Source organism: Podarcis liolepis (genome assembly GCF_965112155.1).
Source record: "Podarcis liolepis genome assembly, chromosome: 1".
Classification (NCBI taxonomy): domain Eukaryota; kingdom Metazoa; phylum Chordata; class Lepidosauria; order Squamata; family Lacertidae; genus Podarcis; species Podarcis liolepis.
Genome location: NC_139554.1, coordinates 74,922,190 through 74,983,137, shown reverse-complemented (window position 1 = coordinate 74,983,137; position 60,948 = coordinate 74,922,190). Strand labels below are relative to the sequence as shown.

General features: G+C 43.8%; 2 protein-coding genes across 7 annotated transcripts; both read right to left on the bottom strand.

Moving 5' to 3' along the window:
- Positions 1 to 1,613: 1,613 nt before the first annotated feature.
- IFITM10 (interferon induced transmembrane protein 10) lies at positions 1,614 to 28,304 on the bottom strand. Of its 6 annotated transcripts, none has more exons than XM_083495532.1 (3): positions 27,840 to 28,304; positions 25,685 to 26,117; positions 1,614 to 2,699 (listed from the first exon to the last, which is right to left on the bottom strand). In XM_083495532.1, the coding sequence occupies exons 2-3, from the start codon at positions 25,895 to 25,897 to the stop codon at positions 2,550 to 2,552; spliced, it is 363 nt and encodes a 120-aa protein (XP_083351658.1). In that variant the 5' UTR covers positions 25,898 to 26,117; positions 27,840 to 28,304; the 3' UTR covers positions 1,614 to 2,549. The 6 variants fall into 6 exon arrangements, with proteins under 6 accessions (XP_083351658.1, XP_083351657.1, XP_083351659.1 ...); XM_083495531.1 differs by lacking the exon at positions 27,840 to 28,304 and adding an exon at positions 27,440 to 27,676; XM_083495533.1 differs by lacking the exon at positions 27,840 to 28,304 and adding an exon at positions 27,153 to 27,397.
- Positions 28,305 to 32,742: 4,438 nt separating this feature from the next.
- On the bottom strand, positions 32,743 to 60,295 carry CTSD (cathepsin D). Its single transcript, XM_083490092.1, has 9 exons — positions 59,945 to 60,295; positions 56,174 to 56,330; positions 43,287 to 43,410; positions 41,141 to 41,259; positions 39,185 to 39,384; positions 38,115 to 38,237; positions 37,645 to 37,789; positions 36,335 to 36,433; positions 32,743 to 35,724 (listed from the first exon to the last, which is right to left on the bottom strand). Exons 1-9 carry the CDS (start codon positions 60,004 to 60,006, stop codon positions 35,554 to 35,556), a joined length of 1,200 nt encoding a protein of 399 aa, XP_083346218.1. The 5' UTR covers positions 60,007 to 60,295; the 3' UTR covers positions 32,743 to 35,553.
- Between the last annotated feature and the right edge of the window lie 653 nt (positions 60,296 to 60,948).

The following is a 60,948-nucleotide window of genomic DNA, read 5'->3' as shown; positions in this document are numbered from 1 at the left end:
GGGAGGGCGCCACTACCGAGAAGGCCCTCTGCCTGCTTCCCTGTAACCTCACTTCTCACAGGGAGGGAATCACCAGAGGGTCCTCAGAGCTGGACCTGTGTGTTCATTATTTAAGCCCCATACTTGTCAATGGCTATGTTCTGACCTATAGCCAGCTGTTGCCTAGGCTTGAATTATACATTGCACATACATTGGGAAGGGGATGGAGCTCACTGGTAGTTTCCATGCAAATTATCCTAAGTCCTCATGGGAAAGTTCTCTCGGAGAGCACAAGTCAGTGTGCAGACAACACTAAGGCAGATAGATCAATGCTCAGATCAATGGTAAGGCAGATGGCTATGTTCTTTCTCCAAGGCTGCCTGCCATGCTGCTCCATGAAATGGTGAAAACAAACAGAAGGGGAAGGAGCCAACAATTGGCTATGTATATGTCCGCAGAGCATGACCCTGACTAATTCCAGACCCTTGGAAAAGAGAGAGTAGCAGCTGGTGGTATAGGGGGGTCTGTGTTGCCAAGCTGGCTTTCTGACATCAGGCATTGCTTCTGGTTATTGGAATAGGAAGGGGGCAAGGCAGCAGGGAGCTCAGCATGGTGTGGGGGCACAGCAGCAGCCTGCATCATGCTGAGCTCCTAAACCGTGCCCCCTTGCCAGACCACAGCTGGAATAGACCATTTTCTGGCAGTTGCTAAGTACCTGTGAAAGCTTCCATGGAAGAAGAAGGAGAAGGAGAAGGAGGAGGAGGAGGAGGAGGAGGAGGAGGAGGAGGAGGAGGAGAAGAAGAAGAAGAAAAAGAAGAAGAAGAGGAGGAGAGTTTGGATTTGATATCCCGCTTTATCATTAGCCCAAGGAGTCTCAAAGCGGCTAACATTCTCCTTTCCCTTCCTCCCCCACAACAAACTCTCTGTGAGGTGAGTGGGGCTGAGAGACTTCAAAGAAGTGTGACTGGCCCAAGGTCACCCAGCAGCTGCATGTGGAGGAGCGGAGACGCGAACCAGGTTCCCCAGATTACAAATCTACCGCTCTTAACCACTACACCACACTGGCTCATGGAGGCAAACAAACGAACTACCCATGAATCAAAGGTACTTTTAAGCAAAAGGACCTTAGGAAAGCCATAGAGGGCGAGGCTTGGCTCAGGATGCGGAACTGCTGACTTCTCCAAAGTACATCCAAATAGTTTGGGCTATACTAACAATAGTGAAACAGCTGCAATCTTTGTATTTCTCTTTTAAGTGCTCTACTGAAGCTAGTTTGGTGGAAGGACACAATTCCACTATGAGGAAAGAGGCAAATTCTGTTGTCCATTAGAGTACTCCAGCCCCTGGCCCCTGTGGAATGAAAGTATTTATCAAGTGCACAATACAAATTGTCTGTAGGCTTACTAAATTGCTGAATGGCAATGCTATCTTGGGGCAGTTGGGGAAAAAATATTTACTTTTGCACTGTGACACTGACCTAGATATTGTAATATTTAAAAAGAATGGTTCGGCTTGTTTCAAAAGCGATATTAAATGAAATCCTACCATCTTTAAATTGGTCAACAAAGCCCAGCTTTCTCCTGCTGTGGATGGCATTATGAGGCAGAAACATGCAACCTGTAGTATACAGTGTCTGATGGTTAGAGGTATTTTTATTGAAAGTTGACAGAGATACAGGATCTATGCAAATTTTCCATAAGTTGTCTACATTCTCAGTGTTTCCATGAGGTTCCAAAGAGGACCATTACTTTTTCCCTCCCCTCTGGGATTTACCCTGGAAGGCTCCAGGATTCGTCAGGAGAGGCTAGTGTAACCTGTCTAGAACCCAAATTTCCTGATTTATAAACATTTTTGCAAGCTATTATGGGCTTCAATCAAATAAATATGAAAACAGGTAAAAATGTAGACGGCAAAGGTGTGTGTGTGTGTTGGGGGACACAGAGTGGGGAGCGGAGAGGGAAAGAACTTGGAAGCAGTCTGAGTGCAACTGATATGTTCTGCAAAGGCCATGCCTAACTCTTAGCAGCAAGCTTTTTTTTTTTTTTAATTATTCCATTCCCTCTCTTGAGCTTCTGAAACTGTGTACAGACTTAGGGGTATATCCCGAAAGAGGTCTGCCTTTCACCATGCCCAACAGGGCAATCTGCCCCATCCTCTCAGTTCAGCACTCTCAGGTCGGTTATGTTGCCTTCATCTTGGGATCACTGGTGTACTCCTTCCGTTTCCCCTCCACCGTAGTCCGCCGTCCCCTCCGATTAAGCCGCGTCGTTTCCATCTCACCATCAAATCCTATTTCTTTATCATGAAAATAAATACTTTGTGTACAAAATGTAAAAGTAAAACTCTCTGCTACGTAAGTTCACATACCAGTCAGGCTATTTGGGGGACGGGGTGGGGGGGAGAGAGGAGTGTAAAGGGGAGTCCTGATTGTTTCTTCGATCTGTTTGGGGTGGCGATTGCCATTCGGAGGGAGTTGCATGGGTGTCGTCTTATTTGTTTGCGTCCCTTCTGTTAGAAACTCAATGGCGGCTTCTGGCACGGGAATTTGGGCAGCAACTACTGGCCACGGTCTAGTAGTTGGTGAGTGGGTATCGCAGAAAGATGAAGACAAGGATGATGCAGAAAGTGGCCAGTGCCGAGCTGGTAATGTTAAAAAGACGGGCAGTCTTGGCGTCTTCGACAGCACCATTCAGGTCATTGAGGAGTTTTTTATCCCGAACCTGGAAAAAAGAAGAAGAAGAACCATTGGGTGACATGTCAAAATGGAAGCCAAGTAATCGGGCTACAGCAAGAGCCACAGCCTGCCCAGTGATTTCTGGTGCTTCAAAGGATGTGAGTGGAAACATCTAGTATTTGTTCCTACTGCATCATATGCATTTATTTCCTCTGCCTGGGACTCCCAACTATCTCCTTTACCTTTAAAGGATCAGGACGGTACTACCGATATATTTCTTCCAGTAGGGTGCACAATAGCACTGCAAATGTGATGACGGAGCAGGTGAGTCAGCAGGGGGGGGGGGAGATGACAGGTAGGTGCTAATTGGCTTTTCCTTGCGAGCACAAAGCAGTATAGCATTATGTGTAGAGCTGCTTCCTCTAGGAAACTATGTCTTTGCTCTATCCATTGGTCGCAAAATTTGAGATGCAAATAATAGGGAGGGGAAGATGGAGTGGAGATGACTGGGGCATTAACCGTTGACATGGGCTGTGTGTCATGCACTGGAGGAAACAATCTGTACATAGTTAAGACATTTCATTTCTTTAACAGCTAATGGCAAAAATCCATGGTCTTCTAAGTTGACACTTCACCAGGTTCGGCCCTGTTACGTGCTTCCTTTGTGACTGCAGCCAAGTTAATTTCCAATGCTCCTTCTGAGCAAAGCACATTATGGCAGGGCAATACACAGTTCAGAGTAGGGGTGGTAACCCTGTCATGCACTCCTATTTCAACTGGATCATGGGTATTTATGGGAGTTGTCAGTAGTCAATTGTATACGTGTGTGTGCGTCCCATCCCTCCTAGTGAAATCTGGCACAGGATTCCACTGCAGCAAGAAGCTGTAAGTATATTAATATTAATAGGGTTAGGCTAATGGAGGTCTTATGCAGATCCCATGCAGTTTAACCTGTAGCCACTGCAGCTAGACTTCAGGTTTCATTACTACAGACCAGATCCTGCACATCATTAGTACCAGTAACATTGCAAAAATAAAGCAGCATGCTCTGGAGCAGCCCTGCTGGTGCCTCTGTATTCTGGAATAGGTGACTGAGAGAAGGAGGCCTCTACAGAGAGAATCCAAAAGCAGTGTCACTAAGCAATTCTTTCAGGTGTGCAGAAGCTGTAGACATATGGCTCAAGCTTGATGTGACTATAGTTACATTCTATATGCTAAAGTTATTCTGCTATAGTACTTTCATGGGTTATTAGAGTACCCTTCATCAGGTGCATTGCCTTGATTTGTCAGTGGGTCTATATACACATGGTTGCAGAGGAGTCTCTCAAACTTTTTTCTCTGGGCCACACTTACAGAATAAAAAATTGCTTGTGCTACACTGATTTTTCTTTTTTTTACTGATAAGAAATAGATTGGAAAACACAACTAGGATTGTCCTCAGTATCACTTGATGCTCCTTCTCTCATTTTGAAAAGATACCTATCCATTTCCTGCAAATATTTTAAAAAATGTTTTGACACTATACTACCCTGAAATATTGAAATGGTTCTTTGTCCTTGAATCTTCCCACCACACTTGCCCCCCTCTCCTGCCACACCTTTGAGAACCACTGGTGTAAAGGATGGGGGGGGGCAATGGAGTCCCATGACCATGAAATGCCAAACGTACAGCTTGTGACAGTACAATTAAAGTTTAAATGTATGCACAAAAAACAATGGAATCAGTTACAACAGCAGTAATTTGTGATAACTTAATCATCCTTCCTTTGTTGGAGAATAGCAATGTTCAAGTCAGTATTAGGAGAGAGTCCTGGGAGACTGAAATGATCTCTCACGAGTTTCTGAACATTGCCATTCCTGATGTCAGATATGTGATCATCATCATCATCATTGCATAGAGACTGACCTGAAACTCAATTACCCAGCAAGTATGAAACTACTGAATTAGAACTGAATAAGAAGTTTGATTATATCAGTTCTGAGCATAAGTAGAGACTATGGGTTCTTGTCCCACTACAGACATTAATAAATTTAACAATGATTAGGGTATCACTAATTACTGCTGTTGTGAATAGTCTTTTGCATACAATTTTATTTTGCATACAATTTTAAGCTTCAGTTGAATTTTCACAGAGTGTACTACTGGCACTTCATTGCCATTAGATCTCATTATTTACAAGTGTATATAGTGAAGTGGACTCTGGTCCACGAAAGCTTATGCCATAGTAACTGTGTTAGTCATTCAGGGGCCACAAGACTATTGCTTTTGCTGCAACACATGAACATGGCTAATTCATACTGCAGGGAGTTACTGCTTTAGTGCACAGGGAAGGCCATGTGATGCCCTTCAGATGTTGTGGTCTACAACTCCCATCAACCTGGACTGTTGATGGTCAGAGCCTTCAACATATAGAAGACACTACATTAGCTACCTCTGCCTTACTGACTCGCATCAGGTCATAAGATTGCAGTAAGAAACGGAAGCCCACTTGCAATGAACCAAGCTAAACACCAGGTGTCAGTGGTGAACTATGTATAGCAAACCTATCAAGCTGTAGTGCAGCAGAGCTGCCTAGAAAGAGCTAAACGTTTTAATTGACCAAGTGTCTCCAGAAATCTTCCATGAATTCATGCAAGTCATTTTTAAAAGTGATTTCCTTTATAACTCCCCGAGTGTTTACTGCCTTGTGAACTTGACATTGCTCAATGAAGTGATGGCAATAACAAAAGCCACAAGTTCAAATATTCGGTCTGTGATTCCAGCTTGCCAATTTCCAAAGCCTGCAGCTTATTTCAGGCCACGCAGCAACATCCCATGCATTCTAAATACATGAGATCTTCCATTTTGCTCCCCTTGCAAGGCCGTTCTTTTACAAATACACTCCTTCCTTATCACAGACTCTGCCTGCTGCCTGCTTGCTGGCACAGTTGCTATTGAAGGAAATTGCTAATGTTGACTGAACTGTAAAAGGCGTAGGGAGAAACTGCCTGTTATGCAAATGCATATATTAACTCCCTAAATCAACTTCTTTCAAGAAAAAAAGCAGCTCCAGAAAGGATTAGCTTTCAGCAGAGAAATAGATGGATGTTTAACCCTTTCCCCACCCAGTGCTCTTTCTCAGTATCTCCTCGTTGGGGATCCAGATGTGTGTTTGCTGCACACATTCCTGGGATTCTTTTGAAAAATCATATGCTTTAAATATATGGTGTGGATGGTGGTATCACTGCAGGTGGGGGAGTATACTTCCGTTTCTGCATTAAATTTTGAAAATTGACAATCAGAAAATGAATAATATGCATTCTGAATATATTAAGAATAATAGCATATCATTTGTTTTCATTATTTAGTTTATTCCACTTGCAGTGTCTCATTTTCTTGCAAAATGTATTTACAGTGACCAAGACTGCAGAAGTGAAGGGATTTTGTTTCTTTGCAGATAAACTTCAACAGAGTCACAGAGATTTTACAAATGCAAGCCCTTCTATCCCGAACTGTCATCATACTGTATTCTTTTATTGAAGAGGCTACATGAATTTGGTTCTAATCACCAAGACATCAATGATTATTTATTATTTACCCGGCCCTTCCTCTGAACAGCTTGCAGCAGCCTACATACCTCCTACTTTTTACATTCATAACAACCCTGTGAGGTAGGTTAGACTGAGCCACAACGACTGATTCAAGGCCACCTAATAAACTCTGTGGGTGGGTCTCCCCAGTGTAAAGCAAACACTACTACAACTCACTGGAAACAACTTCAAAGATGGTCCCACTACATTGGGTCTGGATTTATTTAACGAAATTGTATTGTGGAAACCCAGCCATTTCATCTGCCTCTAGCTTTGGCCCATAGTCTTCCTTAGATTCACCACCTTTCAAGAGTCTCAAAGCAATCTTTGAGGTCAAGTTTTCTTGCCATGGAGATAGCAATAATGGGGAAAGAGCCACTTGTTGACTAGTACTTGTTGCACAAATACAAACAGCACATAACTTTTACTTATCCCTAAATCAGAAGTGGGGAACCTGTGGCCTTCAGGATGGTGTCAGACCACCACTGCTTTCATCCCTGAGTGGCTGAGGCTGGTAGGAGGCAGAGCCCCAATTTTTTTTTGGAGGGCAGCAAATCCTTCCCCCCCCCCTTTCCAATGTAGCATCATGTCTGGGGGGGGAGCTCCATGGGGGGGGGGCATCATATGACTTCACACAAAGAGCTCTGGGAATTATAATTGTGGTGAGAATTCTGCTGGAGAACCATAGCAGCGTAATGCATGGCATCGTATCCTACATTTGGTGAGTTATAAATCAATTCATTGGGGGGCAATTCCTAAGAGTTTAAATCCTTTTAAGTTTGCGGTGAAGACAGATCTCTTGTGCGTCGCTCACAGCCGCTGCACAGTAGCGGCAGCCATCTCTGCAAAAACGTTTTTAAAACACCCTAAATAATGTATTAGCTAGCATTAGTGTCAATTATTATTAGTTACATTTGTATCCTGCCCCTTTCCCCAAGGAGATCCAAACAACATCTGTTCCTCCTCAAAAACTGAGATAGGTGAGATTGTGAGGCAAAGGTAGGCACTTGGCCAAGGCTACCAAAAAGAGCTTCATAAGTGAGTGCTGGTTTGGACCTGGGCTTCCCACATCCACACCCAATCCTATAATCATGACTACACCATCACTGAGGGCTCCTCCAGGTGTCCTTTTCATTGCACATCCATCATGATTTGTGTTCAGGTTGGCATTGGGACAGTTATCTGTGATCTTGCTTTCAGTACCGTCAAAGTTTTGAGTCAAACGTGCGCCATTGCTTCCAACGGGTGCATGTCCCACAGTTTTCTGCTTAAACCCCCAAACTTTTCATACTACAAAGTCCCAAGGATTTTTGGTCCCACTTTTGTGCCCCCTCCAGATGACAATGAGGTGGTAACACTGGGGATGCATCACACAACAACTAATAAAATGGAACAATGTGTGAGTGATCCAGTATAAATCCACCACTAATAGACTGCTATTGCATCACTGATAGGTTGCAGAATACACCCACAAACACACCCACACACATACACACTAGTCTGGAGGGGACCTGCATGATTTCCAGGTGAACATGCTAATTTCCTTCCATTGAAAAGTGTAATGATTCAGGTAAAATAAAAACTCTGTCTGTGGTGTTCCGTTTGTGATGGCTATTCCACCTATTCAAGCCATCATTTGAGTAATGGATTTGCAAGTGTAGTGCAATTAATCTGTCTGATTAATACATTCTAGCACTATATGCTTCTTTGCAATTTATTTATTCTTTTAGATCTAACAAAAACCCTTTAAAAATGTGCATCTAAAAATGTATGTGTGTGTTTGGAAACATATGTGTCATAGAGATTCACTTATCTGAAATATAGAACTGGTTGCAGCTTACCATCCAGTTTATACTTTGTGGCAAACCTAGGATTGCTGCCACACATTGTGTGAAAAGGTCCTTTGTCTCATTCTCTGTCTGAATCTTCTACACCTCTTCTTCCTATTGCTGTTCTTCTTTCTCCCACATTCTCTATCTATACCTTTCCTTTAACACCTGCTTCTCTGTTGTCAGACTGCTATGTCAAGGCAGTGGGTGGGGGCCAGCCCTGAAGCTATTCCAAAACTGTAGCCAGCTTGATTTTTGCAGTGAAATGCAGACAAAATCTCATCACAAGTCTCTAGGAGCTGCAGGGATACAACACTTTTGATGAAATAACTGAAAAGAACAAATGAAAAGAGCAGATCATTTAGGACTTGCAGATGCTCATGATAATTAGGAGCATTTAAATGAAAGTATTCTAGGAATGTACATCTCCCAGGAGCACCAGAATGAACTTTCTCCCTCCTTTTGATCTGTATCTTTGTCATTCCCTCCTGTCCTCCTTTCCCCCACTTTTCTCACATTGCTCCCTTTCCCCACTTCCTATTGTTTTGAAGATTAATATGGATTATCTACCACACTGAATGCTTTTAGGTGAAATAGTGCAGGGTATCAGCAGGGATTATAACAGAGAAAGCAGGCACTCTTTAATCAAGCTGACAATACCTTGCGTACTTTTACATGCCCTTCTGGCAACCCATGTTAAAGAACTATATGCTGCCTCCTGTCACAGCAAAGCTGTTCACACCGGTCTCTCTCATCCTCTTTTCTTCCCCAACCCCCAAGCATATTAGGAGTACAATTCTGGCACCAGCATCTGCTGCTAAGTTTTGTCTGACAGGGAACCAGAGCACTGCACTATTGCTATTACACTGCTACCTCTTGTGATTCCTATTTAACTAGCCATGGCCTCATGCATGCTAATCTATGCTTCCTTCCAGGCACCAGACAGGTGTTGCGAATGACAGCCTCAGGGGACCAGATTCAAAGGAGAAAGAGGCTCCTGTGAGTTTAATAGCTGCTTGGATAGAAAAGGGAATTCCTGGAAGTGCAGGTGGTCCTGCAGGGATGAGAAAAGCTGCCCTTGTAGAATTTCCTCTTTGAAGCTTCTTTAACCTTTGGCCACTCCAGGATGTCCTATTGTTATGATCATTTTGTGGTGGTTGTTTTTTTCGGGGGGGGGGGTAAATATATATTGAGAGAATGCATTTTTAATCATGCACATCTTGCTATTAAGTGGCATTCTGGGCATTTAGGAGAATGGCCCCCTGCTTTCCATGTGGTTCTGGTGGTGTGCCAGTTTGTGATTATGTGGGGGTTAATAGATTCACAGCTGTGCCTTTCATTATGCAGAACTCCTGGTCAGCAGCATTTCTCAAGGTGCAACTATCTTTTTTTCCTGTTCTCATTTAGCCTTGTGTTGCTGTTCTTTCCCTCTCTGTTAGCTGCTGTTGCATAAGGATCGATAAAGGAGATCTTGGCATTGTGCTCTCACCAGGAAGATTCATGGTTTTCCTGGCACAGTGTAGACATCCTGTCCCGAGAGTTATGCACACATAATGTTTCTGCAGCATTTACTAGTAGAATAGCTGCCACAACTGGGCACAGGGCAGGCTGCTGACAGATTCTCAATTATCTCTAGTGAACTACTTCTGTCCACTGACTCTGTCTACCTGATATAACCCTATCCACCCAGACATGAATGCAGTACAAACCAAGGGTTTGTTCCACGCAAACGAAATTATACACCCCCCACCCACCCAATCTCCATCCTTATCTCACCACATTCATGTTATCAAACAATATAAATAACCATAAGATCACACCATGAAAATAATTAAAGCAACAGTCATAGCCAATCGATACGTCAACGCACACACACAATATTAGCCAATGCAACACAAGTAAAAATCCTATTTGGGAAAGTCTGCCTAAACAAAAAAACACTCTCATGCAACACCCTAGCAGGGATGCACAGTGGCAGAGCTCATCATGATCCAGAATTAAGGGGCCACTACCAAGAAGGTAGGACCATTTACTGCTCTCATAAAGAGGAACCTAGATGATCTTAAAAGGTAAAGAGATTCCTAAGGGCAGAGATGATCTGAGATATACCAAGTCCAGGTCATGAAGGACTTTGTAAATTGAAACCAGCATCTCTAATTCAAGGTAATAGGTAGTCAGTACCTCTGCTGCACAATTACCGTATTGGCCTGAATATAAGTCTCACCTTTTTTTTTCCAAATTCCGACCATGAAAAGTTAAAGTGCAGCTTAAACTGGGTTTTATAATATTGCTGCTGAAACAGGCATACAGTAAAATGGGGCGGGTGTGAGTGCCTGCGGAATTTTAAGGGAGTGGCTTATATTTGGGTATTGTATTTTTTTCTTTTTTGCCCTTGAATTTTAAAGGTGCGGCTTATATCGGGTGCAGCTCATATTCGGGCCAATATGGTAGTTGAAAATTAGACTCCCACCTCCCTAACCCAGCAAGAAAGTGGACTGTGGCAATACATGTAAACTAAAGCCTCTGAGATATCATTGACTGTCCAACCTAGAACCATTAGATGGCAACCAACATTTGCACAAGATTCCAGGCTTCCATCCTGACTTGATCATGATAGTGCAATCCTGCATGGGTCTATTCAGAGTTAAGTACCATTGCTTTCAATGGGGCTTACTCCCAGGTAAGTTTGTGTATATAGGATTGCAGCCTGAAATATCTTGAAATACTGAATTCACGATGAAGTTGCTGTTTGGAGACAAGCATTCCTATGATCCCTGATCTCTCTCTCTCATATTATTTGCAGGTGCTGCACAGATTAGCGCAGATACATGTTTTCTTTTAATCACCCCTTTTCCCAAAATGACTTCAAATAATGTTATGCTACTAAGGGTGAACTCTTATCAAACCTCAAAAAAAAAAAAAAAAAAAAAAAACAATATATTTGTCCTTGTAATAAGGCAATGAAAATGGAATGGAGAGCTGAGACACAGATTCCTAAAGCCAAATGTTTCCCAGAGCTTGTAACGAGATTGTGGTAAGTGCACAGAATTCAAAACTAGACCCAGACTTTCTGAAAAGGTGCCATTTATTAAATAAATTAAAGTAAAACCTCTGGGGATCCAGTTTCCATTATGCAGCCTTTGGTGTGAGGTTTTCAAGAGATCAGCAGACAGAATAAAACTATCAAATCTCATTTGATGAATCTACATCCTACTTAAAATGCAAAGGCACATCTGTATGAGAGCCTCACTCACTTCCAGTTCAATGCTTTAGTGCCAAAAAGGAAGTTTAAAACTAGTCTGCTGAAAAAGAAGAGACAAATGTTATAGAAGCCAAGCCAAGCCCCTCCCCATATCTCCCTGTTTCCATGACTTGTACAAACAATGTGTTAGAACTCCAATCTGCATATACATGCAGGTAGGGAAAGGATAGAAAACACATAAGAATGACCTTGCTGGATCAGGACAAGCCTATTTTCCGGCATTTTGTCTTCAAGGGTGATTGCTCAAGATAGCTATGAAAAGCTCACAAGCAGGACATGATAAAGATAGTCATCTCCTTTTATCTCTCATATGTTGATCAGAGGTGAACTACCTCTAAATGTGGAGCTTCTGCTTTTAGTGTTAGCTTAGAAACTACTGATAGGGCTTATACTCCACAAATTCACCCAATGCACTTTTAACGTTATCTGCAGTTGTCCTTATTGCTACATACTGTGCAAATGAATGCCACAGGCTACTTCTGTGTTACACAGAGTACTAGTCTGAAATGGTAGGAATACACCATTGCTTCTGTTTATTACAGGCATGGCAATAACCACGTATGTATTTACTGAAATTCACCAACATAAGAAACACCAGGTGAAAATAGCTTCCCCACTGTACACAGAATAGATCTTAGAGCTCTGTTGCAATTAGTGTTCTAAATGCTAGCTTGCTGTGCAAATAACCAAACTTCCCTCTTTTCTGAAATATACCCAGAAATTATGTGTTAAAACTAATTTGTCTCTCCTGCTCTTCAAGATGCATCCACGTAGACCGCTTACTCGTTCACTCTTTCAAAATCCTCTCTTGGCTTGCTCTCATAATTCATTACCTTCCAACTACCAGTCTCTGATTTCAAGGCCCGTTGTGACTTATATCTCTGCCCATCGGCCGATGATAGACTCCTCAGCCCTTTCTCCTAATTTTCTTCCAGTTTGGGACACGTGGGGTTTTCGTAGGCATGAAGGGGGCTTATATTTCACAAAGTTCTGTGCATTTTCCTGCTACACGGTACCCACACTGACTCCTTGATTTTTGTGATTGTCCCTGAAGAGTGTTGGCGGATCAGTGCTGATCAGAGTCAAAAGATTTGCAGCCACTACCATGGACAGCGGCACTAGAGGTCAAAAGGATAGGGTGATTGCAGGACTGACAGATCAAGGAGTTTGTGATTTGCCTGGTCAATGCCTCTGGTCCTTGCATTAGATCACTTAAGGGTTCTTCTGAGATCCCAATGGCATAAGGCATAGCACTCAGACCCCAGTCCCTGCTGGGGGCAGAGACATGGGGGCTGTTTTAAATTGCTCTCCAAGCTGCCAATTTATGTGGCAAGTTGTGTGTGCTGCAAATTACCATGTGGATCATTACCAGGTGGTGGAGAGAGGAATTTGTCCACATCATTGTGGAGCTGCTGCACTCAAAAAGCTTGACGCATGGCAAGAACTGCCTCATGGAATGATTGAGAATGGCATTCACAGCACTATTGTTCCATGTTCACTAGACCTCAGTGACTTTGAGAATGGGATGTTATGAGTTGAGAAACAATTGGAAGCACGTGAGTGTGGCCGCCAAACCTCATGTTAATTGTGTTTCTGCATTTAACATGCAGGGTTGTTGTTTTTAAGCATCAGTGGTGTGTGTGATGATAATGATGATGATGATGATGATGATTTATTTATTATTATTATTATTATTATTATTATTATTATTAATACCCCGCCCATCTGGCTGGGCTTCCCCAGCCACTCTGGGCGGCTTCCAACAAAATACAGTGGTACCTCAGGTTACATACGCTTCAGGTTACAGACTCCGCTAACCCAGAAATAGTATCTCGGGTTAAGAACTTTGCTTCAGGATGAGAACAGAAATCGTGCTCCGGCGGCACAGCAGTAGCAGGAGGCCCCATTAGCTAAAGTGGTCTTCAGGTTAAGAACAGTTTCAGGTTAAGAACGGACCTCCGGAATGAATTAAGTACTTAACCTGAAGTACCACTGTATTAAAATACTGAAATACATCAAACATTAAAAGCTCCCCTAAACCTTATTATCAAGATTGTAGCAGGCAGTGAGGAGGAACTGAACCATCTCATTCTTTCTTGCAGTCGTAAAGAAAATCTCTCTGCTCTGAAGCTATTATTTGCACTTGAAATATAATGAGTTTAATGCCAAGTTTACTTTGGCCCTGAATGGACCTATAATAGTGGAAGCAACCAAAAAACCCATAGGAGAACCCAACTGTCCCACATATATCAAACTATGTAACCCATGAAATTATCTATCATCATGCAGTCAGAACCAGATGCATGAAGAAAGGTGCATGTTTAAGCAAGCAGCTTCATATGGCTTGCACAGGCAAGGCAAAAAAATACTGCAGGGAAAAGCACTACTCCATGCTCCACCAATACCCTCCCATAGAGCTGCAACTCAAGCAGACCTGGGGGGGGGGACTACTTTCTGGTCTTCAAGAGGCAGATCCCGACCATCAGCAAAACACTTTCACTGAAAGCTGAAATACATGACCATCAGCATCATGTTACATGGAATTATATCACCTTGGGAGAAAGCTAGGTAAGAACCTTCTTCCTAAAAAAGCCAGGATTGGGGCTTTAAAAATATATCTAACCTCTTAGTGTTGAGGTCCGACAAACAACAGGGGACCTCTGTGCTTTTGTACCACATACCACCACAACCACCCCGTCCAAAAATCTTATAAAACTGCAGGTTTAGGACAAAAATCCAGCCTGGAGCTGCTCAGGATATGAAGGTAAAGGCTGCCATCATACAACATTTCTCTGGCCCCGGCACTCTTAAACCTCATCCCATATGTTGCTGCTGTGCTGATGCAAAGGCCGCTCACAGCACTAGGGTTTTAGGAACCTGTTGAACTTAATGTCCTATACTTTAGGGCCTATTTAAGGCAATATTTTAGCTATTCAACATCATTTCATTTATAAAAAATTTATTTTAAGTTCTTAAATTATTTAAAGTTCCAAGAGCAAACTCTGGGGATCTTATAGCCTTCGGCATGTTGGCTACCTCTCAGCTACAATACTCTGAACTTATGTTACCACAAAACAGGTTTTTTCTTCTTCAAGAGACAGCCTCTAGTTGTATTCGCAACTGAGGCCCCAATTAACTTTGCTTGAGCAAACATGTAGCCCCAGTGATGTTAGTAAGCCAAAGTTCTTCACAGAAATTGCTGTTGTGGTCTGAGTACTGCCTGGAGTAAACTACTTCTCAATTAATATACATTGCCCAAGCTTACACAGCACCAGGGGCTGTGTCAAGTAAATAGCCATGCACAGCACTTGATCTCCACTTATGCAGTTTCTTATCACTTTATTCCACTTTAATCAACTTTTGATTAATCTCAGCTGAACTGTGGTCATTGAAACATATTGTGTTTGAGATGACATCACACGAAATGAAAAGCTGTTATCTGTAGTGATCAATCTGTGATTCCCACACACAAGCTGTCACTTGAAGTTCAGTTAAATCAGTCTTAGGATGGTCTATAGTAAATTGGGACAGTGCTTCCGCTTTTCAATAGCATTGTCAGGTTTCCCAAAAGATAAAAAATAAGATGTAGTCGTAGCTGTTGTTTTTGATTTAGATAACCTTCTACTGGTCTAGAAGTATGCAAGCTCCCCCCCCCCCCGCCGCCATGGAGGGGAAAAAGAGACAGTAGTGAAGATTTCATATTGTCATTCAAGGCTGTAGCGCTGGGGTGCTCCTAGGCCTGTTGCTCAGTCTGGAGGGTTAACCTATAGCAGTGGTCAGACATGCTTTTCACCAGGTCCATCTGGTCAGAAAGCTGGATATAGATCTGGTGACATGGTTCATACCTTCTCTTTGTCACCGTACAATGTAATACACAGCACACGGCTGCCCTTGATAATTGTCAGAGAGTGCTAACTGCTGCAGAGCGAAGCCATCCCTTGATGAAACTAGGCAGCAGGAGCATATTACACCAGTGAGAACTTGCACTGTTTCTCTATGGGATCCCAGACACAATTCAGGCGGCTGGCTTTGATTTATGAAATGCTTAACAGCTAGGGGGCAATTTAGCTATGTATCCATTCTGCACTTCTCATCCTGTCTTATCATTAGGATGCCTAAGGGCATTTCAATGCAAACAGTGCACACCTCAGTCACCATTTAACTTACTATCTATTGCAACTTATTCTGCAAGCAAGTCCAGCGAGTATTATGCACAGTCAGGATCCATATTTAGGCATTCGTTGAACTCTGCTTTCTCTGTCCCCGTCCCCATTATCCTCTATGAGTTAGAAGGAGACTGTCAGGGTTTAACATTGTGTGTGGCACTTACATGAGCACACCAGGCTCCCTGTTGCAGACAATCACCTTCCAGCTTCTGGAGGGTGACCAGGGCAGCAGTGGCAGTCATCAGGGCAAGGGAGAGATGCTTGCCTGACCCCTGATCACTGCTGTCACTGCGGCATTTCAGGAAGGGAAGGAGTAAGGTGGCTTTGAGATGGGCATTATGCGTATGCACTTACGGAATCTATCTGGTGCTGCTGTTGGTGTGCTTGCACCATGCTGACCTCATCACTACCTTGCCCCTCACCCTTCCTGGTACATCACAGTGATGACAGTGATAGGGGGTCAGGTAAGCAGCACAGTGCTGCCAATAACCACCGCAGGACAGAGTTGGTGCGCTTTATCCCCATTCTCTCCCATCACATGTTGATTTAATATAGGAAGCAAGTGCCTGAATAGGATTAGGACAGTGGGAGGATTGCAAGACTTTGAAAAACTGTACTGTACTCTAGCACAGTAGAAAAGAAGGGAGTGGATACATTCCAACAAATATATAAATAGACACTTACTTTAGTTTTTCAGGCTGCCCTCCATGAGAGAAAAGGATGGAGCAGAAATCTGAAACACGTTCATCACTCACCAAAGTGCTCATTTTGCTATACACTCTGCCTCTATCTATTCCACAGACCCCTGTGCATAAGCCACAAATGCAATGGGCACTGCCTCCTTTGTCACTCTCTTTCTGTGCCTTTGAAAAATGTTGTGCTTGCATTTTTTCCATTTCTCTCCATCTCTTCCCTGCTATAAAATCAGAGCTGCAAGAGAGAGAAGAGCCCTATGGGCTTGCTGCAGGAATTACTGACAGAAAATCTTCTGACCTGTGCCATGCAGAAGGTCAAAATAATTGACCATAATAGTCCCTTCTGGCAGTGAGAGCTATGAAGATACAGAAACTGTCTAGCCCACCACATGCTCCTGCTGACATTCCTTATATTGCTCTTATCAGTGCACAAGGCAGGTTATTTCATTTATTTCTCTAACAAACACCAGCGGTTCCATGGACTGACAGACATCAACACTACCTTAATGATCAGCTTGTTTCTCTTGCCTTAATTTTAGCCATTTTCTTGGATCTTTAGAATTGCTCTGTTCTGAAAGAGTCAATGGGAGCTATAGATTCTGAGTGCTTTTGGTAAACAGACTTCTATCTATATCCCTCTGGAGGATTCCAAACATTTATTTTACCACTAAGGTTTACATCCAAATGACATTTACATGCAGTAAGCATGGCTCTGATCCTGCATCGTATGGAGTACCTCCTTCAACCTTCCATCTTTACTGAAGCCTGCACTAAGCACTTCTGCATCTTCTGCATGAAATTTTTATGGAGCTTTTGACTGGCTAGCTATTCTTCAAAGCCTAGATTATAAACCTGAGGAAATGAGAGGTTATAAGGACTGTAAGAATTGGAAAACTACACATCATCCAAGACACCTGTTAAGGATTTTCTCTCTCTCCTAAATGAACAAGTCTAGCTCATGCTGACATTTGTAGTTATTGGGCTGTAGATTTCAGAATATCTGGCTTAACTCTTTGCCCATAGATGAAAGCATTCTTCAAACTACTGTTATGGTGCACAAGAGTCCATTTTATTAAAACAATAAATAAATTGGGGTGAAGGATGAAAACAAGCTATTCCAAGACCTATGCTACAAGAATCTTCTAAAGAAAACTTTCCTTTCTAACCCAACGTCAACCCTTTGCTGCCTGTTTCAATGTACAGACTTATTCCTTTAATTAACCAGGCATTTAAATCATGGGTTAAGATGAACAAATTGCCAATACATTATTTTCACTGTGTATTCAGCATGCAACTTTTTCATTGACTTCAGATTAAATTGCTGCACTTGCCCAAATGTCCCAGTTCTCTGAGCGATGTGAAATTTCAGGTGCAAGCAGTTACCCATTTTTGTGTTTCTTTGGCATGAAGTCACTGGGGCTTAAGACATTTTGTAATGTTTGTATTCATTTTCAGCTATACATGGTGAGCATAGATGGAAGAGTTCTGCTTAACAACTCCAACAGACACTCAACATTCATCTGTCTCCACATCAGCTTCAGTGGAGCAGGCTGCATCCTGAGATGTTCCAGATCTCCAGTTCAATTTTCTGTCTTCTGATCTGCCTGGCTCAAAACTTTAAGTCTCATAATTTTATTTTATTTTTATCAGACACTAGTTTACTCACTTTTCTTCCTGCCATAGTCAGAGGAAGAAGACTAAGTACTGGTAATTTCTGCCCGTCGCCTATGCCTTTCTTGGTCATCTTAGCTCCCACTGAGACACACCAGTTGACAATGGAGTGCACTTCCAGGGGTGAAATCAAACCAGTGGAGAATCACAATGCCTGCTGTAGCTGCAGAGACTGGTAAATGCTGCCTCCTGCATTGTTTTTGCTGTGTTAGAAGAACTGGTGTCCTTCCTGGGGCAAAAGCCTGAGCAGTGTATATGGAGGTCCTGGGCTGTCCAGGCCTTGCTGATGTGGTCCAAAGGAAAGCAGAGCAATACATTTGGCACCAGCTTGGCTGCAGGAGTTGCCGGAAGGAGTCGTACAAGGCACCATCCAACTGTCCTAGGGACTCCACTCCAGATTTGTGTAGGGTTTACTCCTTAGCCTTTTCCTCTCTCCAAGATGTCCCAGAGCCAATTGGGGAGTGGGGTCAAGGGCAGGAAAGCCCCATTGCCATAGCAGAAGTTCCTGCACAGGTTTCCACTTGTAAGTTGGATCCAGCCTATTGAATTTGGTGATATTATTAGAAGATTCCCAACTTCTGTCAAAGGTCTTTTAAATCTTGTATGCAATTATCCTTAAAAGGATACATCAGCAAAACAAAATAATTGTTTCTAAAGCACCTTGCCATAACACAAAGCAGAAAACTTTGTGAAATATAAGAGGCTCCAGAGATGATTGAATTGGACTCAAGGCTCATTTAATGCTTGTCTACACAGAGTAATAAGTTACCCTTCACTATTTTTACTACCACCTCTTAGGACTTCTAATTGACATGTCTGCTTTAAAGGAACACTATTGTTTATCCAAATCTATGTTTTGCTAGGTCTGAAACCAAAATGGTATCTCCAATTTCGCAGCTCATGAACTGCAAAAAGGAGCAGTAATTCTTGGGGGCAGGGGCGCTGCAGATACGCTTAAAGTATCTACTATCATCCCATCTGCAGTCCTGATAACAACTGTAGTTTCTAATTCTGACTTGCAGATTAACCACAGTCAGCCCAGTTGGATCCAGGGGTGGGGGAAATTGGTACAGATGAGAGAAGCATGGGTGGGGGGGGGGAGAATCAGAGGGCGTGTGCAACCTGAAGGTAGCCAGACCATGATTTGGCATCAAATGCAAACCAACCCAATGACTACCAACTCAATTTAAGATGTATTATACCATTCTGAAAATAACAGAAATGAAAAGTACTTTTACATTTCCCTAATCAAATGCTTCGAGAATAGTGACATTTTTAAAGATCATCAAATCATCATAGAATTGCAGAGTTGGAAGGGACCGTGAGGGCCATCTAAGTCCAAACCCCTGAAACACAGGAATCTTTTGCCCAATGTGGGGCTTGAACCCACGACCCTGTGATTAAGAGTCTCATGCTCTACCAGCTGAGCTATCTCTCAAGGGACATAGATGTATACAGATTTATAATAAAAGGCCATATGTAATAATTGCTGGGGTACATGGAGATTAGCAGCTGCTCTATGTTGGGGTTGGGTCAGAGGCACCTCAATGGGTGGATTCCCTTAACGTGACTTAATGTGTGAGGGAGGCTTTATTCTGAAGCGAAAGTACATGTTTACTGGCCAGTATGAGGGACAGTCCATCTCAGCACCCTCTGCACAGAGATGCACTGTACTATCTGCAGGGAGGCTGGGCAACAGTTCTATTAGGTTCCCCCGTTACCTTCACTCTCTGCTTTCAAGAGTGGATTCTATGTCACCTGACCCCAGTTTTACTGACCAGAATTTGTTTCTTTTCTTCCATGTAAAAGTCAATAGCTGCCACTGACTTCTGTGGGAGAAAGTATGCAAACACGGAGCCCCCTACCTCGCCTTACCTCAAAAACTGCTCATCCCAGTGCATGGTGCAGGCTTTGCAACCTCTCAAGTGTACATCAGACTCAAGTCCCACCTTTTTAATTAGTTACAATAGTTTATCATTAATGCTGTTGCCACTGTCGTCATCATCTATCTACCTTGTTTTTTCCTGTTAATTAGGCAATAATAAAAACATACAAAATACAACATAAAATTAGCAATAAACCACAAGCAGAAGAACTGCAAAAAGAAGCTAGCAGCAAAATAACTTAAAACAATGAGTACCAGCAGATTAACTACAAAAGCAGCAGTGTCAAACAACAGGCAGCTAAAATACTCTATTCCCAAAATGCTTAGGGGGGTTATAATAAAGAAAAGGCCTTTACATTCCTCTAGAAAAACTGGCAAAGAAAAAAAGATAGAAAGACCTATTTGGGGAGAGAATCACCATGCCTGTGGAGCAACTGCTGAAAAGACACACTTTTGTGTAGAGAACTTGTGTGGAGAATTTGAGCTAGGGATGTATCATTCAATTTAATAAGCCTATTTTCTTCTTGATAGCTATGTTAACACTTCAAATAACTTCTAAGTTGTTCTAATTTTATTTCTAATTCTTCTTCATTCTTTATTATTATTTATTGTCATTAATAATGACAAATCTTAATAAATAATGGTATGATTCACCACCAAAGTTTCATTCCGTACCTAAAATTCTGCATCTCCACCTCAGGTTCCTTGCCACTTCTTGGGTTTCGTGGCTCACAGTCTCCAAATTCCTCTTGCTGCCTCGCCCGTTCTGTTGGTGCCAAGACTATTGTGACATTAAGGCAGGGTGTGTGCGAGAGGGGTTTTTTTAACCCCCAAATCCCATGGGCCGTCTTAACTTTGCCTATGTGTGTTCTCTTCCCTTCAAGCTACGTGCTCTCCCGAGGCCTCTTCTTCCCACGAGGTGAGGGAACTGCACACAGACATTTCTCTTGGGCACAGAAAAGCCATCCCAATAAAACCTAAAATGTGTTTGGGCTGTCCCAGAATTTGCAAAGAAAACTGCCTCTAACCATGAGCACAATGCATTTCCTTTGCCAGTGAACAGCTGTAACATATCGGCAGCCCCCTGCCTCACAAAATACTTAGAACGAAGGCTTATAGATCATATGCCTGGCATTACATTCACACAGATGAGTTCCAGAACTAGTCTTTTTCGGAAATGTCCACACTTGTTTTCCCAGCAAAACACATAATGAGAGAATAAGAAACTCATCTCCACAATAACCCATTTCTGGGTTTCTCCCTTAGAAACCTTTTTCAACATTTCTGTCAAAACCCAAACCCTAACCCTTTACCCTCCACAGGCAAGTTCTCTGTTCTTTGTCTCCAACCCATTGCATAAACACAAGATGTCATCTAGGGCACAGTGAGCTCTAGGTTTAAGGTGGTCAAGCTGCAAAGTGCCCTCTGCTGAACCTCTCCCTGTGCTGATAGTCATGCACAGCATTGTATTATTCCATTGTATTATTGTTATTAATGCCACCCAACAACACACATCTCAGGTGTCAAAGGCCAAGGCAAGAGATGCATCTTCAGCATCCTACAAGAGCTGTCTACTGAATGCCGGCAGCACCTCTGATTCCTCTCCCCTTAATCAATCTAATATCAGGATTTTCCTCATTTTTCTTGTCCTTTGGGGCAAGGGTGTGAAGATTTGTCAAATTTCAGCTCTTTAATATCACAGTGACAAGTGAAGGTCAGGTTTCCTAGCAATGGTGCCATATAAAAAATAGGCAACAGGTGCTTCAGAAGCTGCCGCATGCTGCCATCTCACTACTATCCATGCTCCAAGGTGGACCAACAAGGGCACATAAAAAGGCATTCTCAGTGGCTTCCCCCTTTCCCTTGAATGCTGTTGTACAATAATTTTGTTTGGGCTGGCACTCAGAAATGGGGGGAAAGGGAAGGAAACATAGACAACCAGGGTAGCTCACACTCTTCTGCAACCTCTTCAGAAGCACCCCATGGATTCTGATCCTTAAAAAAAAAAAGGCAGCATGTATTGCTAATGCAGCTACATGGTAGACTGCCAGCAATAAGAATTTGCTGCAAAGATTGTCACTGAGGAACTTCACACATAACTAATGCCCAGCATACTTTATACCACTCTCCCTCTCATTCATATTGCTTGTTCTTATTTAGTGTTGTAATTTCCCTGTTCTTGCTCACTTGGAAATTTGCTTAAAAGCAGAAGTGTTCACATAACTTTTACCAAAAGCCATAGGAGGACCATTTACCAGTGCTGTGTCAGGGACCCCAGGGCCTGATTCCCCACCTTATCACCTGGCCTGGTCTCTACCTGCATCCTGGCTTGGTCAGGTGGCTGCAACTGTGTGCGCTCAGACCTCAGATCAAGAAAGAGAGTGGTGATCTGCAACATCCAACCCTGGAAGTAGTGGGCAGTATGACACATCTGGGAATGCCCAGGTCTGGCATAAACAATGGGAGCTTGGACTTAGTTGACTCTTGCCTGGTTAGCAAAGTATCCTCTGTATGCTGCACTTCAGGCTTCAGCTTCCAACCTCAGCAACTGACATTGGGCACCTTGGAGCAGAGAACATTCCTTTTGCTCCAGGTCTGGTCAGCTGGCCCTCTGACGGCCCTGGCATGTTAGTCCTGTTTGCAGGCAGATTACTCCTGAAGCACTGAACCAAAGACATGCTGGATGGGCAGAAAACCAATGAGGACTAAATAAGGTACAATGAGAAATGAGAAGGTCAAATACACAAGAGCTAGAAAGTGAAAAACCAAGATGCCACCTGTGGAGATATGCCCTATTGTTTGAAAATTAGTAAGATATATGCAATTTGGGTTTCAACAGAACATGGGATACTTTGATAAGAGCCATGGCAGGACAGGACAAGGAAGAAACTAAGGCTTGAGCCATGGTGATTGAAGGAAGGATAGAGAATAAGAGCCTAGCAGCTTTGAAGGAAGTCTGAGTATGGCCCAGAAGCTTGGCACACAAAACTGAGGTCAAATTCAATCTTCACCTTTCTACTCCCATTGCTACAAAAATTTTAGTGCATTTTGATCTGCACATTTTTCAAACTTTTCTCTTTTACAATGAGAGCTTGAAATGTGATTCCCCCCCCCCCCAATGCTACACTGAGATACACAGAAGGCCGGCCTGTTGTGCTACATTGTCTTGCCTTTGCCCAAAGTTAACACAGAACAGCCACAACCTGTTTGCTCTGACATTCTTTCCCATCTTGCAAGACGCTTGTGAGGAAGGCAGATAACGGTACCAAAAAAAACCCCAACAACCCACCCTACAGCTTGAGGATTAAACTTGCAACAAGGGGGACTTTGTGAACAGAATGACCTTCTTCCCATTTCTAAAGGAGACTCTGCTCTCAAAGTTTTGAAGCCATGTTTTGAAGGGGGTGGGGTGAACCATATAACTTTTGAGCCGCCTGCCAAAAAATTGCTAAGCCCTTGTAGAGCTGTTGGCACACAACAGCCCATTAACTGCATCCGACCTCCCAAAATCTCTTTCATGAGACTGAGGGAGGCATCTGCAACCCTATTTCACATGTAGTGAAATGGAGAAATACAATAACACAAGCAAGGGAGGCAAGTTATTCAGCCCCCAAATAATATTTTTTTCAGAGGGGGGGACACAGGAGTTTGTTGGAGCAAAGCCAGGTATTTGGTGGCCAGCTTGTAATACCAAAGAGACTGAGGGTGCAGCTAGCTTGGAAACAACCCTATTGCTCTCTTGTGGAATTCACGGTCGCTGGAGTTATATGCAATTAATTGATCTATTTCTGTGATGAAATCCCTCTGAATAGTGTAAATGCTGTCTGCCAAAACACATCCGTTATATTCCCCTCTGGACCTCAGATATATTAGAGGCTACACAACAGCCCCTGGGCCTTCTTTATCCCCACATCCAGATAGCTATTCCCCCCCATATGTAAAAGGGGAAGTCGCCATCCATTCTTCCTTGATAGATGATCGCAATTTGCTTGTTGGCTGCACCGAGCAGTGAAATCCTGGAGCCCAGCTGGCTCATATTCACCCTGCAGTTATGAGGAATAATTACAGCAGGTCTGGTGTGCTCAGAGGGTAGTGTTACCTTAGAAAAGGTTACACAAGCTAGAGAAGCTTCATGGCCAGAATTTCATCTCCCACTCCTGCCATCTCCATTCCTGTTTTGACCAAGCAAGCCAAAAGGCTTTTATAGCCTTTTAACTGGCTGTAGGTTCCCTTTAACTCAATTGCCTGAGTGCATCATCTCCTACATGTTTGCTGATTTCCCTTTTTTATTTTTAAATCAAAGCTCCCATTTCTAGAGCCACCTTCCTTGCCCATATGACATGTACCATCCCCTCTGTCTTCCACCACTCCAGCCAGCAATCTTGCTCTCCTAGAAGGTCCCCATTGCTGACCTTGTAATTTACAAGGCCCAAGGGAGAGTGAAGCATGAGTTGCTTTCCTCCTCCTCGCCTGGGTATTCTAAACAGCAGCAGAACAGCAGCTGTTTCTTTCACCCCCTTCTTGCTCCCACTTGCCAAAGGAAGAAGCTGGCCTAACGCAGCAGGGGTTATAAGAGACCTAGAGGTCCCCCGAAGAGCAGAGTAAGAAGCTGACAAGCGATTCATCTGTGCTTAAGGCTGCTTCCCAAGGGTTTCTCAGGTCTTCCGGTTTGCAGCTGCTGCATTCATCAAACAATTCCTTTCCATCGAGAGCCAATCAGATCCCCAAAACAAAAAGGCTTCTCACTAAGGGTCAGGTGCCAATGCCACAAGTTCGTAAAAAGGACTCCCGCTGATTCTGATTGGATTCTTATGAAGCATTCTTCCGTGGAGCTCTTAAAATATTGTTTTCAAAGATTACCCTTTGCTGAAACTAAGCCACATTCTCAGCTTGCAGAAATATTCACCGTCTCTCCACTGCAGGCAACAGTATTATTACATGCTTCTACATCAGTTGGACTCCAGATGTTCACACAACAGTGATGCAACAAATTCAAGTATGCATCTACTTGGAGAACTTCTACTTGAAGAATCCAAACCACATTCCTAGCTTTCATGAGGGGCAAACATTCTAAAACCTAGCTGTGCCAAAATATTCTAGCCTGTTAAACTGGGAAACAATTCAGTAAAAGCTGTATTAAAGTTTAAAAAGTCCTGCATGAACAGATAATGCTTCATGGAATATGAGTGTTAGTGCAGTCCTGTTAGCACTGAGTTAAAATCCCTAGTCAGTCATAGATTCACTGGAAAGCCAGAGAAAGCCACAATTTCTCAATCTCAGATTATCATCTACAAAAATAGGAGGGATATTAATAACCTACCCCATAAGACTGCTGTAAAGAATAATCCAATACTATTCATGAAGGGCATTACAAGTAATGTAGAAAATGACACAATGATGGATGGTGATGGTAGGGATGGCAATGGCACGAAAGAATCCCTAACTCACCAAAATACTTTTAATTACATTTCTCCCCGGCTAGCTCTTTGTCTGCCAGTTGTAAAACTCATTTGCCAACCTTATTAACCATGAAATCGGAAGAGAGATAATCACAAATCTTCAGCAACAGCCAAAGCCAATTCAGATCTATAATGGCTGATTCTTCTCATCTTACCCATCCAGATTCCTATGTTATTTTCACATAAGAATGCCTGCAGGTTATTAGAATGCTCCTTTTCTTTATTCTGTTGGATGCCATTCACAAACCAAAATATTCATGCTCCACAGCCAAAACATTTGTGCCCCACAAACCAAAATATTCATGCTCCCCTGGAGAGAAAGTTCTTCTCCCGAACCCAACACATTATGCCTGATAACATGCAAGAAAGAGCAGTTCTCATCAGAGAGCTGCAGTAAATCAGCTTCACTATAACGAGCCCAGGTGGAGGGGCACAGACTTTCTCCAGCTATGGCCCCAGAGAGCCTCACTAAAAAGGGCTGAGATCGGTACTTACTTTCAGAGAATATGCCAAGGCAATGAATCCCAGACAGCAGAAATTGAGGTATACAAAGTTGAAGATGGACCAGAGATAGTAATCATTCACCTCGGTGGTGTCTGGGTAGATTTCAATCACCGTGGTGGGGTTAGTCATCGTCTTCTTCTCTACAGAGTGTTTGCATTGGACAGGTGGCCGCAGGCTGTCCCCTTTGCAGCTCTTGCTCTCCATGAGGCAAACGGCAGAAGAAGGAGACAGGACCGGCGATCCTTGCTGTGCAGGGGGCGTCTTGGAGATGCAAGCAAAGCACCCCTGCTGGGGGGCGTGGGGGGGTCTTCGAGTCCAAAAGGCCCCGTCAAAGGGACATGGAGGGCCCAAGGGGGGTTCCTGTGGTCTCTCCGTGGTGGCAGCCCCCAGTTTACACAACTATATCCCGGCAAAGTGTGATCCCCTGAGAAAGACGGGGAGGAAGGAGGCAGGCAGGCAGGGAGGATCAGAAAGGAGAAAGAGGTGGGAGAAAAACAGAGCACAGTGCAAGGATGCAGGAATCAGAAGGGAAGAAGAAGAAGAGGGGGAAGAAGAGGATTAAGGCAGAGGATAGGGCAGTACACAATTGGGGAGGAAAAGAGGAGCAGAGGAGAGGGAGGACAGAATATCCAGGCAGGGAGGGAAGAGAGAGAAGACTGTTTACACACATGTACCAACCGCCAAGGAGTATTTCTCCGGCACACTGAGCAGTCATTAATGTATGCAGCAGTGTAACAGTTCCTGGTCTCCCTGCAGCTGGGTGTCCCAGCTCCCTCCCGCAGTCTGCTCGGCTTCCCCTCCCTCGCCTCCCACACAGAGCAGCCCCAGAGTTCATCAACACCCCGGGAAAGGCAGGGGAGCCTGACCCATCCGTCTCCTGCTTTCTCCCTCTCTTTCTATTTCTTCTTCTTCTTCTCCCCCTCAACCCCATTCCCCACTGTCTTCTGTTGATCCCTGCCAAAGTCCTTTGCGGTATTGTCTGACAACAACAACTCCTCTCTGTCATTCCCTCTCTCTTGCCCCTCCTCACTCACTCAACTCAGCATCAGCTTCCTAGACACTATCAATGAAGATGAGGATGGATTTTTTTTAAAAAAAGAGAGAGAAAGAATTCCAAAGAAAGGAGCCTGGGCTGGGACTAGCAGGCAGTTCCCCAAACCGATCCGCTGCCGGCGTCCCCCTCGCTGCCTCCCCCCTCCCTCCCTCCCGCGGCGACCCTTCTCCTCCTCCCCTCCGTCCATCTCGTCATCCGAGCTCTCCTGTCCCGTGCCAGGATCGAAGCTGGGTGCTGGGAGCCGGGCGGGCGAGGAAAGCGAGTCTGTCGCGGGAAGAGGTTGCACAGCTGCGACAGATCAGCCCTGCCTTGTCTGTCTTTTGGTCTCTCTCTCTCGATTTTGCTGAGTCCTCATCTTTGCTGGATTCCTGATGTAATTGACTTTCCCTCCCACCCCCCTTTCACCTGTCAGCAGTTTTCCCGTTTGGACAATGTCGCGCGGTCAGGGGTGGCTGTGGGAAGAGGAGGAGAAAGGGGGGGTGGAGAAGAAGAGGAGGAGCAGGGGGGTGTCAGCCTCAAAGAACCCCCCCTCTCCCTCCTTCCCTATCCCACACGCTTTCCAATTGGGAAAAGCAGCCTGCTGATAGCCCCACGCTTGCTTGCCTGCCTGCCTGCCCATCTAGCCGCCCATCCATCCATCCATCCATCTCCGGAACAGAGGAGGAGGAGGAGGAGGAGGCGAGACTACTCACAAGGAGGGACTCGGGGAGTTGCTGCGTCTCCAGCTCAGCACTGCCTCCGGCTCTTCTTCTTTTCCCACAACTGGAGTTGGTGGAGGAGGGGAGAGGGGAGCGGGGACAGCAGGGGAGGGGAGCGGCGAAGAGGTCAAGCGGCATCTCTCTCCCCTCAATTCCCAATCAGGGCAAGGCGCGCGCACACGCTCATTAGAGCCTTGAGGCTGCCCAGCTCCACTTCACCTCGGCCAGGCGCGCTCGTTGGTGTGCGCTCGCGCGCTCTCCTCCCCTGCTGCCGCCCTTCTGGCCCCAAGCGCGCGGGGTGTGTGTGTCTGTGTGTGTATTCGCGGGCACGCGGCGACCTTCTACACGGGAGACCAATAATAATAATAATCAAACCCACTCAACTCCCACCTACCTTGTGGAAACGCGGGCCGCCCCCCGCATCCAGGCGCAGGCATCGCCAGTTGAATGCCTTCCAGTTGGTCCACAGCGGTGTTCCAGAAGCAGCGGGGAAGCTGAGGGGCCACTTGTGTCCGAGGCGTGCAGAAAGTCCCTCAGGTAGCAGGCCCGGCCCGGGCCTCCGTGACCGACGCGCATGCAGACACGGGCACGCCGTCCAACATGGAGGTGCGTGGCCAGCAGCACTGAGGGACTCCTGGCCACCCCCGCCCCATCCCCTTCTTCAGTCTCCTGTGGGGAGGAGGGTGTTGCCCTGCTGACGCGAGCGCCGAGGGGCAAGGGGCGCTCTGTGCGCTCCAGTCATGGGGAAGAGATCGAAATTGGATAAAGATCGAATGTCGCCTGCGCGGGCGGCGGACACACACAGACACGTATCTGTACAGTCGTGTCAGAAGCGCCCCGCTGGCCCACAGAGCTGGGGAACCAAGAGAGAAGTCTGGCAAGAGAAGGGGAACTAGGAGCTGGGACTCGTTTCCTGTGGAAAGATGAGGGAGGTCAAAGAGTTAAGGCTAAACGAGAACAAAAAAGTTGAGGCCTCAGTGGATTTGAGGGTGGCGCACTCTCCGTACCCGCCCAACACAAAGCAAACCCAGCCGACATCCCAACTGGAGAGAATATAGGAGAATACAGATATTGCTAACAATTACTAGCATGAAAAGTTCATCATATTTTGAACTGAAACTAATAGTCTGGGTTAAATGTAAACAAAAAGCAGGAGTATCTTTTGCTATCTCCATTCTGGGTTTCTTTTTAAAAAATAAAACAAAAGCATCACTTTTTATATCCAAACGGTCTGGGGGTAGTGCCAGTCATTCCTGTTTTTTTTTCTTTTTTAACAGCCTCTGTTTCGGGTACTTTCCTGAATTCTTGCCCTTCTTGTCAAGGTTTTGGTCAGATAATGTACTGTGGTCCTTCTATTGGTTTGCTCTTTTCAGACTGGGATTTCTATCCAGAGTAATTCTGTAAAATGCGTTTCCTATAAGAATCCCTTTATTCTCTGAAGTACGCCACTTTCAGTTTGACCTTTCTATATATTTTAATAGAACCATGATAGAGTATTTTGACTGATTTTCACTGTTCACCAGATTCTTTGTACTCCATTTGCGGATAAGACTATCGGAGCTACATTGGTTGTGTCAGAGGGCAGCTTGTCTCTGAATTGAATACCACTTGCTGGGAATCGCAAGTTGGGAGAATATTGTTGCACGCAGACACAGGTTCTCCTTATGAACCTCTATAGGCATCTAGTTGGTCATTGTGAGAACAAGATGCTGAACTAGATGGACCTTTGGCCTGATCCAGCAGGGCTTCTTATGTCCTTATGTAACTTTGAGATTCATTTCAGTATGTTTTCTTACAATAGCTGGCCAGACACGGACAGGAAGCCTACAGTGGGGACATGGTGGCAACAGCCCTCTCCTGGGGTTATTCATCAGTGATTGGTATTGAGAAATATGCTGCCTCCAGATCTGAAGATAGCATGTAGCTAACAAGCTGCAGGAGGCAGTGGAAGGCAGGAGTGCCTGGCGTGCTCTGGTCCATGGGGTCACGAAGAGTCGGACACAGCTAAACGACTAAGCAACAACATGACTATTAGTAATCTTATATTCCGTGAATTTGTCTAATCTCCATTTAAAGCTAAATTGGTAGCCATTCTCATATTTTCTGATAACAGATTCCGTTGCTTAACTATGCACTACACTGCCTTTTGATTTTAAGTGTGCAATGACCAGCATCTCTTGGAAGAAACTGTTGTCCAATGCCTAACAATATTTCCTTCAGGAATCATCATCTCAGCTGCACACTGAGATTCTAAAAGCTCTGACTGTGTAGCCTGTGCATAGAATAAGGAGCATCTCAAAAAATAAAAGAAAAATGCTGCTTTGGAAGCTCTCTCAGTATGCCCTTGTTGCATGGCATACTCATCTGCTTCTAAATAGATAACAATACTTTGCATTTATATAGCATATTTAAAGAGTTCAAAGCACGTCACGTACATCAGTAACCCTTGCAACAGCTCTGTAAGGCAGGCCTCAAAGAGTAAGTTCTATCGTACCAAGGGAAGGCCATGTCTCTAGTTACCACTTAACTGGGGGTGGGAGGATAGTCAGGAAATATCTTCAGTTACAATATGACTTCCTGAGATACTGTATTTCCTCTCAGCTGATAGCCTTGGGCCTGTGATTTGTTCCATTTAATAGGCAGGCTGAGTTTCATTGTAGGCTGTCTCCTTTAAAAAGTGCTTATAATAAATGCCAAGAGGTTCATTTTTTATATATCAATTACCTTTCCCATGGGGTTTGTGGATGGCTTCCATGAAGGATTTGTAGAATTATGTAGCCAAGATAGTACTACCAAGAGAGAGAGAAAGAAAGATGTGTAGACATATGTATGCTAGTGAGCATATAGTGATATATTTCTGACCATGTAGATCTTGGTTGAAATCCACTTTCGGCTATAGAGACCTTGGGCAAGCCACTGTCTCTCTGTTTAAATCAACCCAATTCTAACCACATAAAGTTATTGTCTGAGGATACCAGTAACCCCATCTATGCCAACCTTAGTGCAGGATGAAATACTGAAAGATGCTGGTTGATATGAAGTATCCAGCTGTCTTCTAAGAAGTCACAGGATGGGATTGTGAGGGCAGCTTCAAAGAACCTTCAGATACGGAGAGGTAAGCAATACAGAACAGCAGCAATCCATCTCTCCTTTCTGCCACCTCCTCAAAATGCTGTACTGTGCATCAGTAGGTGGGTATGCTTGTGCCTGCTGCCTCCATGAAGTATCTCTGTGTTGCCCCACCCCTCCTCTCTAGATAGAGGCTTTTAAACTACACTTCATTTTTATTTCCCATCCCAAAGGAAACTGATAATAAATAAACCAAAGGAGTAGAAGAAACGGAAAGCACTTACGGAAGTTTTGCAAGTAAAAATAGTTTCCCAAACAATAAAATGTCTTTACTAGGAGGTGAAACATTCAGTTTGAGGCTGTTGCCATTGCTTTTATCAGAGGTGGGGGAACTGGTGGTCCTCTTGCTTAGCAAGGATAGTGAACTTAAGGCTTGGAGGCCAAATGAGGTCCTCATTCTTGGATCCTCAGGACTCTCCCAAGCCATACCCACTCTTGCTAGCTCACAACCCTCACCAGCAGCCCTGTTTTGTACCCTCATGTGTTTTTTTGCCTCTCCTTGCCTGGGAGAGGGATGTCCGACTGTGTGTAGAAAGAGGTTTTTGTACAAAAGGTAAAATTAACTCGTTGCTACACCCACGTTTGCTTCTGGCCCCGTTCACCACTGGCATGATGTGTCCTCTAGAAGGCTGAAAGAGTTCCTTGCCCGTGCTCTAGACAGTGCCAAAATACAGCTCCCATCAGCCTCGGCAATGAACAAGGATTGACATTTTAGTCCAACATTATCTGGAGTTCCACATGATACCCATCCTTGTCTTATGTAGAGCTAGTCAATAACCTCAGGTTACTCCACTTCTCACCAAGTTCACCTATTTACTTTTAAGTTCATCATATGGCAAGTAGTAGACCTTTAAGCAATGACAGCATAACTATTCTCTACAGCAATTAAATGCATAGGGTCTGCTCTCTTCTGTATTTTGTAAGGCTCCTTGGAATTGCTCTTTCCATACTGAGAATTGCTTGCCTACTTTCTTTTGTGTGCCTATCACATATGCTAATGTTCAGCAAATTTGTCAACAAGGTATTCAAAGTAAGAAAGAAAATAATAATAGAATCCATTTCACTGCACTGATTTGATATAGCATATATGGCAGCAAACAGTATTCCTGCTGAGGCTGTCAAATGTTTATTTATTTCAGACAGGCATACAAAACCATGCATGGCACAGAAGAAATAGGTCATGTGACTGCATTCTGGTAGGGAGACCTGTGTTTTTTAAAGACAAGCATAGCCTCTGTGTAACAACTAAACATTTGTATCTTGCATATATTTAGCAAATGACCGGGTTGTAGTCAATTACGTCCGGGTAAACCCACTGAAATCAATGAACTTGAAAGTTTGTCTAGTTCACAGATCTGACTTAAGTCAGATATAGCCTATCATTAGCAAAACTTTGAAGTTGCTTCTGTAGCACAGACATAAGCAACAATTCTGTTTGGGGCCTGTGGTGGCGCTATACGTGTGTGGCTTAATGAAATTTAGATTAAGAACCAAGAGTATATTTGGAAAGGCAATTGATTTGCTTGCTCCATATGGGAATTAGGCATCGTAAATCAAATTACTCAGAGCAGAAAGCACCTCTGCCCACTCCCCTCCCTCAGTCTTCTCCAGTCAGTGTCTTTTGCTGCTAGCTCTCCCCATCTTAAGAAGAAACTAGGAACATTTTGCAGACCCTAGCACAGCAGCAGCAACCTCAGCTTTCAAGAAGCAATGCACTTCTCAAGGAAGGTGTAGTTTCAATAAACAAAACCAACTGTGATGTCAATCGTGTTCTTTTAAAAGGATATACCAATTCCTAGCAGATGGGCTATGTGGGATGTAGAGCCATTGCATAGTGTTGCCAGCAGCAGCATTGAGGACCTGGAAAAGATTAGTTTGCTGCCTAAATAGAATTACATGAAACCCAACAATTATATTGAAAAACCTATTGGTAGAGCAGCTCTGGAAACTACAGGGCCATTCCATTAAGGATGGGGATGTAATCACCCTTGAACTTTTTTCAAAGTAAAGATGCATAGGATTGTGCTGTAAACATAATGATCTGTGCCTTCTTTTCCATTCTGGATTAGCCTTGGTTTCTTAGCCAGTTTGGACATTGCTTGTACTGAATGGATCATCTGGTTCCTTGGAAAATACCACCCAAACCACTCAAATGATGACGCAAGATGGAATGTAGAGGAGACAAAATTGTTTATTTTTTCATTACAATTTTTCTATGACAAATTGAGTGGAGAGATCAGCTACAACTTGCATCTGCCCAACAGGAGAGCCACAAGAGCATCTTACACATTTAGAAAAAGCAAGCAAAAAACAAGGGGGGAGTGGCAAGCAGCTCTAAATGTATTCCAAACAAGCGGATTCCTCTACTGAACCTTCCAAAGGTCTGCAGAGAACGCTCTCCTCCTTTATAGACTATGCCACATGCCTTTTAAAGGAGTGGTGGTGGTGGTTAGGCTGCTGTTAGCAGTTGCCTCCAAGAGACTGAAAAATATACCATTACCGGCCAATCAGCCCACTCAGTGCTAATGAGCGAGAGATACTTTTTTATATATAATATACGACATTCATGATAAAATCTCTTCAAGACAAAAGACTTGTGTTCAATCTTATCCTGATATGAATGACCACCTAAAGAAAATTTAAGACACTTTCTATACAGCTTCTCTTAAGAAGAGCTTTGGGCACTTAAGTTTGAAATGAAAGTTCCTAGAGTATTTGTACTTGATATTACTCAGTGAGAAGCTATTCAGTGACCTTGAATTACTAGTTCAGGGTTGAAGACTGTTAGGAGGAGCTAAGCAAGGATTTTAAAGAAGTGTATTTCAATATACCCATCGTAACTCAGGGCATGCTACAACTCCCTTCCCCAACCTGGTAGTTTTAGATGTTTTAGACTGCAACTCCAACCAGCCCCAGTCAACATGGTGGGCACCAGGTTGGGGAAGGATGCTACAGTTTCAATGACATCTCCAATATACTTCTGTATCTTTCACAAGCTTACAGACACACCATGGTTTTTGAATGGCAGCATCTTGTTAGCAATCCCAAGCAGGTGTAGCCTTCTCTAGATATCCTGATGCTTATCTGCATTCCAAAGTATTCAACCCAACCAGGAGGGTGGGGGTGGGGTTGTAGTCTAGGACATGCAGCCTATTCACAAATGTATGTTCAAATTCCTGGTGCCTTTTACTCCCCCGTGTTCACCAGCTTTTCTATTGTGTTGCTCTTCATGAACCAGATTTCATCTAGTTTAAAATAAAGCATCTTCAGCGAAGTGTGCTTGGCTCTGCATCAGAACAGCTCTTTGTTTAATCTAAAAGTTGTGTTCTGTGTTATCCGTGCTGTCTCGCAACCTTAGGGCTGGGCTCCAAAATATCAATGGAACATTTCAGATTTATCTAAAAAGATACTGGAAGACTTCATTTACCAACTAAACAATGACGTTCCAGTTTGTTCAACTAACATCTACCTAGCTTACCTCCACCTTCCTGTCCCGAAGGGCTGCTCCATGCCTTCTGCTTGCCAGGCCAAAATAGACGCCAATGCAGGGTCAGCTCTTTTTATAAAACACTTTCCATAAAAGTCTAGGTAACCAGAATCAATCTGTGCAGAGACCAAGCTTCTCATAGCAGAGTAAGTTTCGTAACAATGGTGGGGAACCTTTTTGGCTCGGCGTGCCAGATCTTCATCTCCCCACAACCCACAGGTCAACTCTTGACAGGTGGATGATCCTGGCCACCTGCCAAAGTTGGCCTATGGGGTTGGAGGGAGAGAGTGACCAAGCAGGATTCAAACCCCTGCCTGTCAGCTGTTGAGCAGGAAGATCAGTCGTGCTTTCTGCAAGGGCAGGTTGAACTTGCCCCACACCCAAGGTTCCCTGTTTTATCAAGAGATCTACAGGATTTTTCTGTGCTGAGAAACGAGTGTCAGAGTAGCTGTGACTTGATTTAATAGTGGGGTGTGGGGAGAGGCCATATTTGACAAGTTGATGAATCTCCAAAGCAACCTTGAGCAGGAAAGATCTCACAAAAATCATGGTCACTTTCCTTACACCCGCAAAAGAAGCTGGGAATTATGTAAGGTGTGGGAAAACAAGAGAAAGAACTTGTAACAATGTATCGTGAAACTACGGTACCTGAATGGGGTTGCTCAGACCAAAATCAAAACTGTGGCCGTTTATAAAATATAAAGTGGAGAACCCAATCATACCTTATAGAAATACCCATTTCCACAGTTATAACTTCCCAATGACTCTCTACTCATTGGAGCCCATCTAACCCAAAGTGATGTGGACCTGCTACGTTTCTTTAAAAAATGCAAATCAGGACAATTTTGCTATATTCCCACATCCCCACAAGAAATACTACGGGGATCATTAGCCCAATGCAAATTCCGTGGTAACTTCCCAACTACCTAGCACTTCCCCCATAAACAACTGTGAAAGATTCTGTTCTCTATGTTGCCTTTATATATATATCAATAAATTAAAAATGGGGAACAGCTAGACAAGTGAATCTAAAAGCATGTATAAAGGGTTCTTTTTTGGAGCGGATAAATAATAGAATTGTAGGATTGGAAGGAACACCAATGGGTTCATCTAGTCCAATCCCCTGCAACTGTGTTAATTTAAATATGGCATTTATAGTTCTTATGCTTAAAAAGGAATAGCATGTCAAGTAACCAGATGTTTGAAGAGCTCATACAATGCTGGGGCTCCTTAGGTATGTTTTTATTATAACTTTTCTATGGCCTGTATCATTCGAGGAAGGACAAGTGTTTGTTCAATGGTCACTAGTAGCTTTTCAGATTATTTTTTAAAAAGATCTCTGCTCCTTCTTATTTAAATTTTAAAGTGTCATTTTTTGTTTTCCTTTTAACTTTCCTGATTTTGTTCCTAATGCCTACAAGACACAGTAGAAAACTCCAGTGTGTTTGTGGGTGAATTTGGAGAGAGAGTGGGAGGTGGTTGTCAGCTGCATTTATGCGCTGCCGGAACTTTTTGCAAAACCAACGGCATCATTATCTCGATCAAACACGGTGTAATAACCGCCGATGAAGACATCACCCAGGATCCAAAGAGGTCCACCAGGCGGTGGGACATCCAAGCCTGAAAATCCACTCAAGCAAAGAGTTTCTCCTTGAACAGTAACCTACAGGGAGAGAAAAGGTGTGGGTTTTTTAAAAACAAGAGAGTGAGCAAGCAAGAGCATATTAGTCTTCTCTATAGTTGCACCTTGTTTGCTTCCTTTTGCAGTTTAGTGTTCAGGAGCACCTAAAGAGCCACCAGTTGTTGAAGAAGATCATGCATACAATCCCTCTTCAATATATATATATATAAGCCCAAACATATCCTTGTAGAAAAGCCATGGTCAAACAATGTTTTATAGATGTGCATTGACCACTTAAGCAGCATTTATTGTCCCCCACAATATTTATTAGTTTTCAGTCCTCTTCCTGCTCCTCCCCAAAAAGGATTTGCTCACTAATCCTTCACTTAAGTAATTGGTATGCAATGAGAGAACTCTCTGTCTTAAGGTTTAACTAACTACCATGTAAAAAGACACAAAGGCAGAGTCCATTGTGCTTTTAAGAGTCCTAGCTATTTCCCTGAAGTGCACAGGATCCAGTGCAGATATAACAAATCTATTACTAGATGCTGGATGAACATCAATAAAAGCATCCAGGGGACCCAAAACTGCTGCGTCTAGGATAGGTTGGTGAGCATTCTTAGGATGATCTCATAAATAGTTTTGAACTTACCTTCAAGGCATATTGATCTGGAGTGAGGGCATAGGATTTCCCTCCCAGGACCAAGTTCACAGTGGGAAGGGAAGACAGCTTATCACATGGAAGCATGTACTGAAAAATAAAAATAAATTGGAAGTATAAGAACCTTGTTGTAGAGCTATGAATTTTGACTCCTGAAGGTGTGTAGACAAGAACTAGCTAGTGACTCCTACACTCCACTTCTCCCTAAAAGGGACTTGTTTAGGCTTTTCTTCCTGGAACAGGGGCACCCCTTGGATTTTTCCTGCTGGCAAAAAACATCTTGTCCCCAGCTGCAGTACAGGGGCAGCACTGAGCCATTATTAGGATTACAGGGAACGTTAAGTTCTCTATAAAAACCCCAAACATTACTACTACTACTACCTCTTACACGTCAATTAGTGTCACATTCTGATGCCTTTCCCACAAAAAAGCCGTATATCTGGGCAGTTAAACAGATGGAAGATCCATATCTTGAGTAGACCTACCTTGCTGCACCTTTTAAGAACTACACAGACAGGAAATTTATCATTATTCAGCAATTCTCAAAGTGCTGAAGCGGCAGCTGAAGCTGAACATAGCAGAATTTCTCCTTCTATGCCATTGGCTGAGGGAGTTGTCTTAGACCCAGCTTACACAGCATGCAAGCTACAAATAAGCCCTTTGAGTGTAAGGGGTTCAGCCCTCACTTGAGCCACATTTTAAGCATTCTTCTCTCAGCCACTGTTCTGTTTGCATGTAATGACAGGATGTCGATGGCGCACCTGCAGAAGCTGCTGATCACAGGCATGCTAACATTACACACAAGCGCCAATGCGAAGCACAACATGTGGGATGTTGACACTGTAAGAAGTCCTGCATGCTGTATAAGCCAGACTGGAGTATGGACCTGAAAATCCTCTGAGGTGGAAGGGAGGGTGTATAGAACTTATTATGGCCAATTCTTCCTAAGCAGGTTTGGTTGTGGGGGGAAAGCTGCAGTACTGTAACATATGAACCGCTTTGAACTAGTAACCAAGCTGCTTTTGAGGTAGCAATCCAAGCTATTGGCTGCATCTGAACCCAATTGAGACCAAAACCAATATATAAAAAGCAGTGCTAGAGAACCTGTGACCCTTCAGATGCTCGACTCCCAAATCTCATCAGCCCCAGCCAGTGTGGTTAATGTGTGGAGTTGAGTAGAGCCGGAGCCTAACAACATCTGCAGGGTCCCAGGCTAGCCAGCCCTGATAGAAGCAGTAGACAGGCTGCACATATGGATGTCCCAACATTAGACCCACCACCTCACCCCATTCCCACATTACCTGTCCTTTAATGATTGGCTTAGCTCCAATGGCTTTCTGCAGTTGCTTAATTTCATCTGTTGGGCCTGTGATGAGGGAGGTCCCTGTGTCTACAATAGCTTCACAGCCATCTTTGCACACAGTCAGGCCATTGCCAACGTCAACCCTGGAAGAAGACAACAATTCCCAGATGTTTTTTGTTTTTTTTAAAAGAATTCAATTCTACCCACCTTTGTGCAGTTGGGTGTAGCAATATCCTCAGCATTGGGGACTGAAATTCTTCTGTGCTACATGGCACAGCATGGAAGATTTTAGGAGAGTGGGGTTTTCTCTCCCCCCCCCCCCGGAGTCCTCGCTTACTGCAAGCCCTACATGGTGTTACACAGCTCCCACTGGGGATATAGAACAATGCTTTGTTGCAGGCAATCTATATGCTAATAAACTATGGACCCCCTTGTGCACCTGTGAAACAAATGAGAGAAGCAACTCACTTGTCCATGTGGATCTGCCAGTAAGCTTTGCGAGTGACGTTCACCCAGGTGAAGTCCCCAGTATAATATTGTGGGTCCACCCCACCGAAAAGCAATTCACCTCCAGTGGCTCCTTTCGGATCCCTAGAAGAGGCAGCACACAAGTGGAGAAGGAAAATGTTAGTACAAAAACGGAGGGAGATCCATAGCTTCAGAGCAATACACTCAAAGAACTGTGGAAATGTAAATGGAAAAAACACGTAAGGACAAGGATACAGAAGTGATGCAGGGCAGGGAAAAGGCCCCCAGAATCCAAGGGAAGCAATGCCATCCTTTGTGTACTTGGCATATTTCTTTAAGTCTGGCTTTCAACAGCTCTGCTATCCTAAGCAGTCCTACCAGTGAGAAAGCCCAAACTGAACTCAACAGATATCTCCCCAAGTAACACGTGCACCAGATCGGGTGGCAATCCTTTATCACGTACACCATGGTGGTCTATCTAAAGAGCTCAAGACTGGTCTGTGTATGGTTTCCCATAGGGCTGCACTGCAAGCCTTCAGACCATTCTGAGCCTGCACCTGTGTCGTGCTCATTTGCTGGTTCCCTGAGCCCTTTCACAGTTGCGGGCATACTCTGCTGGGGAAACCCTTGGCCCATACCCAGTAACAATGGGGCATTTCTTATATGATGCTGCAGGACTCTTTATTCATGATCAGGTGATTTGCACCATATAGTAATCAATATCATGCACTGATTTTTTTGTGCAAATATTGTATTGTGTTGTGGTTTTTTTAAAAAAGAATAAAGAATTGGGTGTGAGTCACAAGACAGAAATGAGACAAAGGACATCAGGACATTTCTAAATGACAAACAAGAACTTCTTTCCTTGTCCATCACACCCTGATATTCCCTCTTCTCCTAATGGATGCCACACATAATCTTTCCATCTTCTTAAAAGGGCTTTATCTTTACGCAGCAAATGTAGGCACCACCACCACACATATGAAATAATTAAGATGTTTCCTTTGGGGATGGAAAGGCCTTTCCCTTTGGTCCTTGGCACACAAGTTAAAGCAAGGTGACATTCTCACCTGTTTAGATAAAAGGAAAACAGGTTCTTCTCCATTAGCGCCTGTTGCATTGCATTGTCAAAGAAAGGCAACACTTTATCCACAGAGATCTTAGGGTATGCCAGGCCAAGGATGCCATCAAACTTTGCAGCAATGAAAGTGATACCAGGCTGCTTGACAGCTTCACCAAACAACTGATTCTGGACAATCAGGTCACCAATCTGGGAGAAAGAGAAAGGAAGGTTGGGAGAACCCAAAACACACACATTTACACCATTATTGGAACAAATATGGTATCATTCTTCTGGTAGTAAGATAAAAACATGCTCAAGTGGTGCCAGGATCTCTCCCTTCTCAATACATGCCATATAAAGGCACATGGAACAAACAGAGCAATCTTGAAAAACATAAAAGCTGATAAGGAGCATGCAGTTGCCTTCTTAGAAACCATGCAACTTCCATTATCTCGCTTTTGTATTCATTTTGTAATTTTTAAGCGATTAAACTGCTTTTCTAAAGCTCAAGGCTGTGAGCAACAACAAACGCAAATGTAACAAAAACCCACAAACACAGAATACAGGAACTAGACACAGAAGCAAATGCTTGCTGAAAAGAGGAAGTTTTATCACCTCTCTGAAATCGCAGAGATGTTAAGCTCTGAACTTCCCCCAGGCAACAATTTTCAAACCTTGGGAGTCAATGTGGCAACAGCTCTGCTTTTTTCTGCTCCTGCCCTTCCTTGCCACAGAGCCACAAAAGTGAGCAATGCCAGGTGAATCTGACCAAAGGCGGCACAGGGTGTGGGAAGGAGAAAGAAATACCATCCAGGGCTTCACATGAATTCATCTAGGCTGTTTCTTCGCCACTCAATTTATGACCAGATATGATGAAATTGTGAGACTTGGCAAAGATTTTGTTTGGTATGTCAGAATTGTTCTTTCTAATCTCTTGCTTGTCTTCCTCACTATTAACATTCAGGAGGAATTTTAAAAACATCCCTGCTCACCCAGGCATTTGATGGTTGAAAGATACTGTTCCTAGCAACCCTGAAATTATTAGATGTGAGAACATGTGGCTATTTTAATATGGTTTTAGATGCTCTTGAAGTTTTTCCTTGCTTTATTTTTTAATTGTGCTGTTATATTGCTTTATGGTTTGCCACCCTAATTGCCTTTGGGGGGAAGGGCAGGACAAAAACTTATTATATGATTATTCTGATTTTTTCTGCTCTGCTAGCAAACGCTCCTAAGAATAAAAAGGGACAAGACAACTTTGCCCTGTAAAAGTTGCTTCATCAGCCAGTGATTACATGCATATCATAGTTAAGTCTCCCTTGCTCCCCTTTCCTTATAACGAGACACAATGGCTGAAGCTTTTTCAGAAACTAAGTTTCAGTGATTGGTGCTAAATGCTGCTTAAAATAATTGTATCACCTTAGTCTAGCAACTTCCATCAACTTAACCTGGACAAGTACAGGCTCCCTTAAGGCCACAGCAGCTGTAGTTTACTTTAGGAGGATTACAAACAAACCAAGGCAATTCTTTCCATACACATGTAGCTTTAAAACTGGCCACTAAAGATGGCAGGCTCATAGAAAGGACTGGCAAAGAGAGCTTCTGGGGCCTTTCATGGCACACCACGAGAAAAGCTGTTTTAATGTGCAGCTACAGGACAATAAATTTGAAACTAACTTCTCCTACCTTGTCTTTAAAAAAAAAAATTGCCACAATGCTGTCATTTACTTTCTGAAGCAGCAAAACAAACCCACAGTGCTCTACATTAAAGCTGATCACTGGCTAGGCAATCTATGTTTTGCAAAAAGCACATCCCATATGCCTCACAATCTTTTGGTACTATCCCCAGGATTTCCTATCACACTATGATATTTTAGTACTCTCATATGGTGGCTGTTGTTGTTTTGCTAAAGACTCAAAGCTTTAACAGCTTGGAGAAGTGAATTATTGGTGATGTACTAACCGTTACATGATCTTGGCTGAGAAATCCTGACAGGCTCCCAGTACCATAATGGATGGCAAAGTCTGTACCATTTTTCACATACGAGCTGGACTTGGAAGAATCATATTTGTGATGCAGCACTGCAGGGGGGAAATAACACGACACACACATATACATAAATCCACATAAATCCACACACAGTCTACCAACTTGGAACACTTGACAAATATTTGAGGAGACACCAACCCCGTGTTCCAGATCAGGGACTGATGGACTGGACTCATTTTATAAACAGAGGCCATGGTTACTTAATAACCACAGCTATATCGCCTTCTGAACATCTTAAGTGGAGAAGCAATGAAGACATCTAGACAGCATATGAACCTAGTCTTCCTCTATAAATTGAACTTTTTATGCCATGCCCACAATGGTATCAGGGATGTTTAGGAAAGCAACTACAGTTAAATTGTAGCCCACCGGGGCTTCCAGAGAAAGGTGGTCTTTACCAAATCTTAGCTAGATCTGGCATGGTTGTAGCACAACTAACTTTGCCTGTTTCAAGTCCCATCTGCTGGGAAGAATCATTTTTCATTCCTCTTGAACTAAAGGGACTTGCAGAATAAGGTAGAACGACTGCCAACATGCATCTCTTTACCTGAAAGCATTAGCACAGAGTGCTTTCTAAAGCTCTTCAAACACATGGAGAATTAAGTGGAGAGATCCAATTTGGCTGCTAAATTGGATTTGAAAAGTATATTTTGGGATTCAAGTATACCTGGCAGGTTTGTTTCTTGAAGATTCCCAAGACATGAAAAACCCAGGTACACGTGCTGAGCTCACACACTTTTCAAGAGGGTTGAAAGAAGTTTGAGGGGCTTCATTTCCTATGAGGCACCTTTTTTCCTTTTTTTGTGTGCTATGCATTTCTAGTCAAACAGGCTTTACAGAATAAAAGCTTGCAAAACCAGCTGGGTGTGCATAACAAGCATAGAACACCCTCTTTCAAACCACCTTTAATAAAGTCATTATCCGTTTTCCACCTAAAGCAAGGGTGGCTAACAAGCAGCCCTGCAACTACCGCTGGAATAAAACGCCCACCAGCCCTCCCCAGCATGGCCAGTGGTCAGGATGTTTTAAAACTCCCATCAGTTTCAGCCAGCGGAGTTGCTGCGCACAGGTAAGTTCAGAAGACGTGGTCACAGTGATCTCTACCAATGTGCACAAGGGTCTCATCAGAAGCAGAAACAGCTGCATTTAATTCAGTAGTCTGGGGAGACTCTTTAAATTAGTTAAGAGATGGAGTATATTTTATTATCACTTTAGGCGCTCAGAGGTAAAAAAGGTGGAATGGTTAGCAGACCTGTGTTGCCACCAACTCTGTTTAAGTCAGCCTTTCTCAACCTGTAGGTCCCCCAGATGTTGTTGGACTACAACTCCCATCATCCCTGAGCCCTGGCCTTGCTAGCTAGGGGTGATGGGAGTTGTAGTTCAACAACATCTGGGGACCCACAGGTTGAGAACTGCTGGTTTAAGTGCTCTGACAGATCCTCTGGGAATGAGGGGGAAACACAGTTGACAGCATAAGTTCTAAATCAGTGCTGGCTCTCCAGACGCTGCTGGACTACAAGTCCCATCGTCCCTGACCACCGGGTCCAAGTTGGCTGGGGCCAATGGGAGCCGGAGCCCAGGAGCAGGTTTTCCACTCCTGCTCTAAATGGCAAAATGTTATTCAGAACTAAAGGTTATATTTAAATTTCAAATTGCTTCATATTCCTTGTGCAAGGTTATATGCCTCAATAATATAAGAACAGTGACAGATAGATTTGGCTGACCAGTTTCCAACGTGCTGAGGAGCAGGCATCCCAGGAGAGAGAAGTACACTTCTTTGCCTCTCAAGCAATGGTCAGTTGAATCAAAGTATTCTTAAAAAGCAGCAAGGAGTGGGGAGTCAAGTTGGAAGCAATATTAAAAAATAGTGGACAGGAAGTACCAGGCTTCTCAGAATGAAGCACAGGACACAATCAATGATATGGCAAATAAAATTTTTTTTTAAAAGTTAGTCATTTTCATGCAAAGTAAGAGCTTGGCATAGGCTTTATCACATAAATACACTATAGAGGATTAATGGATGGTGCTACTTAAGTCAGTCAACTGAAGAGATACTCACAGCAAGCAATGTCCAACAAGTGGCACTTGACAGAAGGCACCCAGAGGTTGGAAGAGCCAGTGTCGAAGACCACAGTAAACCTCTGTGGGGGTGTCCCAATGCCAATCTCTCCATAATACTGAGCCTGCAAAATGAAAGTTGAGATGAGAGGACAAAAGGTAAGAAGCTGATCATTCCAGGCTTGCACCAGGTTTGCAAAGAAATAAAATAAGCATCACTTTCATGGTACTGGATTGCCAAATACAACGCTCATTGCCCCACAGTATGGAGGATTACTACTAAGGGATCGTTCTTACCACAGTGTTATTTATAGGATTGAGATAAGTCAGTGGCTACCGCAAAAGAAGCCACCAAACTTACATAACTACCCCACGCCCATATCAAGCTGCATATAGAGAGGGAGCAAGAGTGTGCACCAGGGAGGAATAATGATCAGAGTGTCAGACCAGGAGTAAGCAGACCCAGGTACAAATTCCCACTAAGATATGAAGCTTCCTTTGGGGGTCTGTGAGCGAGTCATTCTCTCTCAGCCTGAACTTCCTTACAGGTTTTCTTGTGAGGAAAAAAATGGGGCAGGAGGGATGGAGGCAATGAAGGTTGCGTTTAGACCCTTAGAGGAAAGGAAGAAGATGCAAAGTAAATCAATAAAAAGAAGGGGGAGTTGGCTGTATCAAGATGAGGAGACTCTAGATGCAAGTCTCATTTGCTTCCAAAAGATGTTGCAAGGGTCACCAGCTTGCATGTTTTTGCTGTATATTTTTTGCGTTTTCGTGGCTTTTTTGTTTCGTTTTGTTTCCGTGACTGTGTGGAACCCAGTTCAGCTACTGATTGATTGATTGTGTGACTGCAGTACATTGTTTATTGTTTTCATTTTATGGATCAATTGTCTCATTAGATAGTAAAATTCATGTTAAATTGCTGTTTTAGGGGTTGTTTTTAAAAGTCTGGAACAAATTAATCCATTTTGCATTCCTTTCTGTGGTAAAGCGCACCTTGGTTTTGGAACGCTTTGGTTTTGGAACGGACTTCCGCAACTGATTAAGTTTGAGAACCAAAGTACCACTGTAGTTATTATAAACTACACTTTGCCTACACTTTGTCATTATGATTGATATCACATGTGGGGCTTAGATGAGGAACCTCTGGCCCTCCAGAGGTTGTTGGATTACAACTTCCACCATCGTACCCAACCATTGGCCATGCTGGATGGAAGAGTTAGAGTCCAGCAGAATAAAGAGAGCCACAGACTGCTCATCCTTGGCTTAAACATGGCAATGTTTAATTGCCAGTGTGTTCGGAGCACAGAGATGCATTATGCCTCTCAATTATTCCCAAGAGTAAGGCCTTAGCCACTCAGAGCCAAGAGATTTCACTCCAACCCTAAGAATGGATTGCTACCATTCACTTATGTGGAAGTACTAAAATGCTCTATTTGAACAAGGGCTAAGCCAACTCTTTACTGCAAGTTCATTCCCAACATCCAAAAATCTAGCAAATGCTCATATGTGATGGCTCCATGATGGATACAACAGGATGTCATCATTCCTCTTCCCTGGTTCCCTTGGGAAAGTGTGCTTGAATTTAAAACAGAGTTTTGTATCCCAAACATGCCCCATACTTATATGCAAATCTCTCAGCAAAACTTCCAGTCATATATTGCAACAGAATGTCTAACTCCCTTTAGGGTGTGTGGGTGGGTGGCTAAGAATGACAGAAGGTGTACCCAATTTCATCCGCAATGTTTGGGGGTTACCGCCTTACAAAGGTAGATTCAAATGTCCATGTTTTGGTGACAATATTTAAACTTCACTTGGCTCAGCCAGTAACTTCATATTGCTTACCAGCACATGTGCTTGCCTATTCAGAGTTCCTGGGGCACAAGTGCACAAAAACTGGTGGATGAGAGGAGCTCCCAAGGCAACAGCTAATGACACAGCCAACAGCTCCACCACTCAGGGTGGGAGGTGCTTTTCATTCCTCTGGTCAAACTACTTGGGTACAAAAATGTTACCTGCGTTCTGTGCCTACAGCCTATGGAGATTAAAGGAAATTATACTGCCATCTCCTCCCTGGCACCTCACATTAAAACCATTATTGTATTAGGGCAGGGTGTGTTTTCTAACCTAGTACCTATATAGCACGTCATATAAGCCAAAGATATTGGGCTATTACTCTTAAAGCATAGCGGAGAATTAGAGGCTGTAAATCACCTTGTAATTAACCAGGACTGCTGCCTTGATATTCATTTTGTACTTAAGCAACTTTTGTTTACAAAGGCCAGTGTTTTATGCAACATTTATCTGTACAAATTCTCTCTCACACACGGAGGAATAAAGTCCTGGATCGTATTTAGAAATCATTATATTCCATTCTTGTCCATGCTCCTAAAGCTAAAGTTGAGGTGCCACATGGTCTCTACACATTTTTTTTAAGTATGCAGAATCTTTGCTGCAATGCGATAAATCCTATGTATTTGCTCACCTGCGCTTCCTGGAATAGTTGCTATACTATGAAGGAACCACCATTCAGGCAGGAGCCTGGCAGCCTTTGCACTCAAATCAGAAGGGTAGTTTAAGTACTTGAACCAGGAAGAGGCTCACATTCCAGATGGGAGGAATTAAGCCGTCTAGAAAGAGGGAGCGGAGTTCAACTAAGTTTTGGTCAGAGTAGACCTACTGAAATTAATGGACCTAACTTGCCACATTTAATTAACTTAATGGTTTTACTCTGAGTAAAACTGAATTGCATTCCATCGAGGCATGGGGAACCTGCAACCCTCAAGACATTGCTGGGCTCCAACTCCCATCAGCCCTAGCCAAGGATGATGCAATGTGTAAGTCCTCCCAGCATCTCGAGAAAGATTCCCCATCCTGCCTAAGGAGCATGTGAAGCTGCTTATGCTTAGGATGGTCACTTACCAGGACATGCATGTGATGGGAAGGAATTGCTACGTATCCATTTACTCCATTAGGACCTACACTGTTGTGAAACACACAAACCTATTTTTGGGGAGGGGGAAGAGACACAGGGAGGACTCTGGAAGTGAGACACTGCCACTGGAAGACAAGCAGTAACTCCCTCCCTCCCCACCCTGAAACAATGAGTGGGAATTCTGCAAGCAGCAACTAGAGCAATGACACAATGGGTTTTTGCTAACAGCAGCCAGATGGGTCCTACTGTTTAACACGGTCCAACAAGCGGCAGAGTAGAACTAAAAATGAAGTAGCACCTATCCTATGAGAGGGCACAGAACTTGCACACTACCCCTCCCCAAGGTTTTTCCATACCCATTTTTGCTATGTGTTAAAGGGAGAACATTTGTAACAAAAGGTCCACACACACCGCCTTAGCTCCTCTAACACACTGAGTAAATGGAGGTTACTTGCTCCTCATCCCTCTCTAGGGCTGCAGCTACTATGGCAGGGAATATATTCCAGACTCCTCCAACTTTTAAACAAGAGGGAGGGAGACTCTCTTACGTTTCCAAAGACATCCTAGCAAACCATGCAGTCAGCATTTGACTCAATTGCTCAATGAGACATAAACATGTTCCCTTTCTGCTCCAGCATAAGCACCAGTGAGTGCAAAAGTAGCGTACATGCTGAACCAACAAGGATTAAGTAGGTCTTTACGCCTTTTGCTTCCAGTGCATGTACTGACCATAGAAAGGGGGGGAAAGGGAGGGGGGAGAGGACTTTCCAGTTGCAAAGAGCTCTTCATCTACCACAATCAATATCCTGTAGCCTGCTGAAATTTGCACTTAATGGAAGAATGCTTTGGATGTTTCCTCCCTCCTCAGCTGTCATGGCCATAGTATGCAACGGAAAATAAACCTCACTTCCCTGACTTTAAAAAACCCCACAAAAACTTATTGGAGCAGGATTCCTACTAAACTGATTAGGTACAGCTTGCTGTTCCCATCCGCTGGCAATTGCTGCACCTCAACAGTGGGGAAAGCTGCGCCTCCTCCCATTTTTGCTGATCCAACAGCTATTACAGAAGTTCTGCCTGGAGAAAGAAGAAAGGGTGGCAACCCAACGCACATGGCATTTTTTTTTTTGCTCCAGAACAGGTTTGTGAACTTTGCCAAGTGTTTTCCTGGCATGAGTAGGCACAGTGCACTTATTTTTTCATCTTGAGAAACACAAGCATTTTTTCCTACTCATTTACATTTGAATGTGTTGAAAACTGCTGATGTGGAGCTACTGGTTGCTTATACCCCTCTTCAGGTATACCTGCCAGGAGATTGCTGCAATCCACAGCAATATCTGGATTGGGATCGTCAATCTGGGATGAGCAATAATTGACTGAAGGCTGGCAAAAACATAGTTTCTCTTCTCCTCCCTACCACTTTTGAAAGCAAACTATAAAAAGGGGATCATGAGCTGCATTGATCACAGTCTGTTAAGGCCGTTTCTAAGCTGTCTGCTGCAGATATAGGGCTGCCACTATATATAAAATGCACAGAGAAAAGAAGAGGAGGAGGAGTTTGGATTTGATATCCTGCTTTATCACTACCCGAAGGAGTCTCAAAGCGGCTAACATTCTCCTTTCCCTTCCTTCCCCACAACAAACACTCTGTGAGGTGAGTGGGGCTGAGAGACTTCAGAGAAGTGTGACTGGCCCAAGGTCACCCAGCAGCTGCATGTGGAGGAGCAGAGACGTGAACCTGGCTCACCAGATTATGAGTCTATCGCTCTTAACCACTACAGCACACTGGCTCTATACCAATTCCCTAGCATTGGTGTCTCTACTGAGCATTTACCTGATGCCACCACTAATGCACCTAGTCCATCCTGCCTCTGTTCTGCACTGCAACCCCTAATAGTTGCACCTGGGAGGCTTCTGTGTGTGGTCATCCATGCATTATACAACTAGAATTGTAGAGTTGGAAGGGACCATAAGACTCCTCTAGCCCAACCTTCTCTTTTGTCCAGTGTCCACAACCCTGAGATTTAGAGTCACATGCTCTACCACCTGAGCTATCCCTTTGCCAGCAAGAGCAAGAGTTAAGACATACATCAAGTGAAGGATTTCATATTTGGGTGGCTCACTTGAGTTCGGCAATTAAAGATAAGAAATTCACTTCACTTCTCCCTGCCTAATATAGACAGGCCATTGTGTAACAGCCACCATGGGGACTGCTTCTAAAGAAAGATGGAATAAAGCCAAGACAGGTATGAAGCTGTTACAACACCTAAACAGATTGAGTTGGTGGGGGGCAGCCTTACTCTAAGTAATATTAATTGGAAAGCTGACTCAGAAGTGTCTTGTTCTTGCAAATTGCAAATGAGGTGGTGTTTAGAGGAGTGGCAGCAACCTGGCTAGGAGGGCTAGGCCTTAGGCTAACAGGGAGTTCCTCTTGGAAATATACAGAAGAATGATCTCCACCTGCACATCAAGCCAGAAAACTGACAGAGTGACTTTTCCCAAGTTTAATTTTGACCACTTTAGAAAGCTTTCACAATTACAACCTTGACCACCTTCGCAGCCTTAAGGAAGGGTGAACATCCTATCGGCCGTAAACAACAGTAGCACCCATGGACCTGCCATTTTTTGTATCCACGGAATGTGTCTAGTGGCGTTGGGTTCCTTTTGCTTTGGGTACAAGAGGTGCTGGATTCACATCCCAGGCAAAACCTTGCAACTTTGCATTTTATAATGGGAGAGCATCCAGGTTCAGGCTCCAACGTAGCCATGTAGTAGGTCTGAAAACTCTGGAGAGCCTCTGCTAGCCAGGACAGACAAGAGGGAGGTAGATGGGCAATGGGTTGATGCATGGGAAAGCAGCTTCCTTTGCAGGATGCTCCACTGTGAGAAGCTTGGCTAGGCATAGCTATAAAAGCACCAGGAATATATATTTTTGCCTGTGTGAATGAGTGCGGAGTGGTCTGGGTGTGTCAGAACGAGCTTCCAGTCCACTTCGAGAAGATTGCCCAAGTTTGCTATTTGCCAACAGCAGCAGAATTTTTTAAAAAAACCAAACTGACAGTAAGAAGCTTACAACAGTCATGAAGCAACTTTTCCTTCCACTTTTGCCATTTTCAGAAGGAAAGGTGATGCAAAATAGGAGGATATAGCAAAGATTCAATGTGGTGAAAGGGGGACAAGACTGACCAGCTGATGTTGGAAACAACAGCATCAAGCTGAGGTTTGTTTTTTTTTTGGGGGGGGGTTGTAGAAGAAAGAAAGAAGAACTAGCTGAAGCCAACCACTTCTATATTGGACTTGTCAAATTCATCCAGATCTCTATTCACCAGACTTCCCCAACCTGCTGCCTTCCACATGTTTTGGACTACTCCAAATGTGCGAGGGCTGATGGGAGTTGTAGTTCAAAACATCTGGCAGGTCCCACATTGGATTAGTGTGCTGCCTTGTTCTGGTGTAGCAGCCACCTAGTCCAAAGCAGCCTCACTTTGTAATGGTGGCTCAGCATAGCCATGGGTGTGCCCCACCCTAGAGGCTAAATGCAATCTAAATTAGGACTGGGCTGTAATTTGGAAGAAGTCTTTTAGAGTACTCAAATGAGAAGTCAACACTGCTTCCCATATTAAGCTCAAATATCAACCTATGTAAACAATCCCCTTGCTTGCAACATTCATTTAAAAAAAGGGGGAGAGAATCTTCCAGATACATAATTCTAGCAGAGCAACACCCAAAACTGTATGCTCCAACAGGATCTGAAATGTGCCCAGAAGAATTAAAGCTTTCCCTAAGAACACAAGGGGGACCTGCAAGAAAATGTGGTGTGGAACGATTCCGTTCAGGATTCCAACCACCCTGTTCCCCCTCCCAACAGGCAGTCAGCATTCCATGCCCACTGAGCATGCTCAAGCGTCATCAAAGCATTTTTCTGGGGTCCCTCCATGGGATTCTCTTGATAAAAAGAGTTGTTCAGGTCTGCAGTTCCATTGGAAGGCTACTTAACAGGGCAAATGAGTTAGCAAATCCAGTTGTATACATGAGGAAAACATTGTCGCATGGCAAAAGGATTTATAAGCTTCTGGACTATGTGTGTGTGTCACAAGAGAGAGCTCATCAGTAAGCTATTATTTGCACAATTATCATGTCAGGAGCTCTGTTACAGTTTATCTGTCTCATGACTAGACTTCAAAATAGATACACAGCCCTTTTGTAGATAAAGCTAACTGAAACTAGCTGGGTTTTTGTACCACAACCATGAATCCCCCATAGTCTTATCTCCTCATGGAACAAGACAAATGGGGAGCATTGCAGGGTGGTAAGAAGGGGGCAGGGAGCAAGTCTTAGATGTAGCACTATTCCAAAGCTAGCCCCAATCCAGCCTATGCGCAATACCCTGCACACATCAGAGGCAGGAGGGTGAAGCCTTGTTGTCACTTTTTGTTCATTTAAAAAAGTTTTTTAAAAAATCACTGGTAGCGCAATCAAACTTTTACAGTGCTTAAGATCTCATTTGCCATTCTTCACAAAACAGGAGATAAGGCACAAAAAGAACCATTTAATATATTCTGCTTGTCCCGAAAGTGAAAGGGATATATCTGGGAGCAATCTATTCTCTCCCATCACTTTTCTCCAAGCCACTAGTTTTGAAGCTTGCAGTTTAGACACAGTTTTTGGGAGAATGCCTACCATCTACCCGTTAAATTCAGCGACACTTACTGTTGCGGGGACAGGAATAGAATTGTTTGGTGATCAGTTGCCTATTACAGCTGCTACAAATTTCAAGTGCTTCTGGTAACAGAAACACTTTAAGAAAGGCATTTGTAATTTCCTGCAAAAAATATACATTTCTCATGCCGCGTAACAAACCCAAAAGCATTAAAAAAGCTTGGGACGTTCCTTAAAAGTTTCTAGATAATTATCATTTTCTGAATATACAGGGAGAAATTTAGCAGAGAAAGTCCCTGGTATATGTTCTTGGAAGGGTGAAGTATAAAGGAAGCAAAGCAAGCAGAATATCTACTGATTGCCTTTCTCCAAGGGAAATAAGGACAATCAGGTTTGTGATGCCTGCTCTCCTCTCTGGTCCATCCTCCAATATCTTCAACTGCTCCAGTGACCTGCAGTCTGGAGGAAGTTACAGATCCTACTCTTGAGGCACAGAGGCGCATAGTGATCCACTACCATTGATAACTGCCCCAAACCCATGTGTTATTTCTACATGGCAGGCAATGGAAACGAGGAAAGGTATGACTGCTTGAGGGTCTCGAGTAGTTCCACACCCCTGAAGAGCAGCCAGTTGCATTTCCATGCACAAAACTCGACATTAAAAGTATATTACTACCAGCTGCATGCTGATACAAGCTTTATGTAAACTGTTAATTATAGGATGGGGGGGAAGAAAGGCATATATTTGGTAATTTCTTTTAGGACCCTGGGTTACGGAAGGTTTTAGTGTGGCCTTGTAGCAGCTGAGAGAGAATACTGACCCTGCTCTAGGTCAGTGCAGTAGTAGCCTGAGAAAAGGAGTACACAGGGGTTGCCACACACAACTCAGAGCATGTGCTTGCCATTTGCAACGTGGCAAGAAAAAAATGGCAATGCAGTCCAGCACCATTTTCTTCTTTCTCTAATAACCGTAAAAAACTTTCTAGATGGACTTCAACTCCCATTAGTTTGGAGGACTGATCTACACATTCAGAGAAGCACATGATCCAGTGCTTTTAAGACTGCAAGTATTTCAGGACACAGGTATGGGCTCAAGTGTTTAAACAGCACCATCTGCCACTTGAAGTCAAGTATGTCATGGGAAAAGATTCCAATCCATGTTTCTCTCTGGTCTGTTGCCAATACATGCAATCTGATAGGTTCTATTTGTATTCATTCCAAATGTTGAAATTCAGTTTTTTTTTAAAAAAATGGCATGAGACAAAGCCTTCTTCAAATAGGGAAAAAATGGTTTCGGATCAGCTATGTATTGCACAACCTTCACCTTGCACATTTCAACATCAGAGGTAGAGCTTGATTAAACACTTCTGTCCCCCTGCTTGTAGAACTCCCTTGGGATTGGCAAACAAAGAGGACAAGTCACAGGAGAAAACTGGGTGGCTGACAAGAGCCTGGGGCAGGGGGGGGGGAGGAAGAGAAGCCAAGATACTTGCTTTCGCAAGAGACAAGGCACACACAATTCAGAGCACAGCAAGCCCAGGCTGCACCTCAAGCTGGAGAAGCAGCCCCCAAACTCTCAGGCTTCAGCTGCTATACTGGCCACTCACATAACTTCCCCATCTGTCACAACTCTCTCCAGACACAAGGATGTCCCTTTAGGATGTTCAGCCTGGATTTCTGCAAGTACTGTGGCAAAAACCCTCCGCAAGTCTAACAGCAGGTGTTTGGTAATTCTGAAGGAAAAACAAAAGCCATCCTCCCATATTTAGAACGCCTATCATGGACAGAACGCTGATGTCCCACCCTACTACAGGCCTCTATGATTGGGTCAAGGAAGTGACTGACTGTGGCCAACTGTGAATGCAAGAATTAAGAGAAAGGGAGTAGCAAGCGTGTGGTGATGGGCAGAAGTTATGTAGTTAATTTCAATTCAGGAAAATGTGTACAAGGACAGGGAAAGTCAAGAGACCATATGGAAAGATCTTTACAGTCTTGTGATTTTAATTTGACAATTTTAATAAGACAATTGGATCCTACTGCTTATAGGTTTTACTGTATGTTGTATTGTGGTTTTAAATAAAGAGGCCACACTATAACTACCTTCCCATGTCAGCAGTGGCCCACTTTCAAAGACAAGGGTAGGGAAGCTTTTCTGATAGGATGGGCAGATCTTCATCTCACCCAGCCCAGCAGGCCAGTTGACAGGCATGTGAGGCAGCTCACCTGCCAATCACCTGCCATCAGGTGATGCTTCCCCCGAAGCCCTAATTCTCAGGACTTCAAAGCCAGCAAATCACAGGGCTTTCAAACAGCCCTTTATAAACAGCCTTGTACCAGGCAGCACTTCAAAGGAGGAACCAGGTTGTTCCTTCAGTCAAGCAAGGTGTGCTCCTACCCATCCATCAGCTGATGGGAGAATGGGAAGATGCCTTCAAATGCAACACACAAACATCCCGGGCTTCTACTTCAAAGCTCTGTGGTTTAAGGAGAAATGCTGGGTGTGTTGGTACTGGAGGTACACTCCATTCTGCCCAAAGACAACCAGAAGCTTTGAACTATGAAGTCAACATTCAGATGGCTTATTAGAATACATATAGAATACATATAGAAGGATCTGGCAACTTCTGTTTCAGTGTATCTGAAGAAGTGTGCATGCACACGAAAGCTCATACGAAGAACTAACTTAGTTGGTCTTTAAGGTGCTACTGGAAGGAATTTTTTATTAGAATACAGTTATTTACAGAAGTAATTCTATGCCATCATATCATAAAAACTTTCTATACCACCTTATCATAAAATTTTAACAGCATGTATTGTGAAAATATAAAATGTCATTTTAATAAATTAAGTTTTGAAAATACAGATAATCAGTAAGGTGACTCCATGATCAGAAATCAAATATTTCTGGTCATGAATTTAATGCCTGCTGGCATTAAAAAGTCTTCAAGAGATGCTTGAAAGTCAGAAGTGAGGATGCTTGCCAAAATGGTTTCGCAGCAAGAGACCAGTGACACTAAGTGCTTGACTTCTAGTTGAGGCCAGTCAGGCTTTTATAACAAGACTCCTTCCTCCAACTTTAAGATTCTACCTGATGATCATCCAGCAGAGCCATCCATACCAAGTACCATTTGGGCTTATTCTCACATTTGCTAAAATGACCCAACAGTTCACCACCTGTACAGTGGTACCTCGTGTTATGGATGGGATCCATTCTGGAGGCCCGTCTGTAAGGTGAAATGCCCATAACTTGAAGTACTGCGTCTGCACATGCGTGATTTAGCGCTTCTGTGCATGCGGCGAAACCTGGAAGTAACCAGTTCCGGTACTTCCAGGTTGCTGCGGGATGTAACACAGAAAGATGCAGCATGAAGCAGACACAACACGAGGTATGACTGTAGTTCTAAGAACTACTCAAAATATTTACATGTAAATTCCAATAAACCTGGATGAACTTGGTTTTAAGATTGAGCATCACATTTTTATATGGAATCTTTTCTATTACTTCTCTATTGATGCAACTTGGCATCATAGCACATCACCTAGACCAACCTAATCATGAAAATCTGCTAAGAAGTGCAAGTTGGCCTTATACACTTCCCTGCTCCAAAAAAGCACTATTACCTCACCAATTCAGATTCTGAATGTATTCTGTTTACTTATCCCTTGGCTTGCAAGCCAGTATTACATTATGGCATCATTAAATCAGCAGGAAGGAGGAGAGATGGCTGTTACAGCACTTTACAAAAAAAAAAGTTCAGAGTGGGAAACGGTCTGCGGAGACTGTAGCAAATTTCATTTCAAGCTACAGTGGCCTCTTTTCAGAGTTCAATGGTGGCACTTTCTCTGCGATTTATAAAATGGCAAGAAGAATTCAGTGACAAGTTATGACATCCTAGCACTGATGGGTGGTCTGCATCAAAATCCTATTAGGGAAGAAGACTGGACCAACAGCTACTGTGAATCTTTGTTAACTGGATTAAGTTTCAGCCTGTTCAGGTATGAGTCATCCTTTTAAAGTGTGGAGGAAGTGACGTGGGGAGCAGAAGGGTTTTCCAAGAGGAATGCAACTGAAGCCAGTGGGATTGCCAGAAAACTAAGTTCTGCTCAGAAGCTTCTAGTTCTAGCCTTATACTCGGTCCTGCAGCCCATGGTTATCACACTGTTAAGTCTACGCTTGGCCTTCCCCTGCATGTGAAGACAGGCTGTGGCGGATTCAGCAGGCAAGACCAGGAGTGGATCCAATGGTCAAGAAGGTGCTTCGGCATGTGCTGTAGATGGAAGTGAGGGTCAGGTGGGGCTCATAAACCTGGGAAGGTAGCCCATCTAGGAGAAGATCCTAAACCTCCGCTGCCTTGTGGGATATCTTCGGGAGAAGAAAAGGCTAAGGAGTAAACACCACGCAAATCTGGAGTGGAGACCCCAAGACGGCTGGATGGGGCATTAAACACCTCCTTCCAGCAACTCCTACAGTGAAGCTGGTGCCAGACATATTGGTTTCCTTTGGACCACATCAGCGAGGTTGAGACGGGGGGGGGGGTGTCTTGCCTTCAGGTTTTTCCAAACACATTTCCCAGGCTTGGGCCCTGGGGGATGTCACTTTGGTGATGCTAATGCAGCAGTTTGACATCATCCCTGGAGGCGCTCTCCACTGTCTCTTGAGACAAATGGATGCCAAGAACAGCAAGTCTTCTCTTGCTCATTGCGAGCGTTCTTTCTTCAATGTCAAGATCATCCGAGTCATAATGGCTATGATCCTACATGTCAAGCCCTCAGGAGCATCCTCCATATCTTATCCAGTCTTAAGCTTCCTTGATTTCCTCATACCCCTCCTACACATTCCCATTTGCTTCAACAATTACCTTTGCACAGGGCAAACAGTCATTATCAGCCTGCCCTATCTCCCACAAACACACGGCTTCTCTAGAAAAGGAGGCCATGCCCCAAGGAGTGCAGCGCTTCAGTGGGAGGAGAATTCACATGGTGCTGATACACTGAAATGCTTCTGGGATGACAGCACAAGTTCTCTGCATGCCAAGCCTGCCTAATGAAGAGGAGGATGTGCAGTTGTGACCCTGAAACCCTGATTGCCGGGTGTTTACAAATACCACTATGGATAATTTTCAAGGTCAGTTTTAAATGTGACCTTCTCCCTAATGGTTTTATTCACTGACACAGGCAAGGACAATAGCAGGGTTCCTGGATATTGCTCTACCACACAGATCCCAGTCGCCAAGAAGGAAGAAACAGTCAAAGCATTAGGAAGAGTGACAATCAACTACTACAACTACTATACTTACATCCATGTAGTTCTTCAAAGCTTCTGGGGTTGGTGCGCCCACACCAGCGCCCCCAAATTTGTATTTCAGCATTTCCCCCAACTCATTCAGGTCTTGGACATTGGTCCCATATTCTGTGTAGATGCTGCGCATGGAGGGGAACTTCTTCAATGGAATTCTGTCAAGCAGAAACAATTTGGGGACCATTATCAATATTATCTAGTTTCAATTACAGTAGTACATCTGGTTAAGTACTTAATTCGTTCCAGAGGTCTGTTTTTAACCTGAAACTGTTCTTAACCTGAAGCACCACTTTAGCTAATGGGGCCTCCTGCTGCCGCCGGGCCGCGGAGCATGATTTCTGTTCTCATCCTGAAGCAAAGTTCTTAACCTGAAGCACCATTTCTGGGTTAGCGGAGTCTGTAACCTGAAGCATATGTAACCTGAGATACTACTGTACACAGCCAAAGATTATCTCAGAGAAGTTCAAAAGAAATACATCTCTCTTTGCAGCAAATGCAGCAACTTTCTCTTTTGTCTTCATATCAAAAGAACAAGCAGCTAGGTTCTCCATTGGGGTTTGCTTACTGACATGGCTCCTGTGAAGTTCATGGATCCTTGCTAGTCTACCCCTACAGGGAATTTGGCAGCATTTATGGGAACCTCCCTACTGGATCCAGTTTTGAAACTTGATTTCATTTTTTTTTTGTATGTTAGATTATGCTGGGAGGCTATCCTCAGGGAAATTTGCCAACTAGCTTTTGATTATAATACTCTTAAATGGCACCTTTCATCTGCAGATACCAAGCAGCTTTTAAAGCTGACAAACGAAAGTACCAAAAGATAGCAGATTAACAACTGAACACATCCTGTGCCTGATCATTTTTATCACCCAAAGAGCCATATACGGTATGTGCCCCAACAGAGTATAGCAGCAACTATACTTCCTCTTATAATTCTTATTCCATGTCATCCATAACCTGGTGCTCTTAGTAATAACAAATGCATTAACAACAACCTGCCTAACACTTCACAACTTTTAGCTTGTTTGCCTTTGTGTAACAAGATGCAGCCTCCTGGCAAGCTTTTATCCTGAGGAGGATAAAAGAACCAGCTCCAATAAATCACAATGCTTCTTGTCTGGCAGTTTGCTTGAGCAGCCTGGGAAAAGGCTTTGGAACAGCAGCATCGCCCCAAAGCCACAGGATGCTGAACAGACATCAGAGCAAGAGTTTCTTTTCGGCTAGGAGTCACTCATACTTTAATAAAGACAATTCCAGCAAAGCAGTTCAACCCAAACTGGAATTTGCAGAAAATCTAGGTTAGGTGTTTTCCGGTATATCCTAGGGGTTTGAGTTCAATGGAATATACCTGAAGTCAAGTGTGTATGGTATATGCAGTGTTAGATACTACCAAGAGTCAGTGGAACTATCTGCAAGTTTATGATCCCTTCAGATGACAGTAGCCATAGAAGCAGAACTACACAATTTTTGGCTGGCTTGAGTGGCCAACTTTTCTTCTGCTTCTTCTTTTGCCACCATCTTCGAGCATGTATAGAGATGGAAGGAGGGAGTCAGCAGCCAGCTTCTCACCATGCCAGGGAAGAAGTAGCAAGATCTCCATACACACACACACAAGGGAAAGGGGTGGAGTGGAGTTATCTTTCCCACCCTGGAACTTATAATGGGCATTTGAAACTGGTTTTTTAAAAAAAGTTTTGATCAACTGTGTGAAATACACTTGACCTGAGTATTGACTTGATTAGGACAAAGATACACTAATCAGCAACAGATTTGATACATTGCTAATGGCAAATTAGTTTTATTTCACTGGTTCATAGCTAACAATCACTTATATACAAAAGAAACTAACAAATTATAACTTCTTGCAAAAACATAAGCTACCACCTGGCATTCTTGGTTTCGTGGAATATTTGAAACAATGGTCTACTAACAATAACTGACCAGCAGCTTGGCCAACCCAGCATAAAGCAAGAGACTGCTCCCACCGCAGATTCTCTGCAATGCATGGAAAACAGAGGCAGAGAAGGTAAGCATGTCTCATTCTGCTGGGTATTCAGAGCCAGGCGGACAAGAGTTACTTGTCACCACTGCTGAAACACTTTTGTGGATCTCAGGAGATGAAGTGACCTATTTCAATTACAGCTCATTCTTGGAACGTTCCCTTTCTATGGGTATGACCCTTTCTGAAATAATTCAGTCTTCTCTGCAACTGGCTATGGCTCATGTTTTTAGCTGTTTCAACATGATTGGAACATTTAGTACTAACAGAAAGCAAAGACTGGGAAAGCTATAACTTTGGTCAAGCTAGACCCAAGTTTTAAAGCACTGCCAACCACGTAGGAGGCACTTTCTACATGTCAGAACATCAGCCATCAAACTCGTTTGCTTACTATGAACATGTGATGGCGTTAGTCTTTATCCGAGTGCCATCTCTTCAAACAGGTGTTGTCTCATGTGTGTGTGAAAGCAGGGGTGGGGTGGGTGTGAGAAACCAAGTGAGCAGAGTTTTACAATGCCTGTGCCTATAAAAATCTACTCTTGGAGCTCTGTTTCTTATGTGATCCATCAGTGGGGCACTGTCTCAATGTTCAAGGCTCCTTACCTCAAGCACTTGGTGCTTGCAGTTTTTCTGAAAGTATGTATAAACTAAGCAGCGCTTTCACATTCACTAGATTAAGGCTGGGTTATTTGGTTTTTTGGGTAACATCTATTGTTCTTAACCAATTCTATTGCTTTATTCTTTTTGTAAACCACTCTGAGGTTGCTATTTTTATAGTCAAGCAGTATATAGACTGTATGAAATAAATAAGTCCTGTTAATTAGTATCTGAGAAAGGAGAAGATTCACAGGCCACTCAGGACTACTTCTCATGCTCAAGTTGCAACCCTAGGTACACTAACATGGAAGTAACCCTCACCAAACTAACTGGGTCTCTCTCAGTAAACCTGCACAGAATCGTCTTATCAAAGACAACTTGCCTACAGAGCATAATACCTCCTGAGGATGTTACTTCTTCCAATAACTAACTTCCTGCCACACATCAACTAAATCTTGGTTTGCACAGCAGCTTGATCTCTAAAATCCTCCCTCTACCTATCCTCAAATCTTGATGCCCCCCTCCATTACATTTTAGATGGAGTTGGCACAATGAGAGCCAGGAGTATCACAAAACTGGGTACCAAGGGGGGTGGCAGAAATTATACCCCGACAACAACAGCCTGTATTCTTTGCTACAACCCTAACCCCTTACAAGGAAGTGAATTTCGTGTTATTTTCTTAAAAGATAAAACATGCTTGGAGGGGAGAGGCCTACCAGCATATTTGGGCAGATGTACACACGGATCCACACATTAACCCTCCTTGTGTTTGAACCCTCAGCACTTCCCCTTCACGGAAAGGATCCTGCTCGCTCGTCTGAGAGCCCTGCAACCGGGCAGATGACAGCAGAGCCGCCCAGCCCCTCCAGATCCCGCAAGGCTGCAAATCGAGGGCAGCACGCCACGAGCTGAACTTGACGGAGCCCTCGAGATGTCCGCTCTTTCCGGACACGCCCTCCCGGGTGAGAAGCCAAGCCAGGATCAACACGGTTGATCAGCAGACACGGGGCTCCATTTTACTCCAAACACAACAACCCTGTAGTTTCCTCCGGAAGGTTGCAAAGCTTTCCTTATCTCCCCCCCCCCCGCCGCCCCATCTTCTTTCCAGTCTCCTCCGCCAGCCAAGGAACCCCGAGCGCTTGGCGACTGTGCGAGAGGAAGGCGACCCTCACCTGATGAGCGCCGAGCTAGCGACCACCAGGGACGCGAGCAGGATTAAAGAGCGGAGCCCCATGACGACGGCAGCGGCTGGGCTGGATCGTAGCAACTCTCAGGTACCGACGGGGAGCAGATGCGCTTCTCGTGCTGCTCCAAGTCCGGTCTGTTTTGCACACCCGCAGCCCTCCCGGTATTAAGGGGAATGACTGAGCAATACAACCCCGTGACTGCTTGGTCAGCTGACCGCCCGAAATGTGCCTCTCTCGCAGTCACGTGGTCCCCGGAGGAGGAGGGGGAAGGTCTTTAACCCGGTAAGTGCCGTCAGGCATCAGGAGAAATGCTCCCGTCTCATTACAGCAAAAGCTGAGCCAAAAAAAGCACATGCCTGTTTACGCACATGCGATTTCCGCGAGAGTTGGTTGGCTGCAGAGGAGGAAGTCCGCGTTAAGCGCTGGCGCTGCTGCACCCGGACACCCCCAAAAGTCACACGGCTTTGCTTAACATTAGCAAATGTTGGGTTCCTGTTTTTTGTCACGCACCTGATTCACAACTTAGCATTTTGTTCTAAAGTAAACGATGATCCGCACTTTTCGTTGCTTTTTGTTTTTGTTTTTTCATTCGGGAAGAAAAAAACCTTGCAAATTTATTTTTCTTTTTTTAAAAAAAGCTAAATCACCCTTTGTCCTGATTCCAAAGTGGTGGTAGAATAAGAACAACCATATCCTTCAAGCAGAAACGGAGAGGTACAAATTAATAACACTAAAAAGCAGACAGAGGCCATAAAGCCAGCACTTAAGGAAAAGTCTTGACCTGGCACTGAAAAGATTGTGGTGCCAGTTCCAGTCTGACTTCCTTCAGGAAGCCCCCCTCTTTGCACCTACATAACACACTTCAGAAACTCAAGTGACACCGGAAATGCTTTCGGGAATATGCTCTGCTTGTGCAAGCTTTGCAGATATGTTTTTACTGCAGTGTTGTTTTACTGTACATAAACCTACCCTGAGATCATATTGATCAG

What these genes read in the sequence shown, in the direction of transcription:
- IFITM10 (XM_083495532.1), bottom strand. Translation starts at nt 25,897, where the DNA reads ATGGAGAGCAAGAGCTGCAAAGGGGACAGCCTGCGGCCACCTGTCCAA. An exon ending in CCTTGGCATATTCTCTGAAA is followed by an intron (nt 2,700 to 25,684) that starts GTAAGTACCGAT and finishes TCTTTTTTCCAG; the next exon opens with GTTCGGGATAAAAAACTCCT.
- CTSD (XM_083490092.1), bottom strand. Translation starts at nt 60,006, where the DNA reads ATGGGGCTCCGCTCTTTAATCCTGCTCGCGTCCCTGGTGGTCGCTAGC. An exon ending in CTTTGAAGAACTACATGGAT is followed by an intron (nt 43,411 to 56,173) that starts GTAAGTATAGTA and finishes TTCATTTTGCAG; the next exon opens with GCTCAGTATTATGGAGAGAT. An exon ending in TGGCAGATCCACATGGACAA is followed by an intron (nt 37,790 to 38,114) that starts GTGAGTTGCTTC and finishes GTCTTCTTCCAG; the next exon opens with GGTTGACGTTGGCAATGGCC.